Below are 72,089 nucleotides of genomic sequence, written 5' to 3' on the forward strand. Positions count from 1 at the left end.
CTGTGAAAATGAGGGAATGTTCAGTTGGGAGATGAACCCATTAGTCTCGAGGCACAGTGATCTAACAGATGTCCCTACCAATCTGATGAATAGGCTGATATATTTTCCAGAATTAATCAAGTGCTCCTATCATCAATTTTTTGGAGCATTTTTCTTAGTTTTTGGTTCCCTGTTGATTTTGAAGTAGTATTTAGTTTTAAGATTAGTATTCTTACACCAGTATCAACAGAACTTATGCTGTACAATTGTTTACAGGTCATTGGAGAACCATAAAGCAAGTACATAGTTGCCTTTTCTGAGGTGCAGCCCCTTTGTGTAATTGTTTTTTATTTTTTTTCTCGACATCTGATTAAAGGATAAGTCCGCATAAATTATCTATTTGTAACTTTGTAACAAAGGGTGTATTTGACATTGAAGTTGGAAAATCATTTCATTTTCTTTTGAGTTTTGAGAGTTACTTTTATGAAAATCGGGTAAAATAATACTAAAAAGCAGGTTTGAGAATAATAATTTATAAAAAAATTAAAAAAAGGTAGCATATTAAATTAAAAAAATTTAAATTTGCTTTTTCAACACTCAAAATCATTTAATGCAACTTGCAGTTTTCTGATAATAGGTGTTAGAAAAGCCAGAAGCATGTTTATGGGAGCATGTTTAAACTCTGTTCCAAGACTTTGAAGTAAATCTGTATTGCCATAGCAAGACAATGCTGGTGCGACTCCATTTCTTCAAGAAAATGATGTCGTGGTACATTATTATTTTTAATACTATCAAAGCGCGTATAGCATGGTAATGATTATTTGAAGGGCTTGGCTTTTCATGCGTGCAGGAGAAGATGAAAAGTAGGCTACCAGTGGAGTGAAAGTGTGGGCTAATGGAATGTGAAAGGGCTTCTCTTAGTAGGCACCCTATACCATGCGTGCCAACTTGCAGCTACGTTTAGTTCAATTCCTTGCTCTTTTAACACCCTGGCTTGGTACGGAAGACACCCAGTTATGATCATTAAGCTATTTAGCCGAGTATTCATGATTTTTGCCACCCCGGCTTGCTCCAGACCTTTGTCAAGCTTTCTAGCCGACACATTCCTGATTTTCCCCACTGCCACTCGAAGCTTTCGACACAATCCCTCTAGCTTTTATAAGAACACATACCTTATGCTTGCTCGACTTCCATGATGACGAAAAGCTAAAATTGTGCCATCAATATGCTCTGAAGTCTTATTGCCATCCTGACCACATAGGCAATAATCGAGCTACAATAGTAAGAGGTGCAATGGTGAATCACTTATTGCGACTTTAAGCCCAAGTCTCAGTTGCGAAAAGAACCACGATTCATGAAAATAAGCGGAAAACCAGCGAAGCAAGATGAACTTTTAGATGGCTATTTCTTTGTCATTAAAAAGCCGAGCCAAGTTTCAGGTAAAATTTTTCAATTCTGTTAAATTTTCAAGTAGATTGACACGTCGCACTAGAATCTGTAGGAAAGGTTTTGTCCGAAAGAGGTGGCAACCTAACAGCATAGCAGGTCCACTCAAACCCATGAAAGGCAATATATTATAACAGGATAACACAGCAAGTGCATATAGGCACATCAATGATACAGCATATGGGAAACCAGAAGCTACTAATGATGTAAATGCACGATAATGAACAAGGTCAAAGGTCTGAATAATGGACATAATACAAAGCATCTTCAAACGACTAAAAGATCATTATAATTTGAGGCAAAGCCACCCCTCTTCTCCAATCCATTCTAGTTTGTAATTTATCTTAAACGCATTGCAGGAAAAGAAATTGCAGGGCCTTTAAAGACATCATACAACTGAGCTGTTCAAGCAAATTTCTTAACCGACTGATCATATTATATTCTATAAGTACAAGGCGATAATTACCTCAAGTTACAAACCTCCAGCTCCAGACCCTCAATGCTTTAAGTTTCTTCACGGCATTACCACAGATTGATATAATATTCTTTGCCCACTTTAATTTCTGTTGAGATTGTTGGGTATCCTTTTACCTGGAGATAAGTTGACAACATCTTTTGCCTGAACATATATTAGATAATGCTGATGTCCACTCGACTCTTATGGAGTTGAAAGGCTGGGGTAATCCAACTCCCACAACTGCATTGGATGCCGGACCAATTGAAGTAACCTAAGCGAGCTTCACAATGAGCACATGACAGCTTTCCTTCTAATGCGCCTTCCTCAGCTAGATGGCAAGGAAGAATTCATACAAAAATTTATCATAAAATGCATCAGAACACAAATTATAAAGCCTAAAGTTTATGATTCTGTTTAACTAAATATAATTTGAAGTATTTAAAGACCAGGGATCAATCTAAACATAATTATTTCTGGATGATCTGGATAATAAAAGGAAATGACAAGTGGGGCAACACAGAATTTTATAAGTAGCACCCCTTTGCTCAAAGAAATTCTCATTGGATTTTCTAGGAAATCATAAATTTCTATAAGGTTACAGTTCCCTAGAAAATAGCATTCTTTTATGAACCCATAAAGTTTACATACTACGAAATTAAAATTTTCCAGTTGATCAGCACTGCATGTCATAGCCTTAAAAGGAAAAAGAACCCAAATGAGACAATCTCAACCATCTAGTGAACACATGGACTTTTTTTTAATTATTATTATCAAAGAACACATGGCACTAAGTCTAAATTAGTCAAGACAGTTGCAGTATGTTTGCAGTTTAATTTTACAAGTTACAAATAACTCAAGAATGGTCCAGAGGTATCAGAAATTTTAAAGGAATGTGCACACCTGACACCATCCACTTGAGAGGCTCAACAAAAATAGATGAACATTCTGGCTCATCAGACTTGTCAAAGGGATTGCCACTTTTTCGCTTGTTCCATGCAAAGGATGTCTCACCCTCTCCTGGAATGTGATCCACCACATTCTCCTGCAATGCAACAACTCTTCGGCATTTCTTACAGCGGTATGCAGGTGTACGCTTGTTTTCACCATTTGGAGATGCTTCTACCTCAGAGGAAACACCAGTAGACATGCCAGGATCCGCCCCAAATTTAGAACTGTCTATCTTCTCTCCCCGGTTATAAGAATCACCTGAGGGCATTGTTGCATAATCTTTGTTAGTTGGGACAATCATAGATCAATCATCAATATAATTCAATATCTAATGAAAAAAATGGGAAAGGATACCACATAGCTTTAGATTTAATTGCTGTTGAAGACAACAATGAATGATAATTTCCAAATAGTCAAGTCAGCAAAGCACAAAATTCATCAATTTTGCATGCAAGAAAAGGATAACTTTTAAGAGCAGTTACAAAATCACAAATCTCATTATCCTGCTTAAGCAAGAAAAACTGCATGACCTGCTCACTCATTATATCCCACAATTCTGTTCGAAGCAAGTTAGATTGGATTGAACTGATGCTTATAACATATCATTTTAGACTTTTAGTGGTGCATCCATCTTTCTTTCCTTCTTCAAATAGGAGTGAAGCATCATTTCAGTGTAGGGGACATTTTAACTTGCAGCTAAAGAATGCCCTAAAATCAAAATTAATTAATGCAGGAGCCATGTTCATATCTTAAACATGCATATCAAAATACATGATACCTGATAAACTCAACCAACAAGTAGCCTAGAAAGTGAAAAAAGCAACGGTAATTTTCGACAAGTAAACAATGGTTCGTAATAAGTAAACAGAGAGATAAGAAACAGTTTACAATGCATAAATTCCATTTATGCCCATAAATCACTGAATTTGGGAAATATGGCACTATTTAGTTGTGGAGATTGTGTTTACTTGTGGAAAACAATTTTCTTCATTATTTTTTGCTTTTCATTTTCTTCAAAAACATGGAGCCTGTACTCTTTTACTAAGGAAAAAAAAATTCCAAATTAAAATTCATCGTGTTACTAAAGTATTTACAAATTTCAATCAAAGAATAAAAGTGAAATGTTTCCTTTCTAGATAAATTAACTGTTTTAAAAGTAAAATTTATTAAAAAATGAAGGGAAAATAACTACAACCCCCCTAAGGTTATATGAAATAAGCAAGTCGATCCCTCATTTTCTAATAATACATTACAACCTCCTTAAGATTTATTTTAATATACTATTGCACCCTTCTGTCAAAGTAATCCATTAATATAATATAAAAAAAAAAAAACTAATTCACCCTTAAAATGCTATCAAATTTTATAGGATGAACTACTATGACCCTATTGGAATTACAATATACCAATTTAAATGGGTAATTTATGAGATTTTGTTAAATATCACAAATAAATTATAATTTTTGATAATTTAATTATAAATTTTTAAAATAATTATATTCAATACTATTTATAAAACTTAACAAAGCATCTGCGATTATATTTTTATTATTCAAATTTTTTCATTTCACTGAAAATATATATATGAAATTAAGAATTATAATAATTTAAATTTAAACTGAAAAGGTTACATCAAATATTGTATAATTTATAAAAAGACACTTGAGACTTTATTGATTATTTTAGTCTTGTAATTATGAAATTAAATTTACTAAATTTTTAATAACTTAATAAATTACAAAAAATTTATAAAAAAATCATTTAATTTGATTTCGAAAATATATCATAACAAACTTATCATGCTTACCTTATTTTTTAAAAATCGAAATTACTTATTAAAAAATTTATTATTATAATTTATTTTATTGAAGTTCTAATTATAGCTATTTATAAGAAATTAAAATATCATAATAAGTTTTTAATATAGTTTATTTTGTTATGTTAATACATTTTACTAGTTAATAATAAAAATAAAAATTAATCTCATATTCAAAATTTAAGGACCTATTAGTATATTATATCATATGATTATATAAGGAGGGGAAAAATAATAATATATTTAGAGGGCACTTTTGGGATATTTAAAAGTAATGTGCTCTAACTAACAGAATATTCTCTGAAATTTTAACGGAAGGGTGAAATAGTATATTAAACCATACCTTAAAGGGTTCGTAATGATTATTAAAATATAGGATTAACTTAATTATTTCACATAACCTCGGGGGATGTCATAGTAATTTACCCTAAAACGAAAAACCTTGACAATAGGCATTTAATTTGGAATAGATAAAAGAAAAAAGAAAAAGGAAAGAAACTTAACAAAATATAAGGGAAAAGACCTGAGACTTACCTCAAGAAAATGAGAACTAAAAATAATTAATAAAGTTAGACATGGAACCTAGCTAAAAGAAGTAAAACAAGAAGGATAAAAAGAAAATGTGCCAGACTGCTAATACAAGAAAGAATACAAAAAGGAGTAAAGTAAAAATAATTGAGTGGTTAAGCTGACATTCAAATCCCAGCACCCCTAGAGCTCAAACGCACTCAAGTGAGAAATACCAAAGCTTATGTGTTGTCCATTTGGAAAAGATGTCTATGTAAGAAATTAATGAATAACATTAGATTTGCTTTCCAAGGGTTGAAGGGTCAGTTATAAGCTAAAGAACTGGAAAACTGGTTTTTCAGTTTTCTAACTAGAAAAATCTCACAATTGAACATGAAACTCTACTTTCTAGTTTTCTTTAAAAGTTTTTCTGCAAATCCTTGTTCTCTACATGTAAAGACATTCTAAGGGTTGCTTTCTAGAAAACTTGAGAAAAGAATCTGTTATTTAGATGTCAAAAGAGGTTTTGGAATACTGGAAACTAGTTTGTCAAACAGTAGCCTCCCAAAAACTATATGAAGATGTTTTTGGTTCTTTCTCTAGAGAAAAGGGTCCATCCAATTGAAAAACGCAGGTCTCTTAACCTTGCTTTGCGTTTGACATATATGTATAATATTAGTAACCCTTACGTAAAATCAAGTTCATCTGGGAGTCTAGGTTTAAATCTTAACAGATGTTATTGGCCCTTTTTGCTTTTAGTCGTATATTTTAATTAAGCCATAAGTATCAAACATAACCATTTTTTATCTCAATATTTTCTTAACACATAACTGTTATATGCTCTTGTATTTTTTTTTTTTTTGCTATTCTTATTCCAATATTTTGTGCTATCTTTACCCAAATATTTTTTATGCATCTGTAGTTTCCTTATGCTTAACTCTGATTATCTTTTTAATTAAATTCTCACCATAAATGTTTTTTAGTTTTGATCACTTAGCCATCCCAATTCTTTCATTTTATATGAATAAGTGTGCTTTACTTTTCAACTCTCATAACTGCGCGACTTTAACATGATCACCAATTTTCAAGTTTTCCATTATTCTAAATTTTTTAATGTATTTTGTAATGTTTTCCAGTTTGTAAATGGAAACTAGAAAACTGTTTCCTAGAACTAAGCACGGCAAAAGGTTCTAACCTTAGAATAACCTTGGCCTATTGGCCTAAGAAATCCAAAGCTTCATGGTTTATAACCATTATGTCCAATCTTTAAATTTTGGCCAATTTGCCAAATAAACAAATATTTTGGCCAATAGGCCTATAACCTTAGAGATGTTCTGGTTTCAGATAAAATCAATAGAATAATCCCAAAAGGAATTTCATCATTTGTTTGGATGTACTATTGAATATGGTGTTTTTTAGTCTCATTTTTTATGTGAGTATGCTGCATTGTGAACTAGACCTAGAGAGGTAGAGAATAAAAAAATGTACCCAATACTTTCAGGCGAAAGCGCTTGTATATGGAACTCGCACGATCAACCTTGAAACCCATGTCCTCAAACATTTTCAGCTGCATTGGGGAAAGAATAATTAAAAAGAGATGATGCTCTGATCAACACATGAATGCAGTCCCCAAACCATAATAGATTTATTACATTGCCTTGCATCACCTGATCAAGAAAGCCATCATTGGGGCAAACAAACTCGCAGCTTTCCCTTAGGGATTCAAGAGCATCTGCAGGAATGCAAAGGATAAAAGGGAAAGGAAACATAAGTGGGAAAATAAAATATGGAAATGTTCATTGTTATAACACTGTTGAGTTACCAATTTTCAGGGTACAGAGTGAAGGCTATATAGATGCATATACCAATTTGCTGACCCAAAATGCTTCAAATAAAAGATGAATTTGTCCGAACCTTCTTGAGATAGTTGTTCAGTTCTCATCAAATACGCTGTAATAATAGCTGCACTGCAATGAGAAAATGCAAAGAAGGGAGTAAAACCTTAGGATTTATAGCTGAGTAAACTGGAAAATCTAGTATAATGTAGGCCTGTTCTGGACAGTTTCTGACATGTTTTCCTAGATTGATTCCTCAGGGGTTATAGAAGAATAAAAATTCCATCACTGCTTTCAATGAGCAAAAGAAATTAAAAATTGCAAATTCAAATAACCTTACTTTAATTATTATTTCACCTTCTTTCCAAGAAAAGAATAGAAAAAAGAAAGATCAACTCTCCCTTTGGAATATGCAGTTAACCAAATGTATTCAACACCAATATTCTTTTAATAAAGATACCAAGCACCAGAACTAAAACTCTTTCCTTAAAAAGAAAAAAAGAAGTATATCTGGCAAAATGTACAAAGAAATAAATAAGGGTGACATGGTCAAAAGCGCACATTTCCAAAATTCTTTTATTCCATCTTTAAATAGCTCATATGGATCATAAATGGGGTTTTGACAGGGGATCAACAAAAAACGGTTTCAGTGCATGCCTAATCGAAACAATTAGGAAAAAGTAGCAACTTTCTTTTATTGCATTCAAATGGGCAATCTTTCTCATTGTTTATATTATGATTTTTTCTTTTTCCTCATTGTGTACTTGCTCTTGGAGCCAAAGCAAAAAACCATTGATGAACATAGAAACTGGAAACTGTTCAATAAGCAAAAGAACTGATAATTTTAAATTCTATATGTTATGGTTTTACATCAGTACACATTACCAACAAAATGCCCAAAATTAGCACATGTAAAACAACAAACCCACAAATGCATCCCTAGTTGTTAAGTTGAACAAGATTTAGACAGAAAAATAAAACCATACCTTCTTGACACACCGGCAAAGCAATGTACCAAAACAGAACCCTCCTTTCTACTCTGATCAATGAAATCCAAACACACATCCAAATAATCCAACAAATCCTCACTTTCCATATCCCTAATAGGCACTGCCATCCTCACCAGCTTCAAATCCTTGCCCGCATATTCCAATGAGTATAAAAGCTTATTGGGAGACAAAGAACTCTTTGACCCAGTACCTAAATCTTCCTTAGAGGCTGACTCATCAAATCCACCAACATATACCTTCTTAATCTCCTTGGCAGGAATGTTAAGGCCAGTACGCCATTCGGCAAAAAAGGATATTGATGGGGAGTTCAAAACTGATAAAATATGTGTAATCTCAGTGCTATCCTTTTGAAGAACCTCTGCTGCGTCACCTATGTTGCCAATAAACAGGTTTTTCCGGACAAGGTACGGCATCAGAACTCCCAATGAAAACACTTTGCTTAACAATCTAAATCATACAAGAAAATAAACAAAATTAGGATCTTTAATGGCTTCCTCTTTTTTTTTTTTTTTGGTAATATTACACCCACTGAATTATTATTCAGATTGAAAATAACAGGTTATATTGCACGCATAGAATTATTATTCATATTGAAACTAACAGGTTATGTATGGCACCTAAAAGGAATATAATTCAGAAAGTATTTTTCCCCATTCCGTGAGGACATACTAAATTTGATTAAATTCACTCTTTTATTTCCTTCCACTTCTCTCTATTTTGCAAGGAAATATTACATTCGATTAAAATCACTCTTTCCTTTCCCAACTCTGAAAAAATGATGTATTATTTGTCCTATGAGGTTCGATAACCTAAGGTCCTTTTTAAGCTACAAAAATCCATTTTTAAGCTATTTTTGCTAACAACATATGCGACAAAACTAATCACATAAATTAATATAAAGCAAACAGAATCCAAGCAAGCTGCAAAGGCAATGATTGATTGCTAAGAAAGTCAAATCATAACATAATCATCACCAATAAAGCTAGATTGCTTCCAATCATATTTAAAGAAATAAATAAATAATAATAACAAAAATCAAATGAAACCAAAGCCGTTCACTACTTCTATTCGAAAATTACAAAGTTTAATTTCCATGTTAAATCCGAGAAAAATAAATTTGACCTAAGACTGGAATTTTGAAGTTCGAGAAAATCTGACCAGAAAGCTAAATGGAATATTCCGGCGACGGAATCTCTCTCTCTCTCTCTCTCTCTCAGACGCTGTCTCTGCTAGTCTTGTGTCATCTCTTTGTTACTAGGTTCAATCCGCAATTTATATAAGGTGGCATTGCACGTGCGACTAACTGATTCGATACGTGCCAATGCTTTGCACTTTCTACGTGGCATGGCATATTGAAAGCGCTACTGGTTTGTGCCAAATTCAAGATGGTTGTTTCCACGAATACTCTTTCCGCGTCTATTACATTTTGAGCTCACATAAAAAGAATTTAAGGACATACGCTCCTTTATGTTTAAGATTTATAAAAATACATTCACTTTTATAAATTAAAAATTATATAGTTAATGCCTAAATTTACTTTGCAACTTTATTGTCTTACTCTATATATAATATCACGGCAACCTACAACATTTAATAAAATTATTAAATTTAACTCGTCATTATAGTCCAATGACTAATGTGTAACTTGACTAAGAATAAATAGTTATATGAAGACTTTACTTGCATTTTGTATTATTACCTTTTTTTATTTTTTTTAATTGATTACTTTTGATAATGAAGTTGTAATATTTCTTAGCAAAATATTATCCTAACTCATACAGAAAAATTCAAATTTATTTTAGTTTGTATTTTGCTCCAAAGTTGAAGATTTGACTCAATATCGCGTGTATGTTAATATTTTTATATAAGAATGGCGGTGCTTGTATATTCAATTTTTCTCTATATGATTTTATAAGTAATATAATTAAAATTTAAAATTTTAGAAAAAACTAAAATAAGTTATTAAAATTATTTTAACTTTGAAATTATTTAAAAATATTTAATTTGTTAATATTTTATAATAATATTAATTTAGTGGGAGTGTCTTTCAATAGTTATAAGGGTAATTTTTAGCATAAAAAGAATAAATAAAACTAAAATTTAATAAGTGGTACTAGGCTTCTCTTAAAAAATATAAATTTTCAAATCACTCAAGTAATTTTGAAGTGACATCAAGTCAAAATATATCATTTTAAATAAAATTTATAAGAAATAATAAAAATATTGGCAACCATATATATATATCAGAAGATTAACAAGTTGGATCCATCTTAAAAAACTTTGGTTTTTTAAGAATTTTTTGCAAGAAAAAGATAGTATTCAAGAAAGATACTATCAATTTTGCATTCAAAACAAAGCCCAAATCAAATTTTTTGATTGGTTTCAAATCTATTGCAAAGAAAATGGTATCCTTTATCCTTTCAAAGAAAAACTCATTAGTCCTGTCAGAGTAAGGAACAAAGCCCCTGAGTGGAAGGTAGGAGAAAACCTAACCGTCCAGTCTGATCATCCTCCCCTTAGGAAGATAACCATTCCCTATGGAGAGAATGAGATAGAAGCCACACCTTACAAACTGGTAGGAGAAGACCTAGAAAAGAATGTCAAGAATATTGTTCAGCAGAACAATTTCTCGAACACATGTCTTCACACTATAGAAAAACAGTTGGTCAGGTTAGAAAATCATATCTAAAAACCTCCTGTAGTCTCGATCTCTTCAATCCCCAGCACTCGTCATCCAAAAGAGTCAAACCAGTCAGAAAAGCTCAAAAATCCAGTTTTCAAACCATACCAGATCTCAAAGCCCAGCCAAGACCATTTCCAAAAGCAAACTGAGTTTGCTAAAGCGATCGAGAGAACGGTAAGCAAATTAGCAACCTTTGAGTCTTCCAAAATCTAGTGCGGATACTCCTCAAAGCGGTAGGGAATATCGATTGCCTAGATCAAGCCAGCGATGAATCTAATGATTGAGCTTGAAAAACCCTCCAACATCAACAGTTGGGATTACAAGCTCCTAAATTAACTGGCATACTCCTGAAGTACCGCTCCGGATCTAGGAATTGAAAATAGGAACAACATCCTAACCCGGTCTAGATTCAATGCCTCATCCGTCTATGAATGGAATATAGATGGAATGTCCGAATATAATATCCTTGGTCTCTTACAACAGGATGACCATGGCGGCCAATGCTTACAAAACCCAAAGCGGTACCTCTGATAGAGCCATTCTTTGAGCTCACGATAGGCTGGATTTTCGGCGGCAAAGGATGGTGGGATTACCATCTCACTCAAGCACAATGACTCCAAATCCTAGGTGCTATCCAAACCACGATGGAAGGAACTCCCATATTAGATGAATTAGGAAATCCAATTGAGGATGCGATCAACTTTAATCCTCACAATTTCCCTTCATTTCATAGGAGACCCTTCTCTTAAAAGACAAAAATGTTTGAGCTCCTTAGCAACCTAACCCTGCAAAAAGCTTAGCAATTTCCAAACCTACAAAGACACCTTCCTAACCCGAGTCATGCTTAGGGAAGATTCTAGCCAACCTTCCGGAAAGAGAAATTCTTGTACGGTTTACCTAAGATTCTAGGTGAAAGAGTTAGGAATACCATAAGAGAAGCACATAATGGTCGGATCCCTTATGATTTCTATGCTTATGGTGAGCTAGTTAGCCTTACCCGGAAAGAAGGTTTAAAGATATGCCATGATCTTAAGCTCCGAAAGGCAATTTGAAATGGGAGATGAAAAGACTAGGCAAGAACTAGGTAGTTTTGCAACCGATGTGAGTACAACCCCATAGAGCCCTCTTCACTTGCAAAGGGAAATGCAAAGAAGATTTTTCAAAGTCTTTTAAGAAAAAATGATTTTTCAAAAACAGAAAGACTCCTAAAAGCAAGGAGAATTTTTACAAAAAACCATCTTCTTGCAAATTTTCAAAGCAAAATCTAAAAAAAAAAAGATTTTTCCAAAATTGCATGCTTTAAATGTGGTAAGAAAGGCCATACTTCAAAGTATTGTAGATTTTCCAAAAAACTCCATGAGCTCCAAATAGAAGAAGAAGTTTTAGCAAAAATTTCTGCTCTTCTAGTCGATTCTTCTCAATCAGAATTCTCAAACAGTGAGGAAGAATTTCAAATTGATGAAATCAAAACCTCATCTGAGTCTTCTGAAACAAATTCCGAAAGTTTTTCAAAGAATATTAATATGCTCACTAGGCAACAAGAAGCTCTTCTTGAAGCTGTTAAGCATATTAATGATCCTCAAATCCAAAAACAAGTTTTGAAAGAGATTTTAAAAACTGAATCCCTTGTTCCCTCTTCTAGTAAGAACACTTATGATCTTACTATGATTTTGGATAAAGGAAAGAAGCTGAAAAACCCTCTTCCTACTATTCAAGAACTCCAAAAAGAGATTAAAGCCATCAAAACAGAACTCAAAGAGTTGAAAGAAAAATAACAAAATGATTTTGTTTTGCTTCAAAGCATGATCCTCAAGCAGAATAGTGATTCCGATTCTGATGAGGAAAATGATTTTCAAAATCTTGAAGTTTCTGAAAATGTTCCTGAGAATTTTATCAATGTTTCAAAGGAAATTACTTCAAGAAAGTATTTGATTCAAATAAAGCTTGTTTTCCCTGGTGATTTCCAGATAGAAACCATCGCCTTGTTTGATACAGGAGCATATCTCAATTGTATCAACTGCGAGTTGGTTCCTAAAAGGTATCACCAAGAAACCAAAGAGAGGCTGACATCAGCCAATTCTTCAAAGATTAAGATTGCTGGTAAAACTGAAGCCACAATTCTTAATAACAACATTGCTTTAAAGAATGTTTTTATTCTGACAAAAGATCTTTAGCAAACGGTTATTTTGGGGACTCCTTTTATCAATTTGATAACTCCCTTCAAAGTGACTACTACTGGAATTATTTTCAAAGCTAAAGATGCAAAGATTGTTTTTCCTTTCTTAGAAAAACCTAAGAAAAGAAATCTCAATCTTATTAAAGCCCATTCAATTTACAATTTTGAAATCAATGCTTTGATCAAAGGAAAACAAACTCATCTTTCTCATCTTCAACAAGATGTGGGTTTGAAAAGAATCCAAGATCAATTGCAAAATGATTTTATTCAAAGAAAAATTTCTGATTTACAAAAGAAAATTGAAAATGAACTTTGTTCTGATCTTCCAAATGCTTTTTGGAATCGAGAACAACATATGGTAGATCTACCATATGAAAATGATTTTTCTTATAAGCAAATCTCTACTAAAGCAAGACCCATCCAGATGAATGAGTCTTTAGAAAGCCATTGTAGAATTGAGATTAGAGATCTTGAACAAAAGGGTTTGATTTCAAAGTCTAGATCCCCCTGGTCTTGTGCAGCTTTCTATGTCAATAAGAATAGTGAGATAGAAAGAGGAACTCCTAGGTTGGTGATCAATTACAAGGCTTTAAATAAAGCCCTAAAGTGGATTAGGTATCCAATTCCAAATAAAAAAGATCTTCTTCAAAAGCTTCATTCCGCATTTATCTTTTTAAAGTTTGATATGAAATCGGAATTTTGGCAAATCCAGATTCATCCAAAAGACCGTTACAAAACTGCTTTTACAGTTCCATTTGGCCAGTACGAATGGAATGTGATGCCATTCGGATTAAAAAATGCTCCTTCTGAATTTCAAAAAATCATGAATGACATTTTTAATCCTTATTCAAAGTTTTGCATTGTCTATATTGATGATGTATTAATATTTTCAAATTCCATAGAACAACATTTCAAACACTTAGAAATATTTTTCTATGTGGTTAAAAAGAATGGTTTAGTGGTTTCAAAATCCAAGATATCTCTATTTCAGGCAAAGATTAGATTTCTTGGACACTATATTTTCCGGGGAACTATCGCCCCAATTGAAAGATCTCTTGCCACCTCCAAAAGAACAAACCACATTCCTCGCACAAAAGTCCTTTTTAATTCCGAAGCTTGCAGCAGCACAAACAGAAGAAGATTTCTTACAATTAATCAAACAATTTTCGGAAACTGCTTCTTCCAAAGCAAAATCAAAAGCATCATCTTCCTCCTCAAGCGCCAGCACAGCGGCAATCGACTTGGATGATGATTCCAACGAGGATGATTGTTTTGGGATTTTCAAGCCCATTAAATGATATCCTTGTAAAGCTCGTGGGTTGAAAACCAGAAATGGCAGCCCAAGGTGTTTTGTAATGGGCCAAAAGCCCAATATAAAAAAAAAAGATAAAAGACAAAAGCAAAAAAAAAAGCTAAAAGCAAAATATTCTTTCAAAGATATGGCCGACACCTTTCTCCAAAGGCGTGAAGAATTATTGCAAAATTGCAAGACTCCAAATACAAGTGGATCCACCTTTACTCCACTAACAAAAGCATCCAAAGCTCCAAGAAAGGTATCCAAAGCTTCAAGACCTCTATATAAAGAGGAGTTCTCCTTAGAAGACCTTAGACTTCATAATAGAAAGAAGACTTCATACGAAGAAGAGCCTCTTCTATTATTCAAGTCCCACAAAGCCGAAGAAATATAGAGTGAAAAGAGAGAGATTTGAGGGAGAGAGAAATTTTCCTCTTATATTCTCGTACTCCTCTTGTAAGTTTATATTTTATTCTGTTCAAAGTTTACTTCAAAGATATATATATATATATATCTTAATCCGTTATTTTCAATTAAAAATAAAATTAATTATATTATTTTGTAATTTTACTATAGCCACTAATTCTTTTTTTTTAAGATATATTTTTCTTGTTTACTATTCACATAGACAATTCTTCATAGATCTGAAATTCAATCAAACATCAACCAAATATTATCCATACTTATCTTAAAATCAACAAAATATCAACGAGAATCAAGAAATTATTACATTACAAACAAAAATTATCATAAAATAAGTATTCTTAGCCATGTCCGTTTAATAATTTCATGGCAAACCAATCTCCAAATTATCCAGAATTAGTTTATTTACTATCTTTTTTTTATTCATTTTCTATATCAATAAATAAATAAATAAAATCATAATTAAACACAAAATAAAGTAAATCTAGACATTGAAATATAATTTGTTTAATAAAAATAATTAATTTCTAATAAACTTATTAAACAGATAAATAACAGTTCAAGAAAATAAATTAAAGACTTCTTTATATGTCCGAAAGTCAATCAAACATCCACCATATTCATCTTAAAGTCAACCAAATATCAACGAAACATCGACTAAATATCAACAAAAATATTCAATTATTAAAAGAAACCTTAAAAAAATGTAAATTGATATAAAAGAGCTATAACGAACCATAAATATAGCCCAAAAATTAGAAGACTTCAAGCATAAATATATAAATATATATAAAACCAAAATAGATATTTTGCTAAATAAAGTTTGAAAAAAGCTAAACTTTTTAGCTAAATTCAATAAATTTAAAAAAAAATTAAAATGATTTTATTGTAAAGCTACAATTGTTCAACTTTTACTAATATGTGTATCTAAGACAAAGATAAAAAGAGAAAGAAGGAGAATCAGAAGAGAGATTCACATCGTCCAACAAGCTTTGTGACTTTCTAACAAAATTCATTATCACCCATTATTTAGATATTATGGCTAGGGATGTGAATGAACCAAACGTCTCATAAGCTACAAAAGGTTCGGCTCAATAAAAAACTCGTTCGAGATTGTTCGTTAAGTTATTTGGGCCGAGCTCAAGCATAGTTACGAGCTCGATAACTTTATGAAGTTGAACTCGAGCTTGATAGAGTTTGGTTTGTTAGCTCACGAGCCTACTCAAGAGCTCGAGCTCAAGCTCAAGTTGTTTAGGAAGCTTATGAATAAGCTCATTTATGAGCTCATTTATAGGCTCATTTAATAACTTCAGTTCAAGTTCGAATTAATTTTATTTTTAAATTTAAAATTTTGTATATAAATATAATATAATATAATATTAATATTAATATTAATATTAATATATATTATAAATATATTACTTATATAATATATTAAAATCTTGCATCAAGAATAACATCAATAAATGTGTTTCATATGTATTTTTAAATAATTAGATCTATTTGGATATTTTTAGATAACTCCAAGTTAAGAGATGGCCCGCCAATTAAATGATTTAAAAGAATAAATGTGCAAAAAGCCATAGAGAATTGACAATATTTTTATGCAATATTCAATAATGAAATAGAAAAATGGAGGCAAGCCTTTAGCATGAAAGAGAGAAGAAGAAAAACAACTAGCACAAAAACTAAAATTATTGAATTACCTTATATAAATATTAAGAAGAAAGGTAAAGTTGTAAATATAAAAAAACGGAGGTAAAAATGTAATAATTTAAAAATTGACATGAGTGTAATTTTCTCAATTCAAAAATCACAAAAAGCATTGAGGTTTTCCAAATCACAAATGCATTTTGCCTAGGTTAAATTGCATTATTAGACTTCAAATCTAGACGTTCAAATTATAATGGATATTTTACTTTATTATTTATATCAACTATTTAATATTTAATATGTTGGTCCATATTTTAAAGTTTTCATTTAATTAAATTTCTAGTTTTAACATAATAACCTTAATTTTTGTTAAGATATCATTGATATTTACATAAATGATAACTAAAACTATATTTAATTTTCTTATAAATATGACATAAAAGGATATAAAGAAATATTTGATTATCATTAAGGATACAAACGAGCCGAGCCGAGTCGAGCTTTTCAATATTTAGGCTCGACTAGCAAAAATTTGACTAAGCTCGAGCTCGATAATGTTTTATATTTTAAAGCTCAAGCTTGGCTCATTATAATTTTCAAATGCTTGAGCTCGGCTTGTAATTAGATTGATATTACGTATAAACGAGTTGAACTCGAGCTTGGCTTATTATTAGCTCGGTACTTATATAAACGAGCTAAGCTCGAGCTCAACTCGATTTCAAGCTCGTTAAGCAAGTTCGATTTTACCAAATATGTAACTGTAAATTTTACAATTATAAATAAATTATACACAAAAGTAAAATATACATATAAATTTAAAAAATAAAATAATTAAATTAAATTCTTGATAAAAAAAGAGTTCGACAAACTCTTTGAGTAGAACAACATGTCACAACACAAGTGATATAATGTAGCCTGCAATGATCTGAAACTTCTGAAAAGTTAAACTTTTACTCGCACCATTAAGATATTCTAAACTCCTTAACATCTTCGTTATCCTGTAAAAATAAATGTAATTAGTAATTTAAAAAATAAATGTAAAGATGTAAATATCATATAGAGTTTGAGTTTACTTTTTTTTTCTTTTTATCTTATAGAAGGCATGCAACCAATTTTCACCGCATAATAAAACTTGAATTGTATATGCTCCCAAGGACGCCCGATATGATCAATTACTCTACCGCTGGCACTAAAGTCGATTCTGAAGCAACAATTGTGATTGGAATTTACAATATATCACATGATATCTTTGATAAAATTTTAAACTTTAGATTGTTCATCTTTCACCATTCAAATACATTAAACAACAAATCATCATTGCAAATATGAACGCCTTCATCTAAATACACATCTAATTCAGATTTCACTAGCTCAGATACTAGTTCATCAGTCCTTATATAACTATAAAAATCTGCTTTTCCTCTAGTTTTTTCTTTCATAATAAAGCTGCTGCAAGAACTCTCTTTTTCATTTTCATTATGAACCTCTTTGTTAGGATCTTCTTTACGAGCCTCAAAATACTCATTATAAAGCTTACTCAAAGTCTCTTGAACTGTAGAAATATGTTTAGTAACATCATTCTTAAAATAAACTAAGGAAAAGCACTACTGAATCAATTGCATATTGTACCTAGGATCCAAAATAGTTTCCATAGATATCAATAGATTACAATCACCCAAATATTTATAAAACTTGTTTTTCATCATTTGAACCATTGATTGCATATAACCATTTTCACCCACATACTTTTCATCCAACAACCGTTTAATGATATAAAGCTTGAAAAGAAATAAATTTGATGTTGGATATTCGCTACTTAAAATAATATTTCAGTATTAACCTTATTTTAATAAAGTGTACAGAATAAGTAACTACAACAACATAATATATATAACTGGTCATATTAAAGATTAACTAAACAATATTAAAATTTTCACATAAGACTAAAAAAACAGCTTTGAAAATGACCAGCTTTATACAATCACCATAACTAAAGAAATAATTTTTTGAGTTAGAGAATCCATATCTAAAATGATGTTAGTTACTTCATTGAATTCTTCTAAGAATGAGCAAACTTCATTAACCTTTTGGTAATCTTCCTCACTAGGCAAATGATGATAAGTTAGATCTCTTTGTTGATATCAAGGGAAGACATCCTTGAACTCCAAAGCAGCTGATAACATAAAATAGACCACATTCCATCTTGTACAACAGTCAAGAATAAGATATTTTGAAGATAGCTTTAATTGCTTTGCAATTTCACCAAATATAAGAAGATAGCCTCCGAAGCTGTAATTTGTTTCACACTGTTACAAACATTCTTTATTATATCTTTAATCTCAGATAGCCCATCTTGCACTAGGAGATTTAAGATGTAAGCATGACATCTTACATGAAAATTTAAGATGTAAGCACAATATCTTACATGAAATAACTTGCCACCAAGAGGCAGTTGATTCTTATGAGAAAGGTTATCTTTCTACATTCGAACAATAACATTTTTATAATCGGAATTGTCAACAGTCACTGTCACACCTTATCTTCAATTTGCCAATCAATTAAACACTTGTGCAATGCATCACAAATAGCAACTCCAGTATGACGTGGTGGTACATCACAAAAATCTAGAGTTTGCTTTTGTAAATTTCAATTAAAGTCCATAAAATGGCAAGTAAGGACCATATATGAAATCTTCTGGTTGCTCGACTTCCACAGATCAGTAGTCACACTTACTCTATTAACATTCTTAAGTGATGTGAAAACCTTCTTTTTATCTAATTCATAACTTGTAAAACAATCTTTTCTTATTGTTCTACGACTAACCTTCTGATAATGCGGAGTCGTTGCCTTCATCAACAAATTAAATACTTCATAATCCACAAAAAGAAAAGGTAACTCATGAACCATGATAAAATTGGACATGATCTCTCTTATCTTAGCTTGATCATATTTAAAATTTTGCACTGCATTTACAGCTTCTGACTCTGCTATGGTTGTATTGATAGTAATCTCTTTTTGCCCTGTCATGTTGTTTTGCCTCCTTGTACAACTTTTAAATGTCTAAGAAACTGTATTGTTTCACCTATCTTGTTAATTGCAAGTCGATGCTTACAATGAATGCATTCTGCCTTTGTTGAACCATCTGAAATAGTGACTTCTTTAAACTCAGATCATGCTTTTGATGTTCGCTTCCTTCTCTTTGCATAATATGGATTCTCCTCTTCATTTTCTTCAATTGCAGTAGATGTATTAATTTCTTTGTTTGAGTTTTCAGCCTCACTATTTTCAACAGCATTGACCATAATTGGGCTCGTAAATGAGTTTTAAGTGGACTGAAGATTTGGATAAGCCTCATTTAAATTTGACATCTGTTAAATCTAAATATATCAAAATAGGAAAGTAAAAAAAAAAGTGCATACCGATATTTTGAGTTTATTTATTTGTATTTATCTACTTGCTTGACTATAAGTCTTGCAAATTAATAAGCAAAAGTGTATACTAATTTAATTATACCTACACTTTTATCTAAAATATTTTACCTTATTTCTGGAATTAAGATTCTTATTAATTTAAGAGAAGTATATATATGATCTTCTATTTCTCTCTGTAATTTTTTTTATTTTTTATTCTTTTTTGAAGAAAAAAGATATATTTTTCATTCATGAACTTAAGTTGTACAACCTCAGTGTGCTTATAAGAAATACAAAAAGAAAAAATAATTTGTTGGATTTCTTCATTGGTACTTTAATGCAAACATACTGAAACATCTTATGCAAACATTCTGAAACAACCAACTAATTCTTTTAGAGTTCTTGATTCCTCAAATGCATAGCAATTCAACATAACACAAGCATAATTAGTGGGAAAAACAAGTCAATTAAGATTGTCACTTTGCCTTTTGATTACTTTGCAAAGAAAGAGTTGCTTACCTAAATCATAACAGAAAATGATGGAGGAGTGTTCCTGAGTTGTGAAGGAGGCAGAGGACGGCTGGAAATTTGAAGGAGGAGAAGGGCGGCGTAGTTGTGAATAAAAAGAGGACGGCTGGAAAATTAAAGGAGGAGGAGGGCGGCGTAGTCGTGAATGAGGAGGACGGCTGGAAACTTGGAGGAGGATGAGGGCGGCGTAGTCGTGAAGGCGGAGGATTAGAGAAATAATAGGATTTGTAATTTAGGATGTGTATAGCAGTCCTATTCTTTATTTTAGATTGTAGTTATATCTAGGGCTGAACACGGATTGGTCCAATTCGGTTATCTATAAATCACCAGTACCATACCAAACCTCGGTTCTTTTAAAATTGAAGGTACCAGTACCATACCAAACATAAAAGGATCCGTACCGTATTGTACCAATTTTTACAGTTAAATACAGTTTGATTAGGTGCTATTTTCGATTCTAAGAAATTTTAAAAAATACAACTTTAATCTCATCTTTAATCAAACACATTTAGAGAAAATATGATTACCAACCTAAAGAAAGTAGCATGAAAATCTGAATTAGAATTGCAATCACATTCTTAATAACCTGTTTTGCAATTCAGTCACTTGCAAATATAGCAATTCATTCAATGTTCAAATACAAAATATTAAAATATATATTACTGCTAGCATAAAAATATTTTACAGATGGCAATCATTAAAATAAAATATTTTTCACAGTTGCAGCCAACAATCTACCCATCAAAAATAAAAATAAAAAAGAAAAAAGAAAAGAAAAATATCTGGGACTGAACAACGACGGGACATTTATGGGAAAAGATAGCACTAAAGAGGAAGACGTCTACGCGAGCCAATTCTTGCTTCTACATTTTTGCGAGCCAATTATGCATGGCGCTAAAGAGAAAGACGTCTAGGCGAGCCAATTTCTTCCTTCTTCCTTTTGATTTTCTGACTAGAAATTTGCCTTAGGGATTTTATCTTTCTGAATTGAAAATTGAGAGGTGCAGCGGTGTGTTCTAAAGAGGAAGATGTCTACGCGAGCGAATTTCTTCTTTCTTCCTTTTGATTTTCTATTCAGAAATTTGCCTTAGAGATTTTGTCTTTCTGAATTGCAAAATGAGAGGTGCGGCGATGTATTCTAAAGAGAAAGACGGTGTGTTCAAATTGTTAGGTGTATGCTTATAATATGTGGTAAGAAAAGATATTAGGGTTAAGTTAGTAGATAGTAAATTATAAATTTAATGTTATAGTATGTATATTAGTATCAGTATACTATATGATATATTAATATATAACTTATATATTTTTATAGAGTATAAAGTATATTATAATATTATAGTTTTTTTAATATGTAGTATTTTTTATTTCGATAATACTTGCTTGAATTATATAAAATGATAAATATAAAATAATTTTTTATAGAGTATAAAGTATTTTATAATATTATAGTTTTTTTTAATAGGTATTATTTATATAATATAAATAATTATTAATAAATATATTTAAAAAATTTGATTCTACGGTTTGGTCCGGATTAGTACAAGACGGATCGGTTCTGGTATGGTTATGGTACGGTTTTTACTAAAGAACCAGTACCATACCATAGAAAAAAATTCGGATTAGTTCAATTCGGTTATAAAAAATTTCAGTTATTTCGGTTCTGGTATGTTTCGGTACGGTTATTCGGTTCGGGCAGGAATCACCGAGATCCATGCTCAGCCCTAGTTATATCAACTATGTAGTTTTGATTTTGGACAAAACTAGGTAGTTTTAAAAAAAAATGACATAATTTTATATCAATTGATGATTTAGCTTAACAATAAAAGTAAAATTAATTAATTAAAATTAAAATAAAAGTTATAATTTAAATCTTATTACATGACAAAATTTAAAAATCTCCTAAATTCTTTTATATCAAATTAATAATTAAAAAATATATTATTAATAAAAATTATTTGATAAATATAATTAATGTCATGATTAGCACTATATAATCATAACTTAATATTATTAATGTATTTTGAATCCGAACCCGACCAGAACCCCACACATATATTAGAATTTAGTCTCAAACTCGTTCCAAATCTATTTATAATTCGGTAGGATGCAAAAGAACCGAATCAAGTAAATAATAATTCAATTAGAACAAATAAATAATAATTTAACAAAAATTAAAATATATAATAATTAATATAAAATTTAATTGCAATAAGAAAGCCATATATTTAACTAAACAAAGTGTGAGACCGCATAGGAACTGGCCCGAAAAAATCTCTTATCTTACTAACACTAATACATATTAAACATTTTTTTTTGAAGAAGACTAAGATAAATTTATAAAAAGTATTTATTTATATCTTATGAAGTCAAAAAATAAATTTTAGATTATATTAAGTAATTAAGTATTCGTGACGAAAATCTTCATAGATTAATTATAAATCATAAAATATTTATTTTAGACCCTACTTGTGCTTTATAATTTCATAATTAATTAATATTAATATTAAAATCACATTTATGATTTTCTTAAACAATTTTAGTAATTTAAAAGTAAAAACAATTATCACTATTTTACCTTATTTATTTATTTTTTATATTTTTATTTTAAATAAATGCATAATTTCTTTATTGTAATTAAATCATATAATCAATTACTAAAAACTTAGTTTTAATATTTTTTTCTTATTGTAATTAATTTTGTTATTTATTAAGTTTAATTGAGATGAATATTCGTGTACCAATTTTTCAAATTTTAAAAGTCGTGATGAAATTGTAAAAATAAAGTAAAGTTTATGATTTTTTGCAATTAAGCAAATGTGAGATTCTTGACTTAACGTCTATGTAGAGTAATTCAACCAACTTCACCGATATGTCAATAAAATTATGTCGGACTTTTCAATTGGTACTTTGAATTGCAAAAAAATTATAGAGTTCGTGTTAAAATTGTCAAAATTAAAAAATTATATTAAATTCATAAAAAGCGCTAAAGATAATGATTATTTTTACAATTAGTCCTATATAATTTTTGCAAAAAGTGCGAAAGATAATGATAATTTATAATAATTTTCACTCTATCTATAAGCTTTACATTAAGCATATTATAAAAATATTTACTCATGCTTCTTTAATTTACAAATGTATAGACTATAATTTTTTAAATATTTTTAAGTATTTAAATAATATATGCTTGTTCATTCAATACTAGAGCTACGTAGTTTAATAGTAAGACAACGTAATTTAATAGTAAGACAGCATAATTTAGATTGATTTAAGTTAGCTATATTCATATACCAAAACTACATTGTTTTTATATATATTTTTTATTTTATTGTTTTACTTTAATTAATTTAGGACAAAATAAATTGGTAAGTTATTATGTAATCAAATGCCAATTTAATTTATAATGTTATTAAACTAACACTTGATTAAATAACATTAAAATTATCCAATTAGAGAAATTACAATTAAAATATAATTTGTTGGTATATATTATTATTTTAATGTAATAAAAGTTAAATTTTTATAGTCTATTTATTTATTTTTCAATTAAAATATATTATCTTTTTAATTATTTATTTATTTATTGAGCTAATTCATAAGACAACTCACGAGCTCCTTAATTAGCCAGCTTGCAAGCTCAGATGAGCCGAGCACTACTAAGCTCGAGCTTGGCTCATTTATTAAATAAGCTTGAAAATAAAGTTCGAGCTTGGCTCATTTATTTTAACGAATGAACTTGAACAAATTTTTATCGAGCCTAGCTCTGAATATCTCGCGAGCGGATCAGCTAATTTACAACTCTAATCATCATAATTTATAATCTTTGTAAAGAAGAATAAATAGCTAGACTCGAACAATGACAAGCATTTACTTGTGAGAAATATATACTTTCAGTTCTTTTCACTTTTTTGTTAGAGCTTTTATAATAAATTAAAAGAAATCAAGTCCCCACTTGAAAGTAGATAAAAAAATTTAAAAGAAAAAGAAAATTTCAATAAATTACCATATAACTTATTGTATTTTCACTTCAAAATCTGTAATTTACTTCTTGTCACATTGATATTCAGTGAATATTATTGTTAGCAAATAATGAAAAAAATTGCATAATACCGTTAGCAAGTACTGATGTGCCAGTTGAAAAAACAGTGGTTATTGCATGCCACACCAGAATCTCTTAACGGTATGATGCAATTTGACCGTTATTTATTAACAGTCATATTCACATAGTACTAAAGTTAAAAAAATAATAATAATAATAATAAAAACAAAACAAAACATGAATCTTAAAGTGAAAATTCGTTAAACCTCAATATAGTTTCATAAAAATTTCCGAAAGAAAAAACATGAGACAAACTGAATTGTTGGCAGAAAGAACTCAGAAAATGCAACCATAAACTTCATTAAATGAAAGGAAAATTGGTAATCTTAAAAAATAAATGAAAAATCATCTACAGAAATAATGGTTACTCACAAACAAGTTAGAGAGAGAGGTGCATCTCTTTTCTCTATTAAATCTCTGCAGTGCAGTACATACACTAGAAACATACAGAGCCGTACCTTCAATATTGCAATTTACATAGGCTAATTGGCACCTCCCTCATGACACCGATTCCCCTGATGAAGCTACAAGATTCTGATCTACAAACGAAGTGCGTTCTCAAACCATTACATGGAAGAATGATCGGATAGGCAAGTATAGTATGCAACATTTCTGCAGGTAGCAGTGGGATACACATTGGAGTAAAGTGAAAGTAAGAGTAGTGGGCTGCATTGCCATCAAGTTCCCACTTCATCCATTGTATATACAGGTATTTGCCATTTTTTGGTATTCTTCTTTGGGTCATCAGTAAGACTGAGATCTGTATCATCTTCCTTGAATGTTCTAATGAATGTTCTGGCACCCATCATTATAAGCCTCTCGATCATAAATAGTTGGTAATTGTTCTCAATCAAGGGATCCAATATCCAGCTATAGTTCAACGAATATGCCAGTTTATATCTGCAAATCCAAAACACCAAAAAATTCAACGTCATTTTCACCGTTGTCCACTCGACCTTTTATCTCCTTTAAAAGGGAAACAGAAAGATAAATCCACTTATACTAAGCCAAAATGACAAGGCATAGATTGCAACTACGCGGTATACATCCTCATCTGCATGCTCAAATTAAAAAGGCGATTCCTAGAAAATTTAACCAGGTATGGAAATGCAATGCAGACACAGTAGAGTCAGTATTTAATTGAAATTCCTGCCCTGACAAGATAGGTAACCATCATGTTTATCAAGAGGGTCTCATGTCCAGGACAGCTTATCGTGTCAATTCTGGTTATCCAAGACAGTTTTTTGTACAAGAAAATGTTGACATACAAGATAAGAATTGACCTCTATGCAGTATTTTCCGTTGTTTGGTCCTTCCTGGAGTTTATCATTGCTCAGACAGAAGAAGAGGCTCCTAGTGTCAGAGATTTTAATTCAATGAGATGCTTAACCTCCAAATTTCCATATCCAAACTAGCAATGAAGTTACTAACATGTATAAGACTTATCTTTCACAAAATGAAAACTAGCTGCAGGATCCTACTACGAAAATAGAAGGAGAGAATCACACACACACAAGAGAGAGAGAGAGAGAGAGAGAGAGAGAGGTGGTGGGGGAAGATACATTGTCACTGATTATTGTAAACTGCCGTCGACCAGAAAATAATTTATATGTTTTCAAGCAGCAACAAGATGTTACTTATAAGAATTAATTTTGTTGGTTGGTTAATTAGTCAAATTTTCTTTATGAAGTGGGTTGGATTAATATCAGTACAAAAACTGGACAGCAGAAATATACATATAGTGGGACAAAGGGTACCCGCCTCTAAATCCTAGGAAAGTTAGTAGGATGGTCCTTCTGAAATCAAATATTAGCATGTAGCAATATCTTCCTACTCCAGCCACCATGACTTATAAAAACTAATAGCAGCTGCATATTCACATACTTAAATTCTAGGGGTTCAGTTAAAATAAATTGTGTCACCTTTTGGATTAAAGAATTTCAAAAGAAATATTTTGTAAATTTTTATGAATTTTAGCTAAATTTATAGTTTGGCAATCCACAAGAGAGTCAAAATCCGTGGATTTTGACAAATCCCTCATCCTCCAAAATCCCTAATTTTTGACGGGTTTATTTTCCCACCTAGAAGGTAGGAGAGTTCAAAATTCACCATTTTATATGAATGATGGATTGCTATAATATTCTTTAATTTCAATATTACCCCTATGAATCCATGGATTCTATGTTCAATCCAAATGGCGGAATCTTTAAAATCTATTGATTTCACTATACGTGGATTTTAAACCCATGGACTCTAAAATCTCATCAAACAATGCCTATATGATTTAAGAGCATAACATACTCAGAAAAACTGTTTGATAAAATTCAATGGTAATCTTATTTGAAAATTTGGAATAAAACAAAAACTCTAACCAAACATACTCTTAGTGTTTCAAATGGGTTCTTATATTTTGGTATTGAGATTTGTTTTGCCTACTAACCCTCAATAATGTATAAAAGCACTGCTAAGTGAATCTTGTTTAATTTCACTTCTCAAGAATGTACAAACACAGGTGTGATAATAGAAGAAGAACCAAATTGTGTAACATAGTTGATTGGAGTAAACATTATTAAAAAGGTTAAAAACTTCAACTTCTTGGGATTGAAGTGCATCAACATTATGATCATCTAGAGTTTCGAACTCCCGGTCAGTATATAGGGTGAATTTTATCATATAATATTTATCTCCAGTTTAAATTTTTTCACACAGAACCATGATAAGTTGCAGCAATGATAAAAAGTCCAAAGTTAAACTGCATTTAAATGCATTTATTTATTGGTGCGTCATTGCTTTTATTTTCGATATTGAAAGTTTCCAAATCATACATGTATCATAACTTATGCTTATTCCATATTAATATCATTTAGTTATGCTACAAAAGAAAGAAATAATTAGGTTTGCTTTCCAAAAAAAATATCATAAAAGTTGTTTACTCATGCAGATCTTTTTTTTGGTTAAGAAGGTTACCTAACAGAGAGAGGAGAGAAAAATCCTGGTGTCTTCTCATTTGAAGCAATAAAAAGAGTTCGTCCTGGTGGCACCCACTTTTCAATCCTGAGGAGCATAAAATCTGGGCGTGTATCCCTGTCCAGATGAGGATGTAGGCTTCGTGCAACACCAAACCTGTCCTTCCTAGTTTTTATTTTATCACCACGACGAACATGGATAGCATCATAATCACCAAGGAGTGTCTTAATCTGTGTAAAGTTAAATATAATGAGCTCAATGAATTGATGAAATAGTAGGTTAGAAAAGGTCTTCTACAAATGTTTTGCAACAAGTAAATAATACAAAGCAAATAGTAGAAGAAACTTGGTTGTAAACAACAAACTTGTGGATATTGCACCACATATGCACAGATACATCAGGAACGAGCAAAATCAAATCACAGGAAATTTAAATAGAAGCCAAAATGTTGATACCACCTTACCCCAGTTATAACACCCTGTACTATTTATTGACCGTGGAGCATTCACTCCGAGATAAACACTTTATTCTGACTTTTCTTCTAACTTACTTCAAAATGGTTAAAAATAAGACCAGGTTGCTTTGCCAACTATCTAAAGTTAATTTGATAAATCTGTCTGTATTCCTATTAAACACCGTGTCTTCATCAAGAGAAATCACATTATTGTGTGAAGATTATCTGACCCCATGACATACTCCTAGATAATTTCAACTATATGATCTCTCTACAACATCTTTAAATTTCATAGATGTCCGTAAGCCTTTAAAGGACAAATCAAACTACTTCTAATACAAGCTCTACCTGAAAGCTACAAGGTGGTACAAGAAAGCATGAACAGCAGTGATTTGAAAAGCATTGGATATAAAACTTGGGAAAGAAGAAAAGGAATTATGGCCCTCATGGTTCAGGCTGAAGAAAATGAGGTCTAATTAATTGAGATATTGAGATCTAAAATTTAAGGATTCAAGACTTGAGGATTACACAGTTAGACATTTGCAGAGCAGGATAAGACATGTAGAACCATACAAGACTTGTGAAGCTACAGATGGTGCAAAGTAAGAAGACTTAGACACGATAAAAAGAATATTCAGAGCCGCATTTTTTTCCTATTCTAATTTTCAAGACAATTTATAATAGTTGGATATCTGTTAATGCAAAATTTATGTTTTTCATATGATAACAAATTTATAATTGTGGGAGAAAACACCAGTCAGTTTCCATCCAATCTACAATAAAGAATTTGCAATAGCTTGGAGAAATTTCATTCCATAATTGTTTATCCATAAAACTATAGATTTTTTCCTCAAGAACCATATCTCAGCATTAAGAATTAAAAGAAACAGCAACTGCACAGTTAAATAACTTCTTACATAAATCATGCATAAGATGTGGATTGTTGTCAATTTTTATTTTGTATGGTAAAAAGGAGCTAACAATATTAAACATACAGACCTTGTCTGCTGCATCTCTTAATTTCTCTGCAGCCATGGAAGGAAGAAATGAATATGGCAACAATATAGCACTACGATTGTTTCGATCCTTGCACTCCATGAACCTGATTGACCATCATCTGTTAGCATCTTATGACATATAAACACATTATCTTCTCAACCTGAATTATAGGAGTATCTTATGACCTATAAACATATTATCAAGAATAATAATCCATAACCCTTCTCTCCCCCAACCCAATTATTTTCCTTTTTTCTTAACAAAGAAGTCAGTCTCAATTTTGACTTATCATATCCAACACCAGCTTAAACAGTTTAAGACTCTTAAAACATGTCAGCCAAATAATAAAATATATTAAAATCAGTGAATAGAATAAATAAAACCAAGAGAATTTCTCTAAATCAAATGAAAAGTATAATATATCCAATCTTGTCATTAAGATACATACCGACAAGTAAAAAAGAAGTTCAGGAAACAAATATCTAGAACAGGCATCAGGAATAGTATAGCAGCTCTCTTCTAATTTCAAGAGTATACCAAGTGACCTGTAGGAACTACCATTCTACTACCAAAGATCTTTTTAAATCCAAATTAAATAATATTCTGAACTTTTTTCCCATGATTCCTCAGTCTTTCCAGTTACCCAATGATTTCTAATCCTGCAGTTAACATGAAATAGGCAACAACTAGCCAACATCAAAATTAATTTAAATACCATGAAAGAGGGCTTGCTGTTCGATTTATGAGCAAGAGATTCGAGTAGCCACTGTTCTCTTTAAGATCAACCCGACTAACTCCTTCAACATGGGCAATTCCTCTATCTCCCAACTTCATGCTTGTTGATAGCACCTGATACCAAATTTTTGAATTGTCCAAAATTACAGGTATAGTTTCAGATATGAGGTCAATGTCATACAAAGAGTCCATCGCACAAGAGTTTGCAGCCCACCTATTAAACAAAATTAAGTAAGATTTTATCATCCAGTTGATTAAGCTGATTGATTATGTGCACATGTATCAATAAATGATGAAGACAGGCCACTGCTAATTCACATCTTTCTTTTAGATATCAATTCAAAGGCAAGAAGTGCAAAACTTCTCTAGACACCACTTTCAGATTTTAAAGGATAATGGCATACCAATCAAATTTCTTGCAAGTAGAGCATATAACAGAACATATTGCACACTTTGCATGGTTGGATTTACTGCTTTAGATGCAATTTTTTGTTTAGTTCCTTGGAAGAAATTTTATTTTCCAGGAGAGTCAGCATCAAAGAGCTATAGAAAACATACCTTTCCTCCGCACTTGAGTTGCTAGAATGATGAAGGATCCCCTTCTTATTGTGTATGGGATTAATACACATTGCAGAAGGCATCACAAACGTCCTACAATATAGAAATGGAAAGAGAATTTTCAGGTATAGTAAACAGGACTAGACTTTTCTCTCTAGATTTCAGTGCTAAGCGAATCACAATGGAGGAAAATATCTTTATTGCTGATCCCAACTAGATTCAGATTAAGCCTTATGTTGACTAAAAGATTGTGCTCATTTAACTACCCATATTCTCATTACTGTTGCTATTTCTTTTACTGCCACTCTCTTATCGCACTCTTGGCCTCATTCTCCTCAGTTGGTTATATATGTATAATCCTTTCTTTCTTACTTTTCTTTTTCTTTTTTCTCCTAATTCTTGGTCCTATGATTATTGTTTATTGCTGCTATGTTAACTATTATTGTATTATATTCAGCCTTAAATTAACATTTTTGGGACTGCCACGAGTTGAATTTTGAGTTCAAATGTGATATATATAACTAAACATGGATACTATAAAATCTCATTTCCATTAGAGTTCAGAAATCTTGATTGCAGAATCTATTGGTGCTCATACCTTAATTCTGGGTTTCACATTTGGTGTCATTGGTCTTATGCATGATGATTTGTAACTTTCTTTTAGCATTCTATGTGTCCTTTGTTGTGACAAGTATTTACACTGCCTAGTTCGACCTTTACAGTCACCAACTCTTTCATATTGCAGGAAAGACAATGCTTGAAGCATTGAATATACCTAAAGCTACAAGTTCGAATTGCACTATCAACAATTCCGTACACTATATTTCGAAATTCAAAATTTATGTCTTAGTTTCAAGCATGCAATATAAAATACACTCAATGTATAATTAAAAATTAGTAGGTAAAAAAATAAAATTCACCAAACATAACTTTCTTTTTGGGCTTTTCTTAAATTTCACAAGCCATTAAACTAATGCCGATGATGATTGATCCAAAATTTTATGCTCCAGTTAAATAATTTACCAGAAAGAAAAAAATAATCCAACTAATCATGTCAGTTATACCAAAAATTAATAAAACAACAGCTTTAAACAATTACAAAATCCCACTTTCCTACCATTTTCTCAGCATCCAAACAGAAAATAAAACTCAAAAACAACACCAACATCAACCAAAATCGCCAAAACCCAATAAACCCAAACAACGATAGATACAAGAAAATTTAAAAGTAGTGAAAGAGAAAAGAAACAAACAAACAAAAATACCTATTCAAGAAAATGGCTTCTTCAAGAGCGCACCGGAGGCTAGACTCCTGATGACCCAGACCCTCACAAGAGTCACAATGCTTGCCAGGGCAATCAATTCTATTGCCCCAATACAAGTACTTGTCGTGTAAAGAGTGTGGTCTTGTGGGTTTGGTGGGTCTGATGATGTCTACTATTATGTTATGGGTATTTGGAGAGGAGAAAGAGAAGCCATTTGTGGAAATAAGAGAAGAAAAAAGGAATAACAAAGCAATGGAAGAGATGCATATGACGGTAGTGAGAATTGGGGAACTGAGTTTTGGTTTTGGCCTTAAGGGTTTGTTAATTGTTGCCATTATAGTTGAAGAAGAGAGGAGTGAGATTTGTAAGAGATTTATATATTTCAAGATTTTAAGCAACAAGTGAGTCATCATCAGTTAGATCTGCCAGATGAAGAAAAGTGGGCCATCAATATTATGAACAGACCTGTCTGTTTTCTTGTTTTCGTGCGTTTTGAGTGAAGTAAGAGAATCAAGAAAGAGTAAATGGAGAACTTTTCTTTTCTTTTTGAGGAGAAGTAAATGTAGATTTTTGGTGTGGTGCAATTTCTCAGCGAAGAAACTCAGTTTGAATGAGCTTTATTAGTGAGGAAAATATATTATTTATTCTTTTAATGTATATTTACATAATTATTACATATATTTTATATTTTTATATTTATTTTTAAATCTAATATGTAACTTTTATTTTATTAATATTAGAAATATTAATTCAAAATTTATTGAAATAATTATAATTATGGAGTTGATAAAAGAAATTGATTCATATATATGTATATATATTAATTTTTAAATCTTAAATTTTTTTTGATATGTGTGTTTAGTTTTAACACATAGAATTTCTTTTTAACATGTGTATTATTTTTAACACATGAGATTCAAGCTTATATATAATTTTATATTTTTATTAATAACTTACATTTTTAATTAAATACCGACTATAATACTAAGAGATATAATATTAATTATATTTTAATATTATATTAACTAGTAAATAATTTTTTTATCCAATTATACCCTAAAAATAGTACATTAATTATATTCTAATATTATATTAACTAATAAAAAATTCTCATAAGATAATAATATTAGACTTATTTTAAGAAATAATATATTAATTATATTTTAATATTATATTAATTAATAAATTAGCTTTGTAATTAAATAATAATTCTAATATAGAAAATAACATTTTAAATTATATCTCTAATATTATATTTAATAATAAATTAAAATTTTTAATCATATAATAAATTTTTAATTCTAAAAAGATAGTAATATTAATTATATTGATATGTTATTTTATAACATTAAATGAATAAATAAATATTTTAATATTATTACATTAATAAAATTTAAATTTTTTTAAAAAAATTAAAGGCATTTAAAAATAATTAGTTTATATTATCTTTTAGAATTATATAAAATAATATTAAATATTAATAATTTTATTAAATTATATCTATCGATTTGATTTTATAATTAAAATAATAATAACGGTGGTATAACACATTAGTAAACCACTATTACTTATTAATTCTTTTACTTCCAAATTATCCAAATTGTTGTGGCAAAGATCATGCCCAATCTTAAACATCAAAGCTTCCCCGTGGGTGATGAATGTCATTTTGAATATAATTTTCTAGGTCAGGCAGCAATAAAACATTTATGTGGAAATTGTTCACTAAAATTGCCCATATTCTTTAGAAAAAGGCGATCCCACAATCAACAACGAAAAGTCCTATACTAGAGAATATATTCAGTTTTAACTAATTAATTTCATTTCTACTGATCAACTAGCAACTTGTATTTTATTATGTCTTTTCTTATATATTCAGTGGATTTTTTATTTGTAGATAATATTATAAAGTTTAATTTTTTTACTTTTATTTGTAGATAATATTTGGTAAAAGATAAATATTGAGCATATATGTGTAAATACATGAATCATTCTAATTAATGCGTCTTAACTTAATTTGACATCCTGACCCTTTGGCTTTAGACTTTTCAAAACCATACATAAAATAATTTTCTCTACAATATTAGTCATAAATGAACTAAATTGTTGCCATAGTTTTCTGTTATTTCTTTTTGGCTTTTCATAATTTTCTCCGTATGTTTATAGGTCAATTATCAGCCCAAAAAGTGTTAGTATGAAAAATATTTGAAAACTAAAATTTATTATGTCCTTCCACTATAAGTCCTGTTAGAGTGTATAGGGCCTTATGATAATGATTTTTTTTTCATAAGAAACAAGATCTCATTGTTCACATGTATCATAATATGGATGGCATTTTTTAGAATGTATCCCACTGGGCGTGTCAAAAATAACATTTGGTGAAAAATAAGTATTGAGTGTGCCAGGTGTATAGATACACGAACTATTGTAATTAATGCGTCTTAACTTAACTTTCTGATCAGACTTAGTGAATTCTTAGACTTCCTTGACAAATTTTTTAAATCATAAAAAATACCACAAAAATTGTAAAATAACAATAGATAATTATAAATAAATAAGCTAGATTACTTTGAAAGTAGTTTGCTAGATTTTACCTTAAACTTATATTTAAAATAAATACAAAGAAATCATCAAAAGAAATAGCTTCCTGGAAACTAAAAGTATTTGTAGAGAATTGGTATTCGAGTAGTCTTGAATATTTGTAGTGTTATCATTGTTATTTGTCGATTTCCCTTTTACTGTTGGTTTGCTTTATGCTTTTATAGAGATCCATAAGTTTTACTTTTCTTAGCGATATTGCGGACAGTGGTTTTGGGCACGCACCAAAGTATTTTTAGCGACTACAACAGTGCAAGGCTTTTCAACCTAATCGAGAACATGCTAACTAATCACAAAGACTAGCGCGGAGATGGGAATCTCCACCTGAGTAATTCAACGGAATGCTTTTACTAATAAGTGACATTTCTCGATTCCATAAGGAAGCTTACATCATAAATCTAGAGACGGATCCGGAAGCCAACTTCTTTATTTGTGTTTTTTATCTTTAATTTTATTGTTTAACAGGCTACTCCCTGTAAATGCGACAGTTATACTATTACACATTAAGCACTGCAGCATGTGAGGTCCACCTATGTCTAGTCCATTTTAGATTTAGCTTGATTTCAATTATATTGTTAGCCTAAATTAACTATTTAATTATGTATAAATAGGCCCATCTAGTTTAGCCCAATTACAATTTTTGCTTTAAGTATAAAGAAGTTAACCTAAATTAGTTATATCTTACATGCCAAGACTTGATTCAGTGATCTTATTCTAAGTGAGTTGATTAATTAACTAAAGATGGCAAAGCTCACTAAGTCTAATTGAATTTTAATTTAAGCCCAAACTTACTAATACATTAACCTAATAGACTATAAATTGTATGTCAAAGTCCAAGTTTTAGGACATAAGTCTAGATGTCCAATTTTAGTTAACAGTTATTTGCCATTATAAAAAAATAAAATAAAGAAAGTAGTAAATCTAATTATTATAATCCTTCTTACAACTAATAAACTTAAGAAAAATGACTAAAATAAGTTAAAATTGGCAAAAATCAGCAAAATAGCTTGAAAATCAATGAATTAAGGCAATTTGAGATGAACAACTGATTGATGACATCACAGAGTCAATTCGGCTCAGTGCACAGCCGATTGGTGACATCATAGTGCCGTCAACTTAGTGCAAAGCCGGCTATAGGGCTTGATTATGGTTAGTTTTGTAATTTTTTTAATCCTCCCTCGCCTAGAAGCCGATTTAACATGTACAAGAGATAAAAACTCGAAAATATGAAGTAAAAATCATAACATAACAAATCAAATTAAGCCAGAAATCATAAAAGTAATACAAATATGAGAAAAAAAATTGATAGAAGGCAAATAAAACTTCATATGACATTACTAGATTTCAATCATGCAACCTTAAAAATTTCAATATAATCATATAATCAAAAGAATAAATTTAACATATCATCCTAACTATTCCAATCATCAGATTCAAGACCCAATAGAAAACGTATTATTATCATATTCAAAAACAAATATTCATATTATCATGTTTAAAACTCAACATGCATAAACATTATAGAAACATATAAAACTATTAAAAATCCTAGATCTGATCACATAAGTCATATAAAACCTTTAAAATGAATCCTAACATTTTTCTAAAATCATAAAATTAAAGAAAAGAGAAGAAGATATTGATGATGTTGGATTTTGAAACTCTCAGGTTGTCACCATAGTTTGCTGATCTATAAATCTCTAGAGATGATGAGGTGGTTGAATCGAAGATTGGATAAGAATCCAGTGTTGTTTGGACTTGAGAAAAACTTTTACCATTCAAGAAGAAAACTTTCCTAATCTTGAGTTCTTTCTTGGTGACTTGTCTCTCTAGTTACTAAAAAAGATCTCTGCTAATAAAATAAAATTTTTTATATTCAAATAATTATCATTAAAGATATCCGATAATTATCACAAATCACTTATAAAAACTTCTTTTCATCACTTTCAACATTTTAAGTCAAAAAGTATGAAAATTGACGTCGAATCTCAAAAAATAGCCAATCGGTACAGTGTAGAGCCGACTTGCTCTATGCTAAGTCGGTCGGCTGTACGCAGAGGTGATTGGCTTTGTGAGCAAAAAGTATAAAATTTTTTGATAATTTAGTCCCTGAACTTGCAAAAACTGTTGTTCCACCCCTCAAACTTAATTTTTTCTGCCAATTGAGTCCAAATTGATTATAGAAAAAATAATATTAGTCAATTATTCTCAACCCTAACTTAGATTTGCCCATTTTCAATCTCTTGAGACTCGAAAGAGGCAGTAACTTTCATCATGAATTTTTTTATAATTCCTTCAATATTTATATTCGAAAAATGGGTGCTCATAGATATACTTCTCATTTTAGTACTAAAGCCCTATTATCTTTGTTTACTTAGGGAGTTGGAGTGCCAAACGGTTATTGACTTAATGCTAATTGTCATTTATGCTCCCGTACCTTGTGCCACTTTCTGTTTCACTTTCTTGATCTTTGCAATAATTAATTAATTAATTAAAATAATGGGCTTGCTAATGGATTTGACTTTTATTACGATTAATATTGGACTTGGGCTAGAAAATAAATATAGTGGCAACAATTGCCACCCACGCGTATATTGGCCAGTATTAGCCAATAACACGTGTAAATAGCTCAATTGTTTCTCTTTCATTTAACATATGTAGCTGTAAACAAGCCACATCTTCTTCTTTTTTTTGTTCCTCTCTCTTCATCAACGGGTCTTTTTCATTGCCATCTTGCACCATCAGCAGTAGCCTATTTGCTCACTGTCGAAGATGACAGCTCTTTCGCTTAGGCTTCTTCTCCAACATCATCTACTCGAGCATCATCACCAAGTACTCAACCCGTCCAAGATTGCCCTCTCTTGGCTTTTGGTGCAATATTAGCTTAGTTTGGTTCAAACCATACCCTCAACTCTTGTTTCTAATACTTGGGTTATTACTGAAAAGTATCCACCTGCAAAAGAAAAGCCTCTCTAAGTTTATTATAGAAAAATGCTAAAAAAGGTATATGCTTTTTACCCAATTTTTTTTTTATTTCATGTGTTTTTACTTATTGGGTATTTGTATATAATTAGATTTAAATTGATAAAAATATTTTAGGATGTAGCCTAATATGTATGAAAAATAAGTTTTATGATCTGAAAAGTTTTTTGGATCCCCAAAGACATTTCCAACTTGGAGCTCTAGATCCCCAAGAACTCGATTTACTTGGGGCTCTCAAACTGTTTTTTTTTTTTAAATTACTTGGATCCTTAAGAACATTTTCAATTTGGAGGTTCTAGCTCCCCAAGAACTCAATTTACTTGAGGCTCTCGAATTGAAATATTTACTTAAGAACATTCCAATATCTTCTTCTTGATTGTGGATGGGCCTTGTGCCTCATTGTTTACTTGTTTTTCATTTTTTTCTAGATATGTTATGTATTTTATATAGTTCTTTCCACAATTTTGTTAGCCAATAGGAATTTTTCTTTCCATACAAAAAGAAAAACCAAACAAGCTAAGTACAATAATTTACATAAAGATACATACTTTTCAATATAAAATTAAGAAAAGCGAGTAGAAATAATTTAATGCAAATTGTGATTCAGCAAATGAAACCTGTAAATTTTAGTTACCTCCTTAATAGATGTTGATATATGCTCCTCTATGAAGGTGAGATCTTACATGTTGATATATGCTCATCTATGAAGGTGAGATCTTCTTTCGGTTTGTCAAATACGGAACCCTCTTTGGATCACCATGTTGCCTTTGAAGTCTTTCATCTTGTGTTCTTATGAGTGGTTAGTGCTACTGTTTACTAGATTCTCCATGATGCTTTAGATATCTTTACGGAATCTCATAGGTAATTGGGGAGTTGGATTCCTACAAACATAAATATTATTTCTTTATTTTACTTATCTTTTACCAAGAACTGTATAAGAATCCATATTTTATGGAAAACTTTTCTATTGTGAATATTTAAAGATTTATCTTCTTGAACCAAGTATTTCTTAGGGATCAACACTTTACGTAAATATTTTCCATCTAAAGATGTCTCCTTTGTTTTCCTCTTTTTATCAAAGATGATAATTTGAAGTGGCTTGTCATTGAGGCAACCATATCTTGATAGATTTCTTGGATAATGGGTTGGTTTCTTCTTAATTTTTTCTTGTTGATATTGTTTTCCTTTGTCTTTACGAGTACTTTTAAGAACATCTCAAGGGACCCTTGAGGAATGTCCCTCGAGTTTCTTAACAGTGAAAGCTTGATGTAATAACATAGGCCTACCATTAAAGTGACCATGTGGTGCCTTTATGCGATTGTTGTTTTCTTCCTTCTTATGTGGTGGAAGATGACTTTCCTCTATATGTATTTGAGAAGGTTGAGGCATGATCGTTTCCCTATCTATACCTTATGGATGAATGCTTCATAGGCGCTTCCATATTGTTGTTCCTTAAAGATTTTGACAAAACATAGCCATTTGGTCTAAGACTTTTTCAGAGCCAAACTTGAAGTAACTTTCTCTACAATATTAGTCATTGTTGAACTAAATTGTTGCCATAGATTTTCAGTTGCTTCCTTTTAGCTTTTCATAATCTCCTACATATGTTTGCAAGCTAATTCTGCTTGAATCCTGAAATTATTAGCCAAAGAATGAGCATTAATATTAGAACAATCATTGAAGATAAAAATTCATTCTTTCTTTTCATAACAGGTTTTATTAGAGTATATAGGGCCTCATGATAATAATTCTCTTCATAAGAGACAAGATCTCATTCTTCATATGCATAATAATATGGAGTAAAACTTATCCATAAGGAACATTCATATTATACTTTGCTGTCACAGGCGCAAATTTCAAGTTTTAAGACAGACCAATATAATTTTCAGAAAAAAATATTTCTGGATATTGATGGCATTTTTTAAGATGCGTCCCACTCGACGTGCAAAAAATAATGTCTAGTGAAAATAAGTGCTAAGCATGCCACTCGTGTAGTTACACGAACTGTTGTAATTAATGCGCCTTAACTTGACTTACTAATTAAACTTAGTAAGCTCCCTTGACAGTTTTCTAGATCCTAAAAAACACAATAAGAATTAATTGTAAAATAATAGTAGGTAGTTGCAGGTAAATAAGCTGGAGATTTGAAAGAAATTTACTAGAAATTTGCATTAAACTGATGTTTGAAATAAATACAAAGAAATGATTGAAAGAAATAGTTTGCTAAAAACTGAAAGTATTTACAGTGGATTAGTATTTGAGTAGTCTTGAATATTTGCAGTGTTGTTATTTGTTGATTCCCCCTGTACTGGTTTGCTCCTGTTTTTATAGGAATTTCCAAGTTCCACTTTTCTTGGGGATATGCTCCTCATTTTCAGCGTTAGAGCCCCATTCTCTGTACTTAAGGAGTTGGAGTGGCATATGATTATTAACTTGGTGCTAACTGTCATCTATTCTCCCATAACTGTCATTTATGCTCCCATGCCTTGTGCCACTTTCCTCACCTTTGCATTAATTGATTAGTTAATTAAAAAATAATGAGCTTGCCAATGGACTAGACTTTTATCACCATTAAAATTGGATTATGACTATAAAATAAATATAGTACCAACAATTTTATAAAGTCAAAAATCAAAATTAATATATGAATAAAACTATAATTTTAAAATTTTTTAAAGATGTGAAAAATAGAAGTATTATATATGAATTTAAGAAAATTCTTGTTGTCTCTATATTAGTATTCGCAAGTGTACAAACTGAAATATAGTAAAGAGAATAACATCTCGAGGTCTATCTCTGAAGGAACTTATAGCAAAATTTATTATAAAAATTAAGTATCAAATAAACATATTAAAAAGTAGATCTAAGCACTCTAATCTAAGTTTTTGAAAAGATAAGATTTATAAAACAATTAGCCAAACAATAAAAATAAATATAAAATGCAAATGATTTAAAAACCTATATGATAAAAGTATTATTTTATCTCACCAACTACTTAGTATTACCCTCAAATAATAAGAACAAAATAATGAATGGGATGTTATTTTCTTTTTTTTATTAATTACTCAAATTAATGAAATAACTAAAATTTTTTAGATCAACATAAGATGAAGAAAAGATGATATTTTTAATGCAACAACCTAAAGATTTTCATAACAATCATAAATACTAATATATATGGTGGTCAAATAATATTTATAACTGAAACTAATAAAATATGTTGATAAAAAAGTTCATTCATTAAATAATAAGGTTCATAAAAAAGTAGAAAAAAAAACTCAATTAAATATATACTTGAATGAACTAGCCTGACATCTCTAATGTCATGATCATAGTGATTAAATAGTTAAACATAACAAAATAACAATAAAGTAAAAACTCCTTCAAGATCTAGAATATCTACAAGGCAAGAAAATGATTGGTCCTCACTCTTCAATTCAAAAAAGCTTTCTTTGATTTTTAAAGAGAAAATAAACTAATTTCCTAAAATGCTTATAAAGAAGAATTGTAAAGAGAAAATTGCAGAAATATGAACAGTGGACATATGCGGATGGAAGAGATACAACAAAGAGCAGCTTCTTTTAGATCTAGATCTGCAGGGATCTATATGGAGAAGTTCTCCACCAAGATAAGTCTATCTAAAGATATGCTTATCTTATTTCCTCATTATCACTTAACAAACCAATATAAATCCTTACATAAATAAAAGTCTGAAATATTTCTAGGTGAATAGTAAAATTTGGCCAGCATTGTAAAATATTAAGTACATATATCTCAGTCTTGAGTATTGACAACAAAACGTCTTATTGACTCTGTTATTTGTGTATTTTGCTCCTTAACTACCTTCATTAGCTAATACTACTTAAACTAGACAAATAAACTTAAGTGATATATATATATATATATATATATATATATATATATATATATATATACATGTTTTCATCAAATTATACATAGAAACATATCAGTAAAGCTTCAAAATATCCTAAATAACTATGTATAATTTGAACCTATCAACCTTTTACCAACAAAAATTTTAAAAAAAATTATGTAATTTTATTTAAAATTACATAATTTTAACACATAATAGGATATGTTATTCAACACAAAAGAAATCTGTCATCTACTACAAGTGAAGAGTTATTGATTTCCAATTTAAGTCACTCGTGCTCATTTCTTGTTCGATGAAAATAATTATTATTTCTTACATAATAAAAGTGTGTAAACTATCTGAATAATTCAAGTTTGGCTAAGATTTGACTCGTTTTAACTCATTCAAATTTATTTTTTAATTTAAGTCTAAATACTCTCCAAAATTCCTAACATTTTAATTTTAACAAGGTAAACATATTATTAAATTAGATTTTATAAGACATTAGAAGTAGATTAAGCTACAATTTTAAGAAATTGCTTTAATTTAATAAAAATAAAGTATCTTTATTGAGTCTAACATTTAATATTAGGTTAAAGGACTAAATTAAGCTTTTTTATTGATTAAGTTGACTAACCAAAAAAAAAATCCAATAGTGACTTAGAAGTAAATGAAACAAGAACTCAAGGTTCTCAGTCTTAACAGTTTTAATTTAGTTCTGGTTTCGATTTAAATACAGTTTCAGTTGTAGGTTCTAGGTTATGATTTCAATTGAATTAAAATCTGAAAAAGAATAAGAATATTAGTTAATTAATTTAGAACTTTGATATTAATTATACAGTCACACTGATGGCTCAAATTCCAAGCCAATTCCCAGTTAGGAGCCCTTCCCCTCGTGGTTCTAGAGGGATTCATGAACCAACATCTAGTTCTGGATGGCTCAAATGTCGAGCCAATTCCCAGTTAGGAGCCCTTCCCCTAACGGTTCTAGAGGGATTCATGAACCAACTGTTGACTGACCTGGTTCCGAGTTAGACCCAGGCAGATTCCGGTCCAAGTTACGGTTTGGGTTACAGTTTGAACCCAGTCACAGTTCTTCGAAATACAAAAAAACAATAACACATTCTTTTCTTTAAAGTAATTAGGCATCTAACAGCAAGTAATGAAAATATCATAAAAACAATAACACATCCTTTTCTTTAAAGTAATTAGGCACCTAATAGCAAGTAATGAAAATATCATTGGATTCACTGGGCAGCTGCAAATGCAGTAGAAAACATCTTACAAAATGTTAGATTACATCATGCAGATGGCAAGATATTTATTAGAGAACTTAGTGCGATGGATACACGAGTTATAAACCCAAAAAAAAAACATGAAAAGAAACTCACCTCAGCTTAAAGCTGTTTGCTAACACTAAATACACATTTTGATCTAACCTCATCTGTACAATCCTCTAAACCCAGTTGCACCAGTCGCAGTAAAGGAAAAAAGAACTTTATATAGGTGAGAACAAAAAGGAGGAAGAACATACTTGACATGAGAACATGTCGCGAATAGCTCCATTAGCAAGCCATGCTGCATCAGCTAAAGCTTTAACTTGCAGCACCTTTCATAGTGATCGGCAGAATACATTCTTGAATTAGGTAAAACTGGGCATGCCATTTTTCCCCTTGCAACACTTCAGTACAAGGAAAGCATGTATGATGGAAAATGAAAATAAAAAAGGGTTTCGAAGGTGGGATTATTCTAAGCTTTCTGAAATGTACGTGAAGAAACCCCATGAAGCAGCCTCACAAACCCCAAGAAACTTAGCTTGCCATCTGAATGTCTTATCCAGTCTTGGAGAACCACATGAACTGGTACGGATGTACTAAGACCGAGCTCCTGAAAATACAACAGTTAAGAAATTTTAGTACTTTGAACCACTGGAGAAGAAAACTGAAGATGATAAGATCATGGCGTATTGTCATTAATTGTTGGTTCACTAATGTTCTAATTGACATGAGACTGCAACTCCACATTGTTAAGTTGTCAAATCAGCATATACAAGGATGGCTTAACAAGTAAAATATCCAGACCACCGGGATGTTGAAGCAGTGAAAATTCTCCATTAATCATTTGCCTAAAAATTGTAGGAAGTTTAGGTATATTATGAGAAACCGAATGCATGAATGTGAGCATTCACATGCAAGTGTGCACAAAAGTCATAGAGAGACAGAGATAGGGATAGATTTAGGGGTGATGGTGATGGTGTTAGAGAGAGAGAGAGAAAGAGAACATACTGAGGCCAGTTCCTCTATCATAATAGGTCTGTTCCCATCCTTCTCAAACAACTCATAGGCACGCCTTGCATGTTGCTCCCAACAATCCATTCCTTCTAGCTGATGCACACTAATGGAAGCTGCACAAAATTCTTCAAAATCCAACTTTCTGTATTGGAGAGAACTAACCTGAAATGGAGAAGAGCAGACCATTTGATACTCATCCAAAAATCTTCTTCGTTGAAAAAATTAAGTTTCATAGTCTCAAACAGTTTAAGAAAAAAAAAAAAAGATAAATAATTAATAGATAATCTTTTAGTAGTATTACCATGCTCACATAATCAAGGACCCTTGAATCCTTTGTGGCGTCTGTGGAGCTCCTTATAACAGCCTGATAATTCCAACATCATCCAGAATGACATAAAAAAATGCCAAAAGTAAATAACTTGATAGAGAAAGGGAAAAAGGTAGTAAGAGAAACGGCTCACCGTCTTAAAATTTGACATGGAAATGAAACCGTTTTTGCTTGGTCCTAATAGTGTAAACTGTTCCCGGAGGTAAGCTAGCTGGTCTACAGTTAATGTCTTTGCCAAAGCCTGTCATGGTAACATTACTTAGAATAATCATTGTCTGCAGTGGAAGGACTAGAGGCTTATATCAAGCAAGGATAGATTATGAAACATATCAAACACTTTGGCCTCTCCATAGGTTTGCATTAACTAACTTGTTATTTACAGGGATTTGTGAAACATTCCAAATCTGCAAATGGATGCATCTGATACCTACACATTCATAATCTACTTTTTTCATATCATGATTAAATTTAATGTTTATGGTATTGGAAAAACCCTTTTTAGCACAGACAAGGTGACTTCGAATAATTAATTATGACTTTTACCAATCTTGACGGCCTTTAAGCTAGTGAAAGTATGAGTCTTTAAATCTAAGTGTGTGAAAAAAATGAAGGTAATGAAAGCATAATTACTTAAAAGTAAAATATTTATCAGTCAGTACATTATGCAACTTACCCCCAGGGCAGATTTCCGCAGAGATGACGAGCAGATATAAGCTTTTACAAGCTTGTATACTATCATATCTAATGGGATCTTTATGTCGTGATGATTGGCTAACCATGGATGACCTGATACAAATTTAGGCACCAATTAGTAAGATTAATATATTGCTGAGGTTCATGTATAACATCACAGGTGAGAAAATCAGGACTTAAAACAAATTCATGCTTCAGCAACTTACTCAGGGCCTGAGCAGCAGTCAGCCTCTTACGATAGTCCTTGTTTAGTAACCTCTTCACGAAATCTATTGCTTCAGGGGATAAAGAAGGCCAAGGAGCTTCATCAAAACTTGGATCCGCTTTAAGAACAGCTCGAAAGATGCCAGATTCTGTGCGGGCCCAAAAGGGTCTGCTGCCACATAGAAGAATATAAGCAATCACACCAATGCTCCACATGTCTGCTTCAGTTCCATATGATCGATGTAGAACTTCAGGAGCTACATAGTATGCACTTCCTACAATGTCATTCAACCTTTCATCTGCAAAAGAATCTAAATACTCAAATTCCAGACCATCTTTCAACCAGAAAGGGGAGGGAATTATCTTAATGCAGTATCTCTGACCTGGCTTTACATAGTCAGAAAGTCCAAAATCAATGGCCTTCAATGGGGAACTCTCCTCCTTTGTAGAGAACAGAAAATTCTGAAGGAAACCATAGAATGTGATGATTAATAAAAACGGGATATGCCATGATATAAATGAAATCCAATTTGGGAGAGCATTTGTTAAAAACAAGGTTTTAATCTATTGTCTCAATTTCATTCGAACACAAGCTATAGCGTAGAGCACCAGGTAGTAAAACTAGCAACTGGTTCAGGAAAGTAGAAGAGTGGTCTGACTGTTCTACTGTGATCTGGAAGTTGCAAGTTCAGACCATAGGAACAGCCAACGTCCCTGTAATTCATAAGATTGCATGCATATGATCCTCCCCAAAACTCAGAATGTCAGAAGTCTCATGCACTAGTGATTCTTATTTTGTTATTGAAGAAGGCAGCTATAGATATATATCAATAAGGAAGACAAAGCCACAGCCAAAAAGGAGGCTTCTGACTTTAGCAACAAAGATATGCCGGGTGCAGCATACAAACTGTGAAAAGTCAAAAATTGAAACATCTCAGGGGCATGGTGAAGTGAAATGTAATTATGGATGCTCTAATCAAATGATATCATGATGCTATAATCAAATAGTCAAAATTTGAAGGGAGTTTGACTCAAAAAGCTACTAATCACCAGCTCAACATTACATATTAAATGAGAGATCTTACCAATTCTATCCACCTCATCAAGCAATTTAACAGATAATTATTTCACTTCCCTATCAAAACTATTTTCTCATGAACTGTTCTTCTATCAAATACTATCATAACAGTCTTCCACATTCTACAAATTTATTGCATCTTGAATTCATCAATTACCTGCCAGTATTACAGTCAATAAATAATGTTTCTAGCTATTTTGCGAGTCATCCACAGAAGCACATCAGGTTAACTAGACATCAATATTTTCAACAGCAGAACTACAACTGCTGAGAACTAAAGTACAGCAAAGATGGAATGGAGATTATGAATGATACGCTATCATGCAGATGAGTAAGAAACTTTCAAGAAACAAAAAATTGGAAAACTAAAATCATACATAAAACGATTGTTTTATTGCTTTAAGTACCTCTGGCTTGAGATCTCGATGAACCACACCTTGGACATGACAGTAAGCAACTACATTTAATATCTGAACCATAACAGTCTTGGCATCTTCCTCAGAGTACTTTCCACCCCTAGATTACATAGAATTGGAGATAACCAGTTAGAATGTCAGACAACAAGCAGGAATTATAACAACACAGAAAATATCACTTCAGAATAAATTACCTTGACAGTATTCTATCCAACAGTTCACCACCTGTGCACAACCTAAAACAAATAGCAGATAATTATAAATGGTAAGCCCTAAATTTTTAAATTGTATCTTCTAATATTATGTTATGACCAATTTAGAGAACTAAATAACCAGTCATAATTTCAACCAGGAAAAAAAAAAAGAAACCAAAAAAACAGTAAGTATTTTATAGGCATGGTTTCGCGGATAAAGCATGTGCATCTTATTTTAACATACAATAAAACAAAGAGCTTAATCTAGTCCATACAACTTTGAAATAATCAAAACATAAATCCTAGAATTAAACAAGAGGATCCCTTTTGAGACCGAAAAGGAAGATAAAAAAGTTTGAGGCAGTCCAACTTACTCCATCACAACGTAGACATTGTCATCATCTTCATAAGCATCATAAAACTGCACCAGATTCTTATGCCCCGTTAGAGCTCTCAAAATTTGCACTTCTCGCCTAACATCCTCAACAGCAATTGCAGTGGTCATCTGCAAAAGATTACTCATTTTCATGACCATGAAGCAAACACTTTGTTTTTTGAAAAGGTTAGCTTGTCAAACAGATTACATCAATTACAAATAATGTGATTAAATGAACTCTCTAATAATCCCACAAGCCCAAAATTAAATCCATAGAGACGAGTAGTGTAAAATTAGTCATACATTGACTCGAGAAGAAATTCCTTGACACGAAATTGAGCATCTGTTACTACATTAGTGCCTTTTATATTAAAATAACGTAATCTAGAGCCTGCGATGATATTGATACACTTAAATATGTCTTGAGGAAAAATCAAGTTTTGCACTTCTAAGACCAATCTAAGAGGTACCTCACTCATCATACTAAAGATCAATTACTGGAACAAGCGCAGCAACAGAGTAAACCTTGATGTCACATAAATAGCTGCAGTTTGTTTCAGGTTCCAGAAATTACTAAGAAACTTCCTTTAGAATATGACAACGAAAACACAATATAGTTTACGTCATGGCTAAACCAGCACCAGGAAAAGAAAAAAAAAAAAAACTTCTAAGGCTCCAAACTGTCAAACTAGTATACAATAGAAATGAGTAATTACTTTGCTATAAAAGAAATTACACTAGACATATGAAATGTTGCTCAAAATGAAAAGATCACGCACAAAAAGAAGCTGAGAAAATGAGAACTAAACCTTAGACTTAGGAATAATTTTGACAGCAACATCCTGGCCTTTCATGCTGCCTTTCTTGGCCTTAGCAGAGCAAGTATACCCAAAATGACCACGACCCACCTCTTCACCAAGATCATAATGACTCACAAAGTGCTTAGAATACCCAAAATTCTTGTCTAAACCAATATCACTCTCATTGCCCTCAGGAATAGAGGCCTCATTAGGCTTAACAGAGCCATGCCTTCGAGCAAGCAATGCACGAATGTGCTTTGCAGGAGAAGGAGGAGGAAAAGGCCTCTTGAAAATACGCAGAGGAGTGGAACTTACACTTGATATTGCAGGTGAGTTCTTGAATAGACTAGGTAATGGACTTGGACTATAAAAAGGAAAGTTAGAGGTTTTACTTCTGTGGGAATTGGGTGCTTGCTGTGGTTCAGTTTCAATAGAGAGTGACTGGTTATTTGATTCATTTTGATGGGTCGTCTCAATTGGTTTTCCATGACACAGTCCCATTGAAACAACAATAAAGAAAGATAATTATGAAATCACTGATAAAATCAAGAAAGTTAGAAAGACTGTAAACAAGAAAATGGGAAGAAAAGTTTAAACCATTTGAAGTGAAGTATCAAAATAGAAAAAGTGAGGTGCAAGAGTTTAAAAAGAAATAATCAAGAACTAGAAATTGAAGCAAGAAAAATATACAGGACAGAGAATCAAGAAGAAGTTAGGCCTGTGATCATAAAAGACCATAAAAGGTAAAAATATATATATGTATATAAATTGAAAGGATTTGAAGCTGAAGAAAAGAAATTCCAGAGTGAATTACAGAGTCTTGAGAGGTAATTCAGAAAGAAAGTTAAAGTTCACAGTTTGAGCAACAGAACCCAGAAATGATTATCACAGTAAATTCCCAACAAAATGATTTGCAACAAATTCCAGATTGGAAAGGCGAGAAATTTAAAATGAAAATCAAAAGCAAGAGAAAGAGAAAGATAAAGACACTCTCCCAAAACCAGAAAAAAAAAAGGGCGGAATTAGACTTTATTATTGATCAAAGAAACAGATGGCTAGATAGAAAGGAAGAGAGAAGAATATGAATAAGAATAAGAAGCTAAATTATGGGTGAAGAAGAAGCTCATGAGGAGAAGCAAAAACAAGAAGTTTTTATTCCAAGAAAGAAGAGGAAAGAATAATCAAAGGCAAAAAGCACAGGAAAAGTAAAGAAAAGATGCTTAGCAGAGGCAACAAGAAAGAAAGAGAGCCAGACCAACCAAAAAAAAAAAAAAAAGAACAACAAGGCTTATTCTTTTCTATTTTTATTTATTTTTCCACTTTTTTGCAAACTTCTTTAATTTCCCTTTTCTTGTGTATGCAAGTGTGTGAATGGTATAATTCTTTGTGTTAAGTTCATCAAGAAGTGTAGTGCAAAAGTATACAAGTATATGTTAGAAAGAAGAGAAGATTTTGAAGGATTTTATGTTATGCTATGGTAACTTCCCCATTTAATATCAACAGTTTGCACTGTGTTCCCATATGGTTTCTTTCTTTTGTTTTTGATGTCAAACTTTCTATTTTAGTTTTAGATTTGAGTTTTTCTTTTCTATTTTCTTTCAACTCAGAGTTTTTAGATTGAGTTACTTGAATGAACTTTGGCCAACATTAAATGATGTATCAATTAGAATATAAATATGTTTTCAACATTTACTATATTGAACATTAATATCACTATAAAATTAATTAATTACAATTTAAGACATACATTTCTGTATATTTATTCAAGCCATAATTTATTAAATTGTCTAATAATGTAGCATCTAATTAGCGAATTCTAAAATTATATTATTATTATTATTATAATTAATAGATTATTTAAAATTAACCAAAATTTCTGTAAGTAATTTAATCTAAAACTAAAATAAAGATTTTAATGGAAAAAAAATTAAATGATCAGTACTAAATAGAAAAACATAATGTAAAAATTTAGTATCAAATTGTTAATGGATTATTGAACTTTGTTGCTGTTGCTCTTCTCTCCTCCAAATAATAATAATAATAATAATAATAATAATAATAATAATGGAAGTGGGGTTCAAAGAGTTTGGATCCTTCCAGCCTGTCCTTATTGATCCCAAAAAACGAAGATGGATGTGGTGGGTTTCTCCCTTTTTTTTTTTTTTTTTTCCTTTATAAATTATTGTGTTTTTATTATAATGACATTGTAAAAACCATTGTATGCAGTTATCAAACTGAACTACCATTGTCTTGTGTATTTCGCCTTTGACCTGCTTTTTTCTTCTTCTTTTTTAGCCTTTGAAAGTCTTTTGTCCTTTTTCTATTTTTAATTTTTTTTTCAATTTCTTATCATTTTATTTTTCACATGCTACATACATATATAATCATAAACATATAGTTCTGATTTATTAATTGTATTGTTATGATTTTAAATATAATTTTTAGAAAAAAGCTGACTTTTAAAAATCAACTTTTCAAGAATAAATTCTAAAAATTAAAAAAATTAAATGGAAAAAAAGAAAGGAGCAAACCAGGCATATATGTTGTTTTCAGCTGGATAACACAAAGATTAGCAATAATACCACCTTCTGCTATGACTATAACAATCTATTATTCAACCCAAAAAAAAAAAAAAAAAGAATTTGTTATTTCACACATATGAAGGAACCTTAGCTGTTCAAGGAGCAATACTTAAATTATGAAACAAAATCATATTCTTAATTTAGAATCATGACTTGAACTTTTATTAGTTGATATGTTAGATTAGTAGGAAATTGATAATTGTTTTCACAAGAGTGTTATTGTTCTTTAATATTTGTTTTCTTTTATCCAGCTAAATAATAAGAATATTTTTAATTTTTATTAAAAAAAATAAAATCTGACTGACCTTAAAAGAATATTTAAGAATTATCAATTGATACATTAGATTATTTAATTCTTGGCTGAACTATTAAATTTATGTTGGACTTTCATTAATCTAATTCTGTTGAAAATATCCATTTCAGACAGTTATTTATAATTATGTTCATATTACATCCAAATATTTGACTAGTGATTTTAGGGTTTAAACATTTGACTATAACTTCATTGACAAAATAAATAAATAAATAAATAAATTTTGACATCTTTCTTTAAAATGTTTAAATGTCAATTGGACATCCTTTTTCCAAGAACCTCATTTCAATTCTATTTCTATTAAATATTTATCTGAAATTTTTTTATCTATAAAATAAGAAAAGAAATTAATATTCTAGAAATATGTTCATTTTCAGAGTTTGCCTTTAATTTAGTTGGCACACAGAGAAAACATAATATTAATTGGTAATATGTGGACTATGACTCTTCTCTGTTTCTGTGGCTGTTCCTCAAAAGTTGGTGCATCAGCTTTCATGTCACTGAATGATAAAGCCATCACTAGTGTTTGCTCTTTAATTTATCAAGAAGCAGGAGTGACAGAATAGAGTCAATGTGCATCCATGATATATCCAAGGTATAACTAAAACCAAATACCTCTTTAGTTTGGCTATTTTTTTAGTTCTAAGTATGTAATTTTTATTTTTTTATAAATTAATATATGTGATTTATTTTATTAGTAAAAATTAATTATATTATCATGTTAGTAAAAAAAGTATATTAACAAAATATATGACATGTCAATAAGAATTAAGATTAATAGACTAAACAAAAAAAATCCCATATTTAAGCTTGAAATCCTTTCAAAATCCAATATGAATTTTATCTTTTTTTGCTAATCTAAACTCTGTTCATATAATTTTGATAAAGCACCAATACATGGAAAAACAGCTGTGCGTCACATATTATACTAATGGCCTCATGAGGATTTTCCATGTTATCTTCACCTTATATTTAATAGATTAGAATATCATTCACACTCATTGCAGAATACTGTCGTAAGATTTTTATTTAATATGTTTTATATTAATTAGACCGATATTGAATGTAAAATTAAAAAAAATACCGATCATTTCTTTTTTATTCGATTAATTCAATTTAGGTTCGAATTTCATATTACATAATTGTAAAAACAATTTTAATATCAATTGAATTACACGTGATTAGTATTTTATTCAAGGTAATTAAGCTAGCTATGTTTCTTAATTAGAGGTAGTTTTTGTTAAAGTCATTTTATAATTTTCATGATTTTTTATTGTGCATGACTCAAATAGCTGCCTAAAGTTTAGTGGACTTTTGCCCATCTACTCTGGTTACCATAATTTGTATATTTTATTTCTTCAAAACTCTTAGATATCTCACTAAGATTACTCTCTGTTCATATTAGATGTTTGGCGAACATTGAAATTCCTATAATTTAGTTAAGAACATTTAGTTTCAATTTAACAATGAAGATTTGACAACACTTTAATTCTAAAATGGAAGGAATTATAAGTTTGAAGGAATGCAATCCCTCAAACAATATATCATATTGACTAAAAATTAAGAAGTCTAATTGGGTATTATCATTTGTTGGTTGTTTTTGAGTACTTCTTTTCTTATACAAGATAAAATTGTGAGACAATAAGCTGAAAAAGCAAGAGCAAGTCACTTTTTAATTTATAAATTGATATATAATCCGTAATGATCTGATCACACACAAAATAATTCAGTTAGGCCCGCTAAAATTTATAATTCTGTTTTTAATTAGTTAATAATTATTTGTTTTAAAATTTTATCGAACCCAATATATTTAATATTAAATTTTTTATAACTCTATAATCAGATTAGCGAATAAAATTGAATTCAAGTATTTACATTTATATTATCATCTTTCCTTTTATTTTGATATGAAATTGGAGTCAATTATATGCTCAGTCAGTCCAAAAATATACTAAAAGTGGTCTATTGTCCAAGCATTATATTCTATAATTCACTATTTATTCTCTATCATACTACTAGTTTGAGCAAGATCCGTTATAAAAATTGTATGAGAATACTGATGTACATCACATCACAAATTTAGTACTTTTAACTTCTCTTACGTTAACTTAAGTTTTTTTAGGAGTTATTAATATATATATATATATATATATATATATTTTTTTTTTTTCTTTTGAATGAATTATTTAGTAGATTGAGTTTGTCAAGAGCTTTGCCTACAAAGATTTGATTAGGGAATCCCTTATATTGGTGGAACATTATTATCAATGATGACACATTGTTTTCTTTTATTACGTACTCTAACAAATCAATATATATTTCTTTTTCTATAGATGTTTCTTTGTAATTTGCAATCTCTTTGGTTTTTTTTTTCTTTAAATCTTCTCTTAAATCATACCACACTCGTAATCATCTTTTTCAAGTTGCTCATTTATATATAGACTTTTCCTAATCCAATCCTCTTTGAATACTCAACATTTTTCCAAATAAGACTTTGCTTGTGCTTATACACAAACAAATATTAGTAAATTTAAAATTAATTTGTAGATTTCTTCCCTCTTAAATGTGTCGGAGTTTCACTTAAGAAAAAAAAGAAGTGGGTGCATCAACTTTTCCTTTTCTTGCATGAAAAGAGATCATCTTTCATCTTCTTAGCTAATTTCACATTAAATCTAGTTACATCTCATTCAAGGAAATACTATAATACCATAATTGGTTAAAATGATAAAATTTATTTTATTTGAGAAAAAAATACAAGAGAAAAAAATAAAAATAATTAAGTTGAAAGAAATATTTTGATATTATGAAATAAATTAATAAATTAATGTGGAATGTATTTAAATATCCTATCTATTTTATTAAAATTTAGCTTAGTAATAACCAATTTTATATAAAATTTAAATTGACTTTCACTTTAAATAAAATACATAAACTTTAAATTTATAAATAAATTTTATAAATTTTATAAATTTCAACTAAATATAATATAAATATAAATTATTTAAATGAGTGGCCACCATAATTGAAACTCTCTGAGCTCAAATCATCATTAACTAAAGATATGCAGAGAGGCTATTAATTTGATGTTAATTAAGGGTCACTAAATAGGATATTATAAAAATAACACTATCCTTCTTAATTAAGGAGTAACTAAACTTAGTTTATGAAAAATGAGAAGAAGTGTTCAAAATTAGCAAAATGGATTAACGGTCACTTTAATTAAGGAGGAAAAAAAAGGTTAATAGGACAAAGCCGAAGCCGTCGGATTCCATGCACATTGCAGATAGAAGCTACTTTCGGTGGTGGTTGACCTATGTTATGAATTATGGGCATCAATTCATGGATGTGTCAGTTTCTTGCTTTCTATTTTCTATTAAATAATAAAATAGAAAAAACAACTTTTTTTAATAATTAGATAAAACCCAGAATAAAATAAATTTAATCCTAATACGTATACTTATAAGGAATAAGATTTAATTTGGGCCTTAAACTTACTGCCATAGATCAAATAGATCCTTTTAACTCTTTTAGGTAATTTAACACATAAGTTTACAAGTTTGGCACATTTTAACTGTTAAATAAGTATGTGCTGATCATCAACTATAAGAAGTGCATGAATTTACTTTATAATTGGTTATTTATGTAACTTTTTTTTAATTAATCAAAATTATCTATTGTTGCCACCAACATACCGTCATTCCCAACCTACTGTTGTTACCAACAAACCATTCCTCCTTACTACCGTTGTTACCAACATATCATCGTCACTAACACATTGCCTCTACTAATATTATTGCCACCAATATATCGACGCCATCGAACAAACTGTTGTCATTAACATACCACATCAAAACTATTTTTAATTAATTAAAACATCCACGCCACTGCTAGTATCGAATTAGCACTAGACCCACTACTTATCAATCCATCCTTCAAATTTTAAATATAAATTATCAACAAGTTATATCCATCCTTCAAATTTTAAATATAAATTATCAACAAATTATTAAAAAAAGATGCATATATTGATTTTTAACAACGCAAAATAGAGCAATGGTGAAGAAAATAATCAAAGTTTGAAAATCTAGTGCTAGTATTGAACTTCTAGTGGTAGCAAAAGAGAGTTTGTTGAACTTCATCGATGTTAAATAGTGGTTGCTAATCTGTAGCGATTTTTTTTTTTGTAAAAACATATATATATATTTTGTGGATTGAGTTTAGAAATTATAGAAGAAATCAATGATGGTGGCTTTAGTTTGTTAAAGAGAGAGAGATGCAAGTTTATAAAAGGAGCCTTAGGATAAAAATTTATTTTATATCAATTGTTTATTATCAATTAATTTAGAGATTACATTTCATGCTCCACAATTGAGGATATTTGAGCCAAAATTGTGAAATTGTGTGCTAAAATGTCAAAAGGATCATAAGTTTAGGGACCAAATTGAACCTTGTTCCTATTTGTAGTGAAAAACTTGAAATGAAAAAGGTAGACAATTGTGACAAACACATGGCACAATCACCTTATCTAAAGAGAAAACATGAATGTCAGTATTTAGCAGCATAGTTGAATCCATCTTAACACCTAAAAAGGTTATGGATTGATTAAAAATAATTGCTTTCTAGGTAGGAAAGCCAAATCTTCCATTCTGTCTGCAAATTAATAGTTGTATATAGGGGCGGGGTTGCAATTTTTAAATCGAGTGAAGCTAATGATGAATTAATGATATTTAAATATAATTATTTATTTTTAATTATGAATCAAATTTTTAGTTTACTCTTGGTTATTTTATATGTGAAAAATTATGATTGGACGTTGAAGAATGGGATGGATTAACGATTACAAAATCTTAATAAGTAAAAGATAAACTATTTAAATAAATAACTAATTAAGTATTAATTGATAAGAGAAACTATATAATAATAATATCAAAGCACAAATGGGTTTTGTTATATATATACATGCACAAAACTCAATCTCGGAAGGGGCTAAATCCTATAGGGAGAGAATATACAAAACTACATAAAACTTTCTATTTCCTTTTTTTTAAAAATCATTTTCTCGTCTAACAAAAATGGAGTACAAAAACTTTTTTTTTTAAATAAAATAAAATGAAAAACTAAAACAAACTAGTGGATCTGAAGGATATATCTTCATTTCTAAGAAGCAACAACTACATGAGGCATAAACATGAAATAGTATGAAGAAGTACAATAATAAATAAATAAATAAAATAAAAATTTAATTATTAATTAAATATTAAATTTTATATTTTTTAATAATTTTATTCAACTATTTTAAAATCTTGAAATAAATCAATTTATTTTCAAAAAAAAATTATTGTAATAATTTTTAAGATTCAACAGTGAGAAGTTAATTCTGCTTATTAACATAAAAATTAGTAAGTTAATAAAAGATTTGTTGTATTTAGATGTGAAATATATAAAAGAATGTACATGCATGATATTTTTAATGGTCATATTATTAAGTTGAGGATAAATTATTTTTACTAATTTAAAATTATTATTGTTTCAGTGAGCATAATCAATTTTTTACATCATCTTTTTTACTATAAAACTTCAAAAGTTCTTATCGAAAAATATTTTTAAAAATAAATTAAAAGAACGAGTATTTATTTTAAAATTTTAAAATAATAAGATAACATTATTAAAAAATATAAAATTTAGAATTTAATTTGTAATGACGTCTGAAATAAAATAAACCAAAATTTAGTGCTTTAACCGAAAGATTATTGTTATATTATTCATGGGTTATATAGTGCAAATATTATTTTTTTTGAACTGATATACTGCAAGTATAGTAGGCACATAGATTTGCTCCATTCTTTATTGAGAAGAAATTTTTTTTTTTTTTATAAAGTTTACTAGGTGTGACATTACTAATCGAAGAGTACTCCTTATCACTTGCCCTAAAAAGTAAAATTTATTAATTAAATAATAAATAATAATAAATAATAATAAAAATTAATTAAATATTATTAATTATTAAAATATTATAAAAATAAATAACATTCATTAGTTAAATAGATAGTAATCTATTATACTAGTATTTTCCTATTTTTTCAATATTATACTATTTTCTCATTTTCAATTCATTAAATCATATTCTTTATCTATTTTAAATAATTAATTAGAAATATAATTTATTAATAAAAAATATAATAGAAAAAACATAAAAATTATGAGTTTAAATTTTATGTCAGAAATGAATGTATATGACAAAATAAAAATATTATATATATATATATATCATCCATTTTATAGTGTGCAATAATAACTAATAGAATTCTAATAGATTTCATTTGGGCCAAAGAAGGTTTCCTTATAGTAATTTCTTCCCTTTAATGATACTTTTTGCCCACTAGGTTAGCTTTGAGGATTTTAACCTTTTCATCTTAACAAAGTTTTTTTTTTTTATATATCTATTTATTTTTTAAAAGTATTATACAAGGTTTACATCTCCTAAACTTGATTTAGATATATTGAATTCATTTCAGAATTCATGGCTTCTAGCTATTTTAAAGAATATATATATGATGTAGCTTTCTCACAGCTACTTACGTCATTTAAATGACAATATTCTACATGAATAAATAACTTTTTACACATTCTTATACAAAAGATCTAGTCTTTGTAGTGATCGAGATACTCTAATAGACCTATGTGGTTCTTATGTGATGATAGGAATAGATATTGGACCATCATTAAGAAAGTGCGTCTTAGCTTATTTAATTTATTGTTCACATGAGATTTTATTAAATTTTACTCTTTTGCTCATGCCTCTATCTTGAACAAACTCTTTTCTAGAAATATAGCTTCTCTACTAATGGTAACTCTCTTTTCATCAAGTAAATATAAGTGATATCCAACGGTTTTCATTGGATATCTAACAAACCTTCCTTTAATAAATTTTTCTTCTAGTTTGTCTCGTTTAAGCTTCTTGACATAAGTCGAACGATGCTAAATCTTAATATGCTTAAATTCTTACGAATCCTCATCTCATATAGAGTAGTAAGGACAACTTTAGAAGGAACTCTATTAAGAATGTAACAAGTTGTTTCCATAGTATAACTGCAAAATAAAATGTGGAGGTTAGTATAGCCAATCATAGACCACAATATATCCAAAATAGTTTCCTCCTTCCGGAAACACCATTTATCTATAGTGTCCCTAGAGGTTTCAATTAGAAATTATTATTTGTTCTTTAAGAAATTGACTAAAATCAGTACTTAAGTATTCCCCTCGTTAATTTGGTCTAAGAATTTTAATAATTTTTCTTATTTATTTTTCTATTTTTGCCTTGAATTTCTTGAACTTCTCAAAAGAATCATGATCGTACTTTATCAAGAATACATAACCATACAACGATTAATTATCAATAAAGATTATAAAGTAATGATATCCTCCTTTAGCCATTATACTAAATGGCTCATATGCATAATTATATATGAGATCTAAAATATCTTTAACCTTTATCAATTTTTCCAAGGAAAAGAATCCCTATTCATTTTACATTCAATACAAGATTCATAAGTTGTACTTTGGGCTTGAATCCATTAGATTCAATATGCCCAAAGTAGTTAAATTGTTCAAACTATCTTGTGCAATATTCTAATTCTAAATTCCACAAGTATTTCAAATTAGATTTAAATTGAGTAATAGTATTCGTAAAAAAAAATTTCTTTAGTAAGTTTTCTATCATTCAATAGCAAATAATGTAAACTGATAACCGAGCACCACATAGTAAGCTATTATAGCCGAGAAACGTGGGGGTGACTAAGTCCAAATCTAAGTACAACTAGAAGTCTTGAAGACCTTATCATAGTTGGACTCTAGTTTAATAATTTGACCCGACCTAGGAATCTGCCATATTATCAATAAAACTTGTCCTAATAGGACTAGGAGGCCTTTAGTCCTTATATAAAGGGCTGGGACATAGTATGTCAGGTAGATTCATTCTTCCTCAATCAATACACACTTTACAACCTTAAATGTTTACTGACTTAGCCATCGGATTGAGTGTCCAAACAACCTTATATTATACTTCTTAACCATTGTTGCAGGTACTGCGGAGCTCGGGTCTATCATCCAGATCATCATTGATAGCTAAGCTTTTAGATCAAGTTATCAATTAGCATCGTCTATGAAAATAATCTAAGCAAAAAAAACTTTGTTTTCCTACCAAATCAAGTTAAGTTAAATGGTATCCAACTAGAATTAGAATGAGGATCTTCTTCCTTCAAGAACTAGACTTATTGATCCACCTCAAATTGATCCTCCTAGGATTGATCCTCCTCGGGCTGATCCTCCTTAGATTAATCCTCCATGAACATCATCCCAGCCTTGGAGAAGAAATCGGTTTCCCTATGATTTTACTCTAGAACAAATCTTTATTGGAAATTACACTTGGAGAGATCCACCCCCTATAGAGGATTTTGCAGTTGTATTACAGAGAGAGATGAGACAAAGACCTTCAACACCTTTATCTCAATTTCCTGTTCTATTCTAGACCATTAGTACCACATAGTCAATCTTTGGGACTTTTCTGAAGTCCTTGGCAACCAAATCTAGAGGACATTGTCACCATGTATAATCGACAAGTAAAAGAGATGAAAAAGCACTGCGAGAGTATACTGGCTCAAACACTTGCAAGGCAAGGCAGGTCACGCCTATCAGTACCGGTCGAGCTCTTAATGTGACTAATCAGACCATTGAGATTGGTTTTCCACTAGCAATACAAATATTAAGACAAACAAATACTCGAACAAAGGATAACCGATCTCGAAAAAGGAATCACTAAACTAGAGATACTGAAAAGGAAAGCCTTAGTTCTTAAATTCATGATTCAGCATGGATTAAAGACATCATCAATAGAAGGATAACAAACCCTTTGAAGAAGTACTGAACTAGGAGAATAATGAGAGAAGAATTCCTCTACAAAGGAAATCCCTTCTGTTTGAGCATCCTAACAAAGCCCTTTACTGAAAAGCTAAGGTTGCTGCCTTTAGATTCCTTTGGTTATCAATATCGGTTTATATAATGTATCATATCCAATCAGGTGTAGGATATTTTCAACAAATCTAAAAGAAAGTGCTCAAAAGTGATATCAGAGCTTACAAAATGGCTCAACATATAACTTTCCAACACTTGATGAACTCTTTAAAACTTGGTTAATCATTAGCATCCCTTCTAAAAAGAGATATAGTAATATGAAGAAATGTATCCAAAGAAGAGACGAAAACTTAAAAGATTTTGCTGAAAGATTCAATGAAAAAACTATTTAGGTGGAAAAACTCAATCAAGATACGAAAATAGATGCGATGACAACACCTGCATGAACGAATTTAAAGACTCACAAATAATAGATCCACTAGAGTAATATGTTGAGCTAATGGAATGCGCTTATAGCTCCATCAAATTAGATGAGGATTACCGAGTTGGGAGAAGAACTGATCATGATGATCGATCTAGAGGAAGATCTGATCAACCTAAGAAATAGTATAGGATGATAGAAGAAAGCATGATTCTAGGATTAATGACAAAGACTCCGTTAATATATCAAGGACCAACATTTTAATGTGGGTATAGAAGAACAAGGGTGATATCGAATATCCTAACCCAACAAGAGAGCAAACTATAGAGACTAGGGACAAAATAAGTTTTGCAAGTTCTATAATAGCTATAGGCATGACATGGAAGATTGCGTTCATTTGAAAAGAGAAATTGATAGGTTGATTGAAAGAAGGTACTTTAAAAGGTTCATTGACTGAAAAGATGATTGGTCAAGTAGAGATAGAAATTTTAGAAGCTCTAAAGGAACAAGGGACAGAGATCGACAGTAATCACCAGAAAAGAGAGATTTTGAGAAAGGTGATGCTTATATGATCTTTGAATGAACTATGCTCGTAGCTAAAAACTCCAAGAGAAAAGGGAGATTGAGCTGTGATGGTTGAGCATAAGAAACTTCCTAACATAATTTTCTTAACAAAAGATAGGGAGGGGATTGAAATGACCAAGATGTCTTAGTAATCTCAGGATTCATTGAGAATTAATGGGTAAGAAGACTATTTATTGATCATGGAAGCGCAATCAATATCATAATTCTGGAGTGCTATAAAGCCATTGGTGGAAGCATAATGAGTTAGAAGCCCTACACGACTCCAGCTCTCGACTTAAGTAGCCAGCCTGTGTAACCCTTAGGGACAATCAAGCTAACGGTAGGACTCGGAGAGGAGATTGGAAAAGTAGACAAGGTCGACCAAGAAGTGGCAAACTTTCTTCATGGTCATAGACATCCCATTTACATACAATGTAGTCTTTGGACGACATATGCTTATGGAGACCAAAACGACCACAAACATTAATTATATGAAGGTGAAAATACCGACCTTTAGAAGGGTCATAATAATGCATGGAAACTAGAAGATGGCGAGAGAATGTTATCTCGCTACACTTAAAGGGACATGCAAAGGAGATCTGGAGAAGACAGTGCATGTTGATACCAAGTTGTTCGATTAAGTAAATTAAAGCATAGAGCAAGTGCTATATGAGAAAAAGCATATGTTTGCTAGCACATCGTAAAAGATAGTAGGTGTGGACCCTGCCATAATTTCACACTAGCTAAACATTGATATGAGCATTAAGCCAACAAAGTAGAAGAAGAGGATCTTTGCTTCAGAAAGATAGATCGCCATCATTAAAGAGGTTAAATAAGTTACTTGAAGCTGGTTTTATCAAACCAGTTATGTACCCAGATTAGGTAGCTAATGTGGTTTTAGTTAAATAGCCAAGTAGGAAGTGGAGAATGTGTATGGACTTTACTAATTTGAATAAAGCATGCCTATAGGACAATTATCCTCTTCCCAACATTGATCAATTAGTGGATTCAACAAGTGGATATGAAGTATGTAGCTTCGTTGATACTACCCAAGGATACTATCAGATTAAGATGTTCAGATTCTGATAAGGAGAAAACATCTTTCGTCATTGACATATGCACTTTCTACTACACAGTAATGCTTTTGGTCTAAAGAATGCAAGAGCAACATATTAGAGATTGGCCAACATAATGTTCAAAGATCATATTGGTAAAACTATGGAAGTGTATGTAGATTATATGACCATCAAGTCAGCAGAGGCTGAAGATTATACCTGGGATTTAAGAAAAGCATTAAACATCCTAAGAACTACTAGCTTAAGTTAAACCTAGACAAAAGTGCATTCAGTGTAAAAGCTAAAATTCATGATCTCCTAAAGAGGGATAAAAGTTAACATAGAGATAATTAAAGCATTTATAGAGATGAGGCCACCGAGCAACTTCAATGAGGTACTGAAACTAAATGGAAAAATTATTGCTCTCAGTCAGTTCATCCCTTGCACGACGGGAAGGTGCTTAACTTTCTTCAGAACTTTAAAGAATGTGAAGGACCTCGAGTGCATAGAAGAATACTAGAAAGCCTTTGAAAAGCTGCACTTTTAAATGGGGAAAGTTTGTGTTTATAACTGTCATCAATAAAAGAGACAATTGCATCAATTCTCATAAAAAAGGACGATGGAGAGCAAAACCCCAATATATTATATGAGCAAGGTATTGAAAGGGGTAAAATCCATATATCATTATCATTACCATCACTAAACTCAGACAATATTTTCAAGTGCATACAATCATTGTCAGAGCAAATCAGCCATTAATGAAGGCTTATAGAGGCTAGAAACATTTGGATGACCTGTCCATTGGTAAGTCCAAGTGGGAGCTTTTAATGTTCGGTATGACCTGAGAAAAGTTATAAAAGCACAAGTTTTGGTTGGTTTTATAGTAGAAATGGGCATTACTCGAAAGTGCCGAAAAAGTCAATGAAGCTCTAATCAAGTGGACTTTACAGGTTGATGGGGCATCTAATATTGAAGGAGAAAGAGCATGGATACTCCTAGAAGGACCAAATCATATCCAATTTAGATGCTTGATAAAAATAAAATTCAAAGCTTTTAACAATATAGTTGAGTATGAACGTTGGACTCAGGATGGCACTAAGAGTCCGAGCCAAGCATCTAAGTATCATTAGTGACTCACAACTAGTAGTCAACTAAGTGATGGGCATTTTTAAAATGAAAAACCCTAACCTCGCCAAGTATATAGATCGGGCAAAGACCATGCTAAAAGATATTAAGGAAAAAGGAGGTCAATGGAGTATAATCCAAGTCTTACGAAATGAGAACAAAGAAGCTAATTGTCTAGCTAAGCTAGCCTTATAAGGAGAGGCTAGAAATAATGTGCTATTTTACATACTTGAAGAACCCAACAAGTGAAAGAAGAGGTATTATTCATTGAAAAATATGATCTATGGATGCAAGAAGTCATCAAGTACCTTAAAGAACGAAAGCTCCCAGAAGACAAAGTGCAATAACCAAGATATTAAAGACTTCAGCCATGTACTCTTTTTATGAGGGTATATTATATAGAAAATCTTTATCTCATCCTTAGTCAAGATGTGTCATAAAAGAAAAAGGGGAATATGTCCTCAGGAAAATCCATGAGAGAATTTGCAGAGCTCATGAAGTAGCAAACACCATTGCAAGAAAGGCAACCCTCTAAGTATATTTCTAGCCGACCATGCATAAAGATTCCAAAAAGCTCATACAAGCTTGTGCAAAGTGCTAGGAACATTAGAATGTTACTCATCTATCTATTGCACTTCAATGTTCGATCACTAATCCATGGTCCTTTTCCACCTGGAGTAGATTAAAATAAATTCCTGCTCGTGGCTATTGACAACTTCACAAAGTGGGTTGAAGAAGAAGCTGTTGCAACCACCACTGAAAAGAGAACAACAAACTTCTTCTAGAGAGAAATAATGTGTAGATATAGGGCACTTCAATGCTGATCACCAGGCCATGTCCCTTTAAAACTTAGGGCATGGAAATCCCGAATCTTTTCCACCTATAATAGGTCAGAAAAAGTTTCTCCTCGTGGCCATTGACCAATTCACAAAGTGGATTAAAACAGAAGCTGTGACAACTATCATTGAAAAAAAGAACAACATATTAAAGAGAAATAATGTGCAGATATGGGACACTTCAATACTAGATCACCAGTCCATAGCCCTTTACAGCTTGGGGCATGGACATCTCGGACACTTCAAAGTGGATTAAAGTAGAAGCTGGTGACCATCATAGAAATGAGAATAATAGATTTTTTTTCTTATAGAGAAATAATGTGCATATATGACATTCCTTATACCATTATGATCGATAATGGGAAGCAATTCGACAATAAGAATTTTAAGGGTTTTTGTACCCATATGAAGATTAACTAAGATTTACCTTTGTTGCTCATCTCCAAACTAATGGGCTAATAAAGGTCACAAATTGAATGATCCACTGAGGACTCAAAAGAAGGCTAGATTAAAAGGAAATACATATGGATTGAAGCTCTATAGTGTATTTTGGTCGTACAAAACAACACCAAGAACGATAACTAGTGAAACACCTTTTAAACTTATATATAGAGTGGAAGCAGTAATCCTTATAGAGATGGGAATGCCGACCTTAAGAATTCAGTACTTTGATGAGAAATAAAGTGAAGACTATGTGAGGCTATGCGCTGTTAAAAGAAAGAAGCGTAGAAGCCAACATAAGGAATGAAGCTTACAAGTATAAGATGGCGAAGTACCATGATAAAAAATCAGGTCATTTACAAAAAGGCAAGCTCGTAAATAAAAGAGCTGACATCAGCTTATAAGGAACTAATATTGGAAAATTGTAACTCAATTGGGAAGGCCCATATGAGGTCATTAAAGTACTAAAAGGAGGTGCATACAGAATAATAGGCATGTTAGGAAGAGAGTTTCCTCAGTCATAAAATATTAAAGGTACTTAAAATATATTAGTAGTAGATGGTCAAAAAAGCTCAGAAGCATCTTAAAGTGTAAACATGTCTTTGCCTACTTCATCAAATAAAGTATTGCTTCAAGGCATATTATCATTGTGTATCTTAAAGATGCCAATCGAGGCACACCAAGCTCAACATAAGAGCACTTAACACATTATTTGTGCATTTTCTAAAGACGCTGATCTAAGTGCACCAAGCTCAGCATGGAGCACTTAGCACATCATTATTGCATTTCCTAAGGACGTCGATCTAAGTGCATCGAGCTCAATATAGAGCACTTAGCACATCATTAGTGCATTTTCTAAAGACATCGATTTATGTGCACCAAGCTTAAGATAAAGCACTCAACATGTTGTTATCGCATTTCCTAAAGATACCAATCTAGGTATAATGAGATTAAAGTTTACTAAGTTAATACACTAAAATTTGAAGGTTGCCCAGTCTAATACTTTATCTGATCAAGAAGGATTATCAAGTTAGCATACTTAGTAAGATTTAAAAAACAAGAAAAAGGAAAGAAAAAGGAAAATATCCGAGTCTCAACATTTAGTAGAAAAAAAGCAAAAATTGGAGAACACTAAAAAAGACAAGGTAAGAGAAAAATATTTCATTAATATAACAGAATGGGGAGTACAAAAGTTAAGCCCAAGATTCCTTATTAACAATATCTTGAGCTTTGACAAGATCCTCTACAATGTTAAGGTCATCTCCCGATGGATGATTTACATTAGACCTTGCAGCTATATCGCCATCGATATCAACTCACTTGCCATCTCCATCCCCTAGAAGAGTTTGAGCCTGTGCAGCCTTTTCGTGTGCTTTATTCCAGATCTCCTCAATATATAAATCATCATGGAAGCCCATATCAATGTCATTAAAATCACGCTTGACAACTTTCTTGACTGCCTTTTCATACTTTATTCGTGATCTCCTCAATATATAAATCATCATGGAAGCCCATATTAATATCATTAACCTCATGCTTGACTGCCTTTTCATAGCTATTGAGAGGAACGGATAGCCCATATCAATATCATTAAACTCACTAATCAATGTCTGATCAACCAGCTTTCAAGTTATGGTAGCATTCTACAGCTTTAACTTGACAATATATAGGTTAACATTCTTTCTCTATGCCATAGTTGTGCCGACCTGAGTGGTGGCATTCTCAGCTTGAGCATTTGCAGCTTGGAGCTTGGACTCCCATTTTTTCTCCTTCAAAAGGAAATTCTCAGCCTGCTTTTTAAGTATATTCTCAACATTCTTACTTGCAGAATCAAGGACATCTGCTAAGCATAGATATTCTAAGGATGAAGTCCTTCCATCTCTTTCAACTCTTGCTTGAAATTGATAAAGTTGGCAAACACTTTAACCAAAGATGGTGTTTGGATGTTAGCTGCCCTATATTTCTTCTACCTCCTTGCAATCATCTTCATCCACCAGACATGGACGTTTTCCTAGAGAAGTAGGGGTAGGAGAATATATGGTCAAAGCTTTCTCGGGCGTCTAATATCCTTTAGATGAAGAGACTCGAGGAGGCTCTAAGATAATTTGCAAAGCCCGATCATCACTTGTATTTAATGTTTGTGTAGAGGACGAGCTAACTGTTTTTTTGCCTTTACTGGTCTTAGCTCTCTTCAACTACTTCAAATCAATCACTATAAGAAAAGAAGAAAAAAATATTTAGATTAGGAATATATGAAGAAAAAGGAACACACCAAACAAAAGGAGTCGAGTAGGCATACCTGCAGGCTAGACACCCAACTTGGACTCTTGCTCGGGTGCATTTAGCTCAGATAAGAATTGGTTAATTAAGGGAGATATTGGCAAAGGTACTCCTTTATTTCTAATAGAAAGGAGCTTCTTTCTTATTTATTATGTCATCTCTTAGAGTAAGTTTAGAAGATTTCGTAGGAGGACAACATGCCATCTCCTCGAAAAGTCGGCAAAGTTAGAAGAATGGAAAAAACAAGACTGTTTAACGTTTTATGCCCAGATCGGGCCCTAAGTTAAATGAAGGAATGCTCGGTCGCCCGAGCAACTAGGTAAAAACTAAAAAAGAAATAAGGAGTAGGTTCATGAGAATTTAAACAAAGTTTGGATGAACTTGAGCTAGGGACATGTCCATATAAATAATAATAACTTTTATAAAAAGGTCTATAGGCAATCAATGTCTTGCCTTAAAGTGTTCCTATTAGATGACAAAATGGCCTAATTCAAGAAATTGTTGGCTAAAAATCAGCAGGTCACTCCTTCAAGGTAAGCGGGTTAGGTTCATCCTAGAAGGATACAAGTGATGATCATTATCATCCTTCTCAAGGAAAGATGAAGGACTTTCTACCTCTTCCTCATGAGAGGCAAATTCATCTATATTTTTTGATTCAATAGAAGGGTTGAGGGAGGAAGTGGTATTAGCATCCATTTGGATAGAAAAAATGGATAAGATAAAGAAGAGAAAAGAAAATATAAAATACTAGATGATTAGGAAATGACAAAATTTAAAAATACGAAGATTCAAAGACTAGAGGCAGAAAACACAAAGGTATAAGAGAGAAATTGATATGAATCAAGGCTGCCATGAGATTCCATTGAAAAGGCATGCACCAAAAAGTCTAAAATGGAAATGCAACTCATGCATGAAAATGAGAGTCCAACCTTATAATGAAGCATTCAGTCCGTTTTGAAGAATAAAAGCCATTCGGCTATGATTAGGCCTTTGGGCTTAACTCATATTTATATAGATTCTTATCTTTTGTATTTTAGCTTAAGTAATTATTTTAGTTTATTTTTATTTAGTTAAGGATTATTTTATTAGGTGTGAATTATATGTGTGTTATGTGGAGTTACAAATGAGTGTACATGTTTAGTTGTCATTTGGAAGTTACAAAATGAGTGCCATCAATGTAAACGACAACCATTTTAATAAGTTTTAAGGGAAATTAAAGGGAAAAACGTGGGAAAGTTCAAAAGACATCCATTTAGGTTTTCTTTGTCTTGTTTTGGCTATAAATATCAAAGCCAAATTCATTTGTAAGAATAGAATTGATGAATGATAATCATTGTTTGCTCTTTGTGAGTGTTTTTGCTTAAGTTCTTGTATGAACTTTGAACTTATCAAACTATTTTTAGTTTGTGGTATTCTCTAACTAAAATCTTGCGTTTTGATTCTTAACTTATCAAATCATACTTGGTTTATGGTATTTGGAGTTGAATTCAAGTGCTAGTTTCATTGTTGGAACTAGTTTTTCCTAACTTCACTTAAGGAGATACTTGGATTTTGGAATCATCTTGATTGGAGGGTGTTTTCTTGCATTCCATATGTATGAATCCTGCATAGCTAAAAGCCATGATATGATTTAATAGATTACAAAGATAATTACAAAAAAATAATTATGGTTTCATCATTTTACGACTTTAAATATATGTGCATCTTTCAAACAGAAAGAGGTATGTAGTTACAAATTGTGGTAAAAAAAGAGCTTAGCCATCTTCACTATGATTATCCATCATTATTATATATTTGTGTTTGACAATGTGAGTGTAGAGCTTAACAACTCCTAATTTTATTATTTGACTATCAAATTGATCTCATCACAAGGTGGTTACTATAGCAGCTTATAAATCTGAGGACTTAAACAGTAATTGGAACTGTTGTAAAATTACCACCTAAGTCCCTTACCTTTCTTCCCCAACACACCTATATCACTGCCTACTCTCTTTTCTAATTTCTTTATCGTTCGATCACTATTAACCGTGTGACTTTAGTAAAACTCTCTCCTTGACATTGCTAGCCTACTTCATTCCTTAATTTTATTAGAAAAGGCATGAAATCAGTGAACAAAGGACTTGAAGTGTCGACTTTCTATTTCTACCTTGCTGCATTGTCAAAACTACACTTGCCACCCTCTTTTTTTATGATCAGACATTGGAAATGGCTTATATGCACTAAACAATGTTGGATCAGAAAAGGAAGCTTAGATCTATATCATTTGACCATTAGTCAAGCTTTGCTGGTGTTGAAACTTAAAATGGTGATCTAGGATTTAATAACCACTTTTTGGCTAAAATAACTAAACTTCTAGACTCTTAAGGTTGTGTATCATCACTATGCTCGAATCAAAATTTCATTGCCTTCGAAAATTATTCGACGATCAGGAACGGGCAAAATTCTAATTTGTGCTCCCTGACGTCCATGTGAATGATTCGTGTTATTTTTTTAGCTCAATATAGTAAATTTTGAGTCCGAAGTTATTTATTTAATTATCTATTTATTTTTTAGGTATTTAGTTAGTAGTTAGAAAATTATAATTTAATTGTAGGAAATTTTGACAAATTATAACTTTAATTAATAATTGTAGACTTAATTGAAGTTAGTTAGAGATTAATTAAGAACTTAAAATTTATCACTAATTTTATTTTAGTTAAAAAACCTACGTAAGCAGATTTACGAATTTTTGGAGTAATTAATATCTGATTGTTAACTGTGGTAAGTTAGAACTTATTAGTCGATTGTCAGCACTGAATTTTTATATCAAAATTCTTATAAACCTAGTGATGAGATATTTTAGCTGGTAGATGCTTTCGAAGAAGGGATTAGCATGAATACAAAAGAAAATACCCCAAGGACTGACCGAACTAACCCTTGATGTGAAAAATCGCATTTCGCTTAAGTTAGCAAGCTGAGCTTGCCCAAGATCAACCTCTACTCACGCAAGCTCAAGCTAAACTCATAGGAATTCAACCTAAATTCGTTTGAGTTCAAGGCAGTGGACAACAAGACTTTTTTTCGGGCCACATCATTTAATGAAAAAATAATTCATTATGAACAAAAAAAAAATATATTCCTCCGAGTAGTAATATATTTGCTCTTTCGGAGCTTTAAATTATTCTTTTACTACCATATATTGTATTAACATAAGTTTTTAGGCATTTACATTATCATTGCCGATTAAATGATCAATTTTTCCTTCAGAATTTTCAAAAGAAAATCCCAGACATCTAAATATATTAGATCAACAAAGTCATCAAAAAATCATCATTAATTTTTGCCAAATTTATTTATATATTTTTGCTTTTCTTCTTCAAAAATTCTTGATATAGATCAACAAGATGCTTTGGTGTATGACATGTACGAAATCAATACCCTTTCATGCCATATCAATAGCATTGCTTTTCTAAATTTTGCTTTACTCCATTGTTCTCTCCACGATTCTTCCACTTCTAGTGGAAAGATACATTATTATTTTTACCACTACAATTGTTCTTATTATAATTTTGGCCTTAACCTCGGCCACATCCTTGACCATGTTATTTTTTTGCCCTCTTCATTGTCAATGCCCAACAGTGTTATATGTTGTTTCATTTACTTCAGAGAATGGAGGATAACTAGTTGGACGAGTTTTATGATTTTTTAATAAGAACTCATTATTTTGCTGAGCAACAACAAGACATGAAATTAATTCACAATATCTTTTAAAAACTTTTTTTCGATATTACTGTTGCAGGAGCATATTCGAGGTATGCAAAATAGTAAATGTCTTCCCTAACATATCATGGTTAGTAATATTTTCTCCACATAATTTCAGTTCAGAACTAATTCTATTGTAATCGCAAATTCTTATCTATTTTCTTTTTATTTCAATGCATTTTTTGGATTTGTTGTTGGGTTAGAATTTTTTATTTTCTTTTTCATGGAGTACTAATGATCGGCTTCGATCTAGGTGTTCTACCTACGGAAGTGGACCTTCTGGAGAGCTATTTGAATAAAGCCAATCAAGACCCAGAATGGGTCTAGTACGTTCGGACAACTCTCCAGAATACTCCTCCCCCTTACTTTGATAGAGCATTTCGCTCCTTTTGTATTCACTTACAATTTTAAAGTCTTGCAATCGTAAATGTATCTATTCAAAATGAGCCTTTGGAAGGATTATTGATTTCTGACAGTACGATATTTCTTTCAAATTTTTTTTTTTCAAAAAATTATTGAATTTTTAACTGTCAAATATTCAAGTTTTAGTCCTTCATAAAGATGATAATAAAGAATCATCTCCTTGGCATGATTTTATTGAGATTTTTTATTTCCATCTTTGATTATTTTTCTAAGACCCATAGTATCTAAATATATTTTGGCATCTAATATCCATAAAAAATAATTCTTTTAAAAAATTAATATATTTAGTTCTTTATGAACATTAAGATATTAGTTTTTTAATAAGTTGGGATACTAGACTTAAATATACTTAATTCTTTAAGAACTTGGACCAATACTCTTCATAAATTTATATATTAGTTATTTATTTAGTTAGTTATTCGCAGACTAAAATTAATACTAATTGTTAAAATTTATAATATAAGTTTTTCAAGAATTATTTATATAACAATATTTCTTCAGAAGCTAGAATTTAATTAACATCAACTAACATTAAGTAATATCTTTATATAATACATTTATTAACAATATTAACATCAATTAAAAATAATATTAACTAATATTACTTATGATATGCATATAAAAGAAATTTTTACAAACTAGAATATCTAAGATTAATAGCATTGCCTTGAGAAACAAATATCATAAAATAGTCAAAACAAATATTTATTATAATCATATAATTTCATATTTATAAAAAATAAAAATATTAGCTTTACCTTTCTCTTCAATCTTATTTCTTCAAATCATTATTCTTTCTCATTCTAGTTGAGTTGTAGCAAACCACAAGCTATCTAAATTAAGTAGCAATCACAAATAATATTATAGAATGAGATCATACTGATAACTTGTTGTAAATTAAAGAATAAAAATAAAAAAAATAAAGAGAAAAGAGAATGAATATGCATATGTATATTTTATGTGTATTTCATTCCATCGATTGTAATGCATATTTATAAGCGTAAAGAATCATAAAGATAGAGTTCTATTTACATAAAAAAAGTCTATTTTATAGACATAATAATAGACATCCAATACAACCCAAATACTTTAATATTATCATAACATCTTCAACTTCTTTTTTGACTAGTTTTGATACACGCGCTTTGCGCGTATAAATTTAAATTATAATAATTGGATAATTTTTAAAAATAATAAATAATTATTAGTATTAGTTACTATAGTATTTCTAATTAATAATAGGTAAAATAAGTCAATTCTAATAGAATCAATTAAAATTTTTAAAGTAAATTTAATTTTTTTATCTTGAATTTTATTTAAATTACAATCAAAATACATAAATGATAAATATCAAATGCCACTCAATATAGTAAAATATACGGTATGCATATTACATCTAATATTTATATCTAAAAAACAGAACTTAATTTTAAAATTAATAATGAACTAAGATTCAAAACTAAAGCATTGAAAAAGAAATATATGTGGAAAAGAAATTACCATTAGCCATGAAGGGTAGCTCTCTGCAAACTAAATATAAAACAGATATAAATAAATTGATTAAGAAATTTGTAGTTTTAATTTACTTATATAGAGTTCTTAATCCTAACTTTAAATCGACTTTAACTTTCAAGAGTTCTAAAACTATTAAACTATCAAACTTGCAAATTTATCTTTCTTTAAAAACAGTTTTAACTTTTAAGGACTCTAAAACTATTTAACCATCAATGCAGTAGTTATCAACAATAGTGATATATTAGTTTTATCAAAATCAATAATTATTTTTATGTTTTTTCTTTTAATTTTATGAGTTTAAATTTATTTATTTATCTAGAAATTCAAGTCAGTGTTTTTTCTACTTGGCCTTCTTTTTTAGTTTTTTTTGCTTCTGCTTTAGTGTATATATATATATAGATTTTCAAATAACTAAAATCGGTTGGATATCGAATTTGGTGACTGACTAAGCGTCCACCAGTCATCAAATGTATTTACCATAATTTTCATTTCATCCTTACCTTTTCTTGATATGCGTCTGATTTTCAAGTCAATATAACAATGCATCCAGGATATGAAAAGGGTACAAGAAGGCTTATGATTTTCAAGTCAATATAACAATGCATCCACGACATGAAAAGAGTACAAGAAGGCTTCAATAGCATGTCTTCTTGTCGACCATAGTCTCAAATAATAAATAAAAGAGTCTGAATTTTATACATATATATAATTAGTATAGGATGGAATGAATTTCTATTTAAGAGTATAGTTATTAATAAAGTATAATTGAATTAATTAAAAACAAAATTATTAGAAAGAGTGCTTATAAAC

General features: G+C 30.6%; 4 protein-coding genes across 11 annotated transcripts in view; 1 reads left to right on the forward strand and 3 right to left on the reverse strand.

The window, feature by feature from the left end:
- The window catches only part of LOC8273875 (rhomboid-like protein 20), a 7,863-nt gene extending 7,419 nt beyond the window's left edge, over positions 1-444 (forward strand). For 2 of the 4 annotated variants that reach the window (XR_003079492.2, XM_015721158.3), the window contains exon 9: positions 256-444. The gene's annotated coding sequence lies outside the window, so the exon portion shown is untranslated. The other 2 variants (XM_015721159.3, XM_015721157.3) reach the window with 1 other exon arrangement.
- A 1,245-nt stretch (positions 445-1,689) lies between these two features.
- LOC8273874 (dual specificity protein phosphatase 12) lies at positions 1,690-9,312 on the reverse strand. Of its 2 annotated transcripts, none has more exons than XM_002522115.4 (7): positions 9,157-9,312; positions 7,975-8,445; positions 7,068-7,120; positions 6,821-6,885; positions 6,642-6,720; positions 2,783-3,088; positions 1,690-2,210 (listed from the first exon to the last, which is right to left on the reverse strand). In XM_002522115.4, exons 2-7 carry the CDS (start codon positions 8,409-8,411, stop codon positions 2,056-2,058), a joined length of 1,095 nt encoding a protein of 364 aa, XP_002522161.2. In that variant the 5' UTR covers positions 8,412-8,445; positions 9,157-9,312; the 3' UTR covers positions 1,690-2,055. The 2 variants fall into 2 exon arrangements, with proteins under 2 accessions (XP_002522161.2, XP_015576642.2); XM_015721156.3 differs by having other exon boundaries at positions 9,121-9,257.
- A 15,228-nt stretch (positions 9,313-24,540) lies between these two features.
- Positions 24,541-31,829, reverse strand: LOC8273873. 2 transcript variants are annotated; one of them, XM_015721160.3, is made up of 7 exons: positions 31,243-31,829; positions 29,978-30,070; positions 29,400-29,633; positions 28,685-28,787; positions 27,232-27,461; positions 25,548-25,617; positions 25,023-25,164 (listed from the first exon to the last, which is right to left on the reverse strand). In XM_015721160.3, the coding sequence occupies exons 1-7, from the start codon at positions 31,653-31,655 to the stop codon at positions 25,159-25,161; spliced, it is 1,149 nt and encodes a 382-aa protein (XP_015576646.1). In that variant the 5' UTR covers positions 31,656-31,829; the 3' UTR covers positions 25,023-25,158. The 2 variants fall into 2 exon arrangements, with proteins under 2 accessions (XP_002522160.2, XP_015576646.1); XM_002522114.4 differs by lacking the exon at positions 25,548-25,617 and having other exon boundaries at positions 24,541-25,164; positions 31,243-31,827.
- Positions 31,830-41,913: 10,084 nt separating this feature from the next.
- On the reverse strand, positions 41,914-48,329 carry LOC8273872 (CDPK-related kinase 7). Of its 3 annotated transcripts, none has more exons than XM_048369848.1 (11): positions 47,083-48,328; positions 46,272-46,402; positions 45,898-45,939; positions 45,695-45,803; positions 44,593-44,671; positions 44,212-44,520; positions 43,986-44,098; positions 43,446-43,553; positions 43,286-43,348; positions 42,979-43,146; positions 41,914-42,580 (listed from the first exon to the last, which is right to left on the reverse strand). In XM_048369848.1, the coding sequence occupies exons 1-11, from the start codon at positions 47,572-47,574 to the stop codon at positions 42,443-42,445; spliced, it is 1,752 nt and encodes a 583-aa protein (XP_048225805.1). In that variant the 5' UTR covers positions 47,575-48,328; the 3' UTR covers positions 41,914-42,442. The 3 variants fall into 3 exon arrangements, with proteins under 3 accessions (XP_048225805.1, XP_048225806.1, XP_048225804.1); XM_048369849.1 differs by having other exon boundaries at positions 44,212-44,508; positions 47,083-48,326; XM_048369847.1 differs by having other exon boundaries at positions 44,212-44,671; positions 47,083-48,329.
- Between the last annotated feature and the right edge of the window lie 23,760 nt (positions 48,330-72,089).

The sequence above is a fragment of the Ricinus communis genome, chromosome 10 (genome assembly GCF_019578655.1).
Source record: "Ricinus communis isolate WT05 ecotype wild-type chromosome 10, ASM1957865v1, whole genome shotgun sequence".
In the NCBI taxonomy this organism is placed as follows: domain Eukaryota; kingdom Viridiplantae; phylum Streptophyta; class Magnoliopsida; order Malpighiales; family Euphorbiaceae; genus Ricinus; species Ricinus communis.

Excerpts from the sequence above, each read along its gene's own strand:
- LOC8273874 (XM_002522115.4), bottom strand. The coding sequence starts at position 8,411 with ATGCCGTACCTTGTCCGGAAAAACCTGTTTATTGGCAACATAGGTGAC. Across the intron at positions 3,089-6,641 it reads CTTTCGCCTGAAAGTATTGG|GTGATTCTTATAACCGGGGA; the intron begins GTACATTTTTTT and ends CAATGCCCTCAG. Across the intron at positions 2,211-2,782 it reads TCTCAAGTGGATGGTGTCAG|CTGAGGAAGGCGCATTAGAA; the intron begins GTGTGCACATTC and ends CTTGCCATCTAG.
- LOC8273873 (XM_002522114.4), bottom strand. The coding sequence starts at position 31,655 with ATGATGACTCACTTGTTGCTTAAAATCTTGAAATATATAAATCTCTTA. Across the intron at positions 28,788-29,399 it reads ACAGCAAGCCCTCTTTCATG|GTTCATGGAGTGCAAGGATC; the intron begins GTATTTAAATTA and ends ATGGTCAATCAG. Across the intron at positions 27,462-28,684 it reads TAAGAGATGCAGCAGACAAG|ATTAAGACACTCCTTGGTGA; the intron begins GTCTGTATGTTT and ends AACTTTACACAG.
- LOC8273872 (XM_048369847.1), bottom strand. The coding sequence starts at position 47,574 with ATGGGACTGTGTCATGGAAAACCAATTGAGACGACCCATCAAAATGAA. Across the intron at positions 44,099-44,211 it reads GACTGCTGCTCAGGCCCTGA|GTCATCCATGGTTAGCCAAT; the intron begins GTAAGTTGCTGA and ends AATTTGTATCAG. Across the intron at positions 43,349-43,445 it reads CCATGTCAAATTTTAAGACG|GCTGTTATAAGGAGCTCCAC; the intron begins GTGAGCCGTTTC and ends TGGAATTATCAG.